We start from the raw sequence: 72089 nt of genomic DNA on the forward strand, positions 1-72089 counted from the left end.
AATCAGCTAGAGGGAGCTCTGTTGTTGAAAAAGCTGGGAGAAAAACTTTACATTTGTACTATAGTGAAGTGGGACAGATGATGGTTTTGTCTGTCAGAAACATAAGGAAAAATTGTCTTCAGGTTGTGTTCTGTCAGTTTTATGATCAGGTTGCTCTGTCTAGCAGTACATTTAAGAAAACCAAACAGGCCACTGGGTCAGCAAATATTTAGCTGAAAGGGTACTGATGAACCACCAGTACATACACCCTGCAGAATGGAAACATTGCAATAAACATGCAAGGCAGGAGCTTTGGATTTTTTTGAAGCATAGTAAAACAAGATCTGCAAAAAAGAGACTGCAAATACAAACTTCCCACTAACAAAGAAGTTGTGTGAACACAGGATCTGTTGGCCAAAGGAGGAATCCTTTGGGTCATTATGGTACTGGTTGTCCAAATCCTTTTAGATCCTGTTAAATCCTTTGCCTTGACACACAAGCTGTGGTTTCTTGTCTCTTGGACCTTAAGGATGTATATCCTGAATTCTTTTTTGGGGTGTGTGGAGGGAGTTGGGGCTGCAACTCCTTATATAAACTGTGCTTGGAACACATATTTTTTAATCTTAGGCATAATTTCAGGCTTGGTGTGTTGCAAGGTGGGTGTAACTGTTCCCCAGACAAAGAGAACTCAGCGCAGGGGATAGGTGAAATGATCCTGGTGGGATGACACAGGGTGCAAACATCTCCAAGCTCCAGGCTCCAACATAGGGTTCATTTCATCTTGGAAAACTGGTCTGAGCTACACTGCCGTGGGGCTGGGGCACCTAGAGCTGCTCCAGATTGTGCTCTAGGCCAATCCCTCCCTGAAACAGCTATCGGGATGATAACAGCTTTAGCTGTGTTAACAGCAGTATGTTAACAGTGGTGTTAAACCACTGTTGACCTCTTCATCTCCTCAGCTGTGGCAAAGGCATGAACTTCTAAATACCCATTAAAAATTCAAAAGAGCCGTTTGAATGATGCCTCTCCCTCCCCAGGGGGCAGCAGTTGAAGAAAGTGCCCTGGAGTTCAAACTGAGTGCACATGTTGCCCTTGACTAGTGTAGTATTTCACAACTCAAAGACTTATTTTCTCTTCTGAGGCATATTTTACTTCAACTTCTGCATCTGGTCAATAAATGCAAAATACGCAGATAAGGAAAATACCAAAGGGTGCTTAATCGTGTTTAAGTATTTCAATGAATCGATTTCCCGATATTCAAAAGGGAGGGTTCTTTCTTTCTTTTGAAACGTTTTGATGTTCCTACTTCTTTTAAGTCGCATGCAGCACTCGAGAGATGACCTTTAATAGAATCACACTGGGTGATCCTATTGCATCAAGCAGCGAGACGCTATATCATCTCTAGTACTCCTAGGGAACCAGCATGGGGGAGAGATTTAGCCCAGTCACTTCAAGTTAATAGGTTATATTCAACCTCATTTGTCTTCAAGACCTTATCTTCCATACTGGGCTTGTTTTTGAAGTTTTGTTTGTGCTGTAGACCTGTGGAATATTTATTCAAAACCACAGTATGTTCTTGCCCTGCTTCAAAGTAATTCATTCCACTGAACTTGAGACACATAATTAAAGTAGCATTGTTAAATGAAGGTATGAGTAGTGTATCTTCCACTCACTCAGAGGAAGTATCAGTCTCTAAAAAAACCAGTCAAACAAAAAAAACGCCAACCAAAAAAAAAAAAACCAAAACCCACCCCCCAAAAAAACCCAAAACCAAACAAGACCAAGCTAATGGGTAAGAAATTTGCACAAAACCAGCTTGTATTAAAATAGTCCTTTAGCCTGACGAAGTCCAAATTCTTTCTCTACTTCCTCTTCAATGTATACAGACAGTTCACATCCTAGGATAGGCCTTGTTAGCTATACTAGATGCAAAAGTACTTCTAGTACTACTAATGAAAGGTACTTAGGGTAGCATGCACCCCAACTCCCTCCTAGCACATTTCTTGTGTCAGTAAGAAGGACCTGAGGCTGGAGGAATGCATGCTGGGGGTCCTGGTCAGAGCAGTAAATCAGGGCACAATCCTTAGCTCTGTTATTTTGAAAACATAAGCCTACTGAATTAACAGTAAGCAAAAATAGGCGGACCAGCAGATGGATAAAAAAGCAAAGATAGGAACTTTTGTTGGCAGTTAAGACAGTTTTAGAGACGTCAAGGTTAAATCTCTCACCAGTGCTGCTGGTTCTCAAATCCAGGGGAATTTACAGTTCTGTGTAAAAACGTTTACCCTCACCATGACTGTGCCAGCCCATGGACTACAGTCAGCAGAGCTCTATAAGTAGCATAAGATATACCAGCTGTGACTTTTACAGCAGTGAAGCTGTAATGCGTACCTCCACAGGGAACCACATTGAGCACTGTTTATTCACACTGTTTCTAAATTACCTTGGATCCCAATAATATCAATGAGTGATTTGCCATTAAATGTAAGGAGTGCACTCACAGAGCTTTTTGTGATGTCCTCTTCATTCCCCAGTAAGTGAGGATTCCCACTGGCTGGTTTAAACTCCTGCTTATCAATGTTCTCCTGCAGCTCCATGCTTCAGAAACACTGTTAAGTGTGTCAAGAAAGCAACAATCACAGCAGAATAAGTGTTGTGTTACATGTACAGCCTTTTTTGTAGATGGACATCTAAATACTTTTGGGATTTTTGGTCATGTTCTTCAGATTTCTGATCTGTGACTGTCCTCTTTTCCTCTTTTTTTTCTTTTTCCTTTTTATTTTTTTTTTGTCCTTTTGAAATACTTATGATAAAGGAAAACATTCATTTGTGCTGCTAGGGCTTGAAGATCGGTACCATACTCAAGCTTATATTTCACTAGCAATACAGTGGCAGTACACCTCTATTTACTTATGTCAAAAACACTTCAGGAAGTAGGCGAGTATCATTGTTTGGATTGTAACAGGAACAAACAGTGATATAATAAACATTAAAATATTCAAAACTTGTCAGATTCTGACCTCACTTTTAAACAAGTAGAAATAATTGACAGTGGTTTATAGCAGAAGATTCTGTTTCAGGAGAAAGACTTCCCTGAGCTGTACAGACATTCACAGTTGGAGTGGTAGTTACAAAAATAATTTATTGTGGTCTTTTACATAGATAGGGTAACGATTACATGGGGAACTGAATCTCTCAAACAGGGCTGTCAGTCACTATGCAGGTGGTGTAGGACTCCCCATTGCAAGTGCTGCAATTGGCATCTTCACTTGGATCCGATGAAACTCACCGAACTGTAGTTGAGGTGAATTCTTACAACCCTAGTGATCCTATTAGGATTATATGCATCCTGCTCAGTTCCTATTAGCAGGACAACTACTCCAGCAAGTGTATGATCCATTGATATGGACTATTTTTAAGTACCTACAAAACATACTTGAACTATTTTAGCTGTGCACAAAAGATTATCCGACCTTACCATTCCTACATATGCCTGAACAGTTTCTACTGACTACTCAAATTCTCTTATCTATGCATAGTTTCTTCAGCTCCTTTCTCTGCAGTAGGCAATGCCCGGGCGAGGCCCCAGGATTAGTCAATTTCTCCACCCAAAGTGCTCATCTCAACATGCTCCTAGTGCCTATCCCCTGGCCTGGGCCCTGCAAGGGCTGCCAGGGGAAGCCCTGGCATTGCTGGGAATCCAGCACATGGAGAGATCCAGTACCAACTAGGCAGTTGCTTTGTGACAAAGCAAGCTAGGAATTCAGTCAAGTAATTTGTCACAAATAAGTCCACTCTCCAATCTGTACAGAGACAAGCTGGGGAGTTCCTGTCACTAAGCACTTCAGGTATGCACACGGGCACAGCCTTTGTATACACAGCCATAGTACATGCCAGCTACACCACAACTATATGGGAAGAACTTGAATTTCCTCCTGATACCACAATTATAAATTATTTTCCATGGGTTTTGCTACACCTGCCTTCACAGAAAGTGCAATATGCATGCATTACTTACTTTTAATTCACTTTCTACCTCAGAGGACTAATTTTCACAACAGCAGTGATTTGCTATCTTGATTTGCTATCTTGTTGATTCTCTCTAGCATTTCATCCCACTTAATAGAAAGGCACAATAATTACAAAGCAAAAATCAACTAATGAGTCTGCACACATGCCCAAAGCTAAACTACACCCTGTGTAAAGCATATTGACACAATTGTCCCCCCAAAATCAGATGTCTTTACACTGTCTATAAGTTCTATTTATGCATCTAAACAATGACCAGAAGTTGTGTTGGGAAGACTTCCAGCATACAAAAGGTATAATTTAGCAAGCAGAATTAAAAAACAAACAAACAAACAAACACACAAACAAAAGCCCACTGCTCAAAGGAAACATGGTACATTAACATTTCAGCCCATCTTTTCATGTGACAACATTTACAGATTGATGCCAGTTATATTTCTGTGCATAAAGGTTAGAAGAAACAGCCCAAGTGACAGACAGCCAATGGATATATTTTTCCTCATTTAGATTAAGAGAATTATATCCAGGTACCATCTATTGGTGAAGACATTTTAGACTAGTAAGACATTAAAAGATAGCCTTATAAACCTAATTTCATTTCTCTGTCTTTGAGGTTATGTTCACACAGAGGTTCCCACCTGCAGATAGCCAAACCCCTCCTGAAACATAGTCAGTGAACCTAGATAAGATTTCTACCCTAATTAAGTAATCTCCCTATTAGTATTTCTTGAAATAATTCTTTCTATTACCTTTAAGTGTATACCTTACTTCTTTTACTTGGGGTTGGTTTGTGTGTTTATTTTTATTCTGGATTCATATCAATGTGCTACAGAAGCACATATGTAGCATCATTTTCTTTTACTTAGCCTGTGTCACATGATTAAGGTATCAAATAAAATCCTTTTCCTCTGTTCCTCGGAAATCCTACTCCCTTTGGGATGGTCTCTTTGAACTCTCCAGAAATTTCTGCTAATGTCTGAGAATCAATAGCTGTAGGATTCCTGCTGTTTAGCCTTACACAGGTATTTGTCACAAGGTAAAACACAATACCCCTCAAAGGCCCTTGACTTTCCTCCAAAAAGTCTTTCCTCCCTAATTCATTGCGTTTTTTAAACATCAAGTTCTTTTACATTAATGTTCCGCTCCTGTCAAGGGGCAACTTCAGGACAACTTCAGGACAACTTCAGGAAGCATAAAAAAGTTTAATTTCTACTGCCATAGAAAACCAGGGAAGTGAATAATTTTCTCAGCAGTTAGTCTGCTGAAATATTCACACAGATTTCAAAAGTGTCTCTGGGGGAGAGCTGGGAGCCAAAGTAGGAAATGGAGATTTACTAGGCAAGGGTCTGTCACTAGTGTGGACCAAAGACTGAACTCACAGCAGAACCTGGGAGAGGAGAAGGCAGCACCTGGCTGCTCAGCCACTTCATAACTGTGGGAGTAATATATTTTCATAAAGTCCACCTGGTAAAAATTTAAAATTATTCTGAAAATGCTGATGGGTTTTCCCCACCATCTATGTATGAAGCAAAAAAATTCTCCAACACGTGTTATGAAAGAATTCAATGTATTCCAGACAGGCTAGATGTCATGTTGCAAATGTTAGATGCTCTGGACTGTCCAGCCTTTATCCTCTGCCAGCCTCTGCCCACACTACCCATCGCTCCCCCTTCCCCCCATTACTTTACTTTTTTAATTTTTCCAAAAAGTTTAATAGTTTCTTTTCTTTCTTAGAAAAAGACTTCAGATGAAGGAACAGAACAGCTCAAGCAATATCAATGCTTTATGGGGTATGCAAAATATATGTTTGTACAGAAATGGCTGCAAAACCACCTAATGTTTCTTTAATAGCTTTTACTGTCACTTTGTACAGATGTAAAAGATTTTTCAAAATGGATATTCAGGGGTTTGTGTCTACATTTCATCAAACTTGACACCATTTTGATTCTTTCAAAACTGTTTATATCTTGGAACTTCTTACTTTCTGCTTTTTCCCTAAGAATGAAAGACCATTAACTGGGAATTTTGAAAAGAAATGTTCTCCTTCGGTAAAAATAAGTCCCAAAGTTAGATTTTCCAAGAAAAGGGACAATTTACACACATAAAATTGTGTTTCTTTTCCAGTAGACAGCAATTTCTTCCCTTCATCCTTTATTCTCATGACACTGTGGAGTTTTAGAGTTTATTTTTTACATAGGTAACCCAATGAAAATGTTTCTAAAAACTGAATAGACCATAGAGCAAACACCTGCAGTTTGGAGATTATAGATATTAATAAAGAATATCTTTTTGGTCCAAGCTTTTTCAAATATGGAAAGGACCTTTTTCACTCAGAGAAGTCAGTAGAAGGATAAGCATGGCTAGGTAAATTAATGTTAGGATATATAGCAAGAAGTAAAGCAACTAATCTACTTTCCAACCATTTGTGAATGATAACCATGCTTTTCTTTCACTTACCTTTCCTTTGAGGAGAAAAATCTAAGCAGTAATATGGAATAATCATAAAAAACATGTGTCTGTCTATGGTTTCACTCTTCCCACAAATCTTCTTCCTTTTTTTTTTTTCCCCTGGCTTTCATCATGGAGATCTCAGCAACTTTGGCAAAAATTTACACAGAAAAACATGGTCAATGATTGCCAGAATAACAACATCTCTGGAAAATCTACCTGCGTTTTGTCTTTATGTTGGGACTGAGGCTGCTCTGCCAACCTCATGGTCTAGCCCATTTTTTGTTTGAGGTCACAGTTTACCTAGGGCACATAAGAGAGATTGTTCAAGATTTTAGTATCTTAAAGCTTTTGAAATTTTGCAGAACTGTTCTAGAAACCACCGCTGAGTAAAATTAGCACAACTGTAAATACTGAATATGATCAATTAAGTATGTAAAACAATTTAATTTTTGAACAACTGTACAAGTCCTATGAAGTTGCTTCCCACAGTTCAGCAAAGAAAAAAAATAGAGTGTCCTTACTCTTTTTAGATGCCTCACCTGTTTCTTCATAGTCCTGCTCATCTTCTCTACGTACCTAATAAATTGTTAAGAATCATATTACTATGTATTTGCCTTCTGTGTATACATTAAGCAGTACTATTGATTAATATTTTTATAGTACCCAACACCCCCTTTCTGGGCTAGCCAGGCTGCATGACAATTTTTGAGCAGACTGAGCGTTGCTGTGTTGTTACTTGAAGCACAAAAAGGCTCTGAATACTATTCCTTGTGACTAGGATTTCATGGGAAATTTACTTAGCACTGGTGTGGGAAGGCTTTGTTTGCCAACCCAAAGTTTTATCTAATTGCCACAGTACTGCATTTTTTTTACTACTGAGACTTCTGTGTATATTCCATGGGAAATACTGATGTCTGGTGTCAGCACAAAACTACCACTGCCTGTAAGATACTCACTTATTCCAACCCTTATTTCTTTATGCTACAGATAGGAACATTTTTCTATATTACAAAGCATAAAGCTCAGCTGAAAGTCTCTTCTGCTAGCAAGGCCTCTGGTTCCCTTTACCTGCATTAGAATCTAATGAAAAAACTTTGAGGGGGTGATGTTTAAGTTTTCTGCTTTCTTAATTTAATTTCTGGGGAATGACTGAAAATACCTCTTGTGTTTTGGGGAAAAGACCCAGTAAAATAATCATTATATATGAAACTTTTTAAAAAATGTTCATTTCTCAAGTTTATTCATTTTCTAGGTTTCAGTCGTATATGGGATAAAATAAAGCAGTTCATTGTGCCAACTGCCTGCAAAGTTGTAAAGATACACAATACATTGAAATGAAATTTTCCTTAGTCCATATCAAAAAAGTACTTTTGTATACTTGTTGTGCTATTGAGCTCCTTTTACAGATTGCTGTTTTAATACAATAAAATTACAGAATCACAGAATGGTAGGGTTAGAAGGGACCTCTGGAGACCATCTAGTCCAACCCCCCTGCCAGAGCAGGGTCACCCAGAGCAGGTTGTACAGGAACGTGTCCAGGCAGGTTTGGAATGTCTCCAGAGACGGGAGACTCCACCACCTCTCTGGGCAGCCTGTTCCAGGGCTCTGGCACCCTCAAAGGAAGGAAGTTCCTCCTCATGTTCACGTGGAACTTCCTATGCTCAAGTTTGTGCCCATTACCTCTTGTCCTGTCGCTGGGCACCACTGAAAAGATCCTGGCCCCATCCTCCTGACACCCACCCTTTAAGTATTTATAAGTGTTGATAAGGTCCCCCCTCAGTAGTCTTTTTTACAGACTGAAGAGACCCAAATCCCTCAGCCTTTCTTCTTAAGAGAGGTGTTCCAATCCCCTAATCATCTTGGTAGCCCTTTGCTGCACCCTCTCCAGCAGTTCCCTGTCCCTCTTGAACCGGGAGCCCAGAACTGGACACAGTACTCCAGGTGCAGCCTCACCAAGGCAGAGTAGAGGGGGAGGATGACCTCCCTCGACCTGCTGGCCACACTCTTCTTGATGCACCCCAGGATGCCATTGGCCTTCTTGGCCATGAGGGCACATTGCTGGCTCATGGTCATCCTGTTGTCCACCAGGACTCCCAGGTCTCTTTCCACCGAGCTGCTCTCCAGCAGGTCAGCCCCCAACCCGTACTGCTGCATAGGGTTATTCCTCCCCAGGTGCAGCACCCTACACTTCCCCTTATTGAATTTCATACGGTTTCTCCCCGCCCAGCTCTCCAGGCTGTCCAGGTCTGTCTGTATGGCAGCACAGCCTTCCGGTGTGTCAGCCACCCCTCCCAGCTTTGTGTCAACAGCAAACCTGCTGAGGGTGCCTTTCCTAGTTCCTCAGGCCTCCTAAACAAAACAGAAGCATTCTTTCAATAAATTAATAAACTTCTACCATTAAAAAGGCAAGTGAGAAGCACACTTACTGTTGTTAATCAGTAGAATTGTTGTTAATCAGTATTGTTGTTAATTGTTGTTAATCAGTATTTTCTTGAGCTTAGTGCTGTTAGTCTAATGTTGTAAAAACACCCTAAAAATTTAGAGTGTGAGTCTTTAATACCTTCTTGTAGCTGGGGGAGCAACACAGGGGGAAAACAGATGTCCAGTCTTGTTAACAATTGAAATGGCAGGACGTGACATCCTTCAGACACATCAAATTTCTTAAAAGTCTGTGTCTTCGTGTAAATATTTAAACTAACCAGAAACGGGAAGGGGTTTGCTGTAAATCAAACATAAAGTAGACTGCTGTCTGATTCTGACAAAAGCTGACAGTGTATACCAACCTTTTGTTTAACTACATGGTCCTTTGTCCACAGGGAAGTGGCATATCTCATGTTTTCTATAGTGGGTTCATGGTTTGTCTTGGATGTGTGGATATTTTTGCTTTCAACATCCTGTGAGTCTACTAACATAAAATGTAGTTCAGAGGAGGAAACGTTGCATTGAAATCATCAAGTTGTTTTTATTCTGACATTTTTCAATGAGAAAACTGGTTTTAAAAGTGATGTAATATATTGACAGAAGAAGAGGAACAATAGCAGAAAACACTTGTGTCTTGGCATAGTTACCAGGGTAGAATTTTATACTAATCATGTAAGTACAGACTACAGATTTCAGGATTGCAGAGGCTGGATTTAAAATTACTCACTGCCTTATTTCCTCTACCCTCTTCCCTCTGATAGCATGTCCAAAACTGGCAGGAGGAGAGAAGGAAGAAAGGAAGAGAGAAACAGCTGAGGTATGCAGCAATTAGCAGGCAATTATATCAAATTTGTTAAAGATATTTGCAGCTATTTTTGCTGGCAAGTAGTGGCCAGAGAGAAGCAATTACTCACAGAAATTGCTCTACTCACAGGGCCAATACAAATAGCAACAAACATGCTGATTTCAAAACCTGGGGCATCAAAAAAAGATTCTAAACACTGAAAAACAGAATATATCATTAAAGGTCATGCGTTTTTTACTGGAAAAAAACCCCAACCAACCAATTAGTCCTCCTTTTCAAGCAATAGTTATGAGATTCAAAGAGTATATATTGCAACTGTATGATCTATAATGCAATTAATAGTTGGAAGATTCCTTTTATAGATACATCATCTTATTTTTCATGTAACTGTTCTTTATTTCCAAGAATATATTCAGTCATGCTAGTCCATTCTGTCTTTGTTCCTAAAACAGGACATCACTTTTTGCTGTTTTACAGGATGAAGCAAAATTCATGACATTTTTAGTCCCCACGTGGAAAGTTACAAATTTAAGCACCTAATGAGTACATAAATTTACATTGCTGTATTTCAAAGAAACAGAACATTTCTCATTTTTGTTTTCCTTAAAGACAAAAACTATATTCATTCAAATCCTGACTGACATTACTGTCTCTTATAGTGCTACTATTTTCAGTGAACTTACACAGAACAAGCTTTAAATACAAAGTGCATAGGCAACCAAAAACATGGGTAAGAGAGACAGCTGGTAGTTCTAATGATATAACTTTCCCATATTGCAAATAGCAAGCCTGAAAACCAGTATTAGAAAACTCTTCAGTTAAAGGTGAGTAATCTGAGGACAGATAACCAAATGACCCTGTGCCATAAGATTTGGCATGCCAACTGAAAATGCATAACAGATATTTGTTGGAGGTTTGGGGTTTGTTCCTTTTCCTTTTTTTTTTTTTCACTTGCTAGATGAAGTTCTTAACCACTATGAAAGTAGAGACACAGTAACGTTGCAGAAACAGTGACTCGAGAATAGCTGTAAAAAAGATAAAACTATGTTGGCCTTTCAAAGATTTGGGTGGGGAAGATTTCTCCCCAAGCAAGTGAGGAAAGCCAGAAGTCAGGTAAGTACACACATTTGCCTTAGGGATCTCCCAGAGATACGTCTGCCTCTTGGGGGCTGCAGGAATCCACCCTTGTTGTCTCAAGAAACACTGAATGCGGTTTCCCACGCTGGCCAAAAGAGGCTGTGCCAGGGGAGGGAGAAGGTGGAGCTATGAGTGAGCAAGAGCAACTTGAGAGTGCCTGCAGCTAACTAGACTTCAGGTGATATCCACCGACCCTGTGAATGGATTAACTAGGTGCTGGCTGCAGTTGCCCTGTGCTGCAAGTAGCATTCAACACTCACCCAAAACTCTCCTGCCCATGGTAGGCACATGGAGCTGAAGGAGACCACCCGCGATCACTCAGGAGTAGAAAATTTGGCCTTCCAGGTAAGCGTGGCTTCCTTTGCTTTGTGGGGAAGAGGAAGGGCTTAAAAACAATGAACAATGCTTACTTCAGTCCCTGAACAAACTAAAAACAATTTCAGCTCTCTGCCCACAGATATTTTACAACACCCCATATGCTTTGCACTGATACCCTGCCAAAGTGCAATGTTCTTGTATAAAATCCCGGAGCACAATCGACACATTCAGGAGTAGACTCTGCTTATTGCCTTCATCTGCTGCCCGATATACTGGTATCTTTGAAAAGTCGGACTCAGTAACATTTTGTGGTCTGATGGGCCTCACAACTAGCTTATCCAGCATTTCCATCTGCTGTATCAGTTGTTGCTTTTTCCTGAGGGTAAGTAATTCACAATTCTGTTGAAGAGGAGGTCGTTATGATGCAGCAGACACATATCTTATCAAAGCAATGTATATTAATAATATGAGAAAAAATAATTATGTAATCACAATGGGGTATATCTTCTTTCTTCCCTACATAAAATAAGTGCAATTGTCTTGTTCTGCTCCTAAGAGCATAGAAAGGAGGTAAGGAGCCAACCCAGAAGGTTCTGCATATTAGGTGCATAAGCTAATGCTAATAGCCATTTAAAAAATGCAGATTTCAAAAGTGGAAGCATCAAAAAATCAGTTAACACGTTATTGTTTCTCAGTGCCCAGCATCCCTGCGCTTCCACAGGAATTAGAGCAGAGACAGAGAGAAATTTGTGAACCCACAGCCAGGCCGGTTTACTGTATGTGTTACTTTAGGTAGAACAGGGTGGGGAAAGACAGTGGCTCTAAAGAGTGCTGTGTTAGCAAAGTAGCCCTTTCTCTCCTCTGCAGCCTCTGATCCTGAGGCTGCCCCTGAGCTCAGCTAGCAGGAAGGGGTAGCACATAGTGGGTGTGAGTATCAGCTATTCAAATAACACAGAAAGGTCTTTGTAGGTGCTAAGCATGTCGAATATTACGTAACCCCAGTGACATCCAACCACTCTGTATATTTATTCATTGGGCTGTAGAGACAGACAAGAAATAGATTGATTTGGTAATCTGCCAGTCCGGGAATATTTGTGGAAGGTAAGGCTGTTAGGGTCAAGTCCCTGCTCCAGTCAATAGTTAATAATTCATGCTAAGTGGGACAGCTTCAAGAGGAGAGTTAGAGATAACTCTCTTAAAACACGATAGCCTAGTGGTAAGAGCCCTCTCTTGGGTAATCAGAGTGCCCACAACGCATCTGTGCATCAGAGCAGATAGACAAGCAGTTTGAACTTGGGTCTCCCTTGGTTCAAGTGAAGGAGACAAGAGAGGGCTTCATCCTGTATGTGTTTTCGCGCAAAACGTCTACGTAAGATAGTTCAGTCAACTTCCAAAGACTGTCCCCACAAAGCCATTGCTCACCTGGCAATGTGCAGGGAATGCAGGTGCTTCCTTTCCTGGCCACTGCAGAGGTTTGCAAGAGCCTGCAAATCCCCTCTGATTTAAATAATTCAAATGACAAATCACGGACACTGCCCAACAATGAAACTTGGGAACTGAGTCAGGTTTTCCGATTATTTTTTTTTCCTGGAACACCAGACAGTATTTACATTTACACATTTACATCTATCTCTGACTCAACATATAAGTCACTCCCTAGTTAAAATAAGACACAGAAGGAAACGGGTAAACTTCTGCATATAGAAAAACAAATCACTTCACAGTAGAAGCCACTGAGAAGGAAATAATACCATAATTTTTTTTCCTGTTTTCTTCTATTTGAGCTTTTCTTGCACAAAGAGTGAATGCTTTTCTTCCTCTAGGATACAGTGCCTTCTAGTATTAAGCAATGAGTACCTTCCCTAAACCACAAAACACAAAACTGTTCTGGAAGGGGATAAATGTAAGCCTTTTTAAGTATCAGTGTGGGATTGCACTCCAAAGGTACCTTCAGATGTACCTGAGCCATTTAATGATTAACCCACAAAGGGATACTAAAAATAAGACAGGGACAAAGTAACCCCAGGTTAGGTAGTTTGTTTTATAAAGTAAATAAATTAAGAAAACAGCTCTCAACATAATATGAAGCAGCTCAAGGCCAACAAGTGATGGATGAAGGATCGTATCAGAGTTTTATTATGTCAAGAATGAGAGGCATTGTGCCTTCTGTTGTGGAAGAACTTTAACAGAATGAAGAGGTTGCAATATAGAGAAATCTGCCTTTTGACTAGTTGTACAAATGGTCAAAGGGGGATAACTATTTGAGCTTTTCTCAACTTCACATTGGCTATTGATATTTAAACACATACATGCTTCTGTAATAGAGTATGATTTTCACAGAGTCACAGAACCATAAAACTTTTTTCAACCATACTGTAGTAGAGCCTCAGAAATCAGTTAACCAATGTTAACTTTCAGAGAGGGCATCCATCCATGTAGCATAAAGTTCTATTAACATCATCAATTACATTTTAAAAAAAAAAAAGGCAAAAAAAAAGCTTGATCCTGCAAAATATAATCTGCTTCTTTTGTACATTATGCAGATTCCACTTGAACTATTTACAGGCATAGCTTCCGAATCTGCAGGTCCTGCGTTATTGCCTTGTGATAACACCAGTACCTGGGAAACCCAGAAGGAACTTTTTTACCTCATTAACAGCTCAAAACGGTCATAAAAGCAAACAGACAACAAAACCCAAACGTACAGCTCCATGTATGGCTTTCTCTCTTTCTCTTTGATATTAGGGACATCTCAGTTACTAACCATACCAGCCATCTGGGTGTGTTACAAAGAGTAAGGTTCTTGTATTGATTTTAAGAAGATACAAGGGTTAAGAAGATACACAGCCAGTCAAGCACACTCACAATGTATCCTTAATAAAACCCTGATGCAGTTGTTAAGACATGCTAAGCTTACCTGCTTTGGATGCCACCTTATAGCTAGAATCAACAGATTGCTGCACTGTTTATACTGAGACATTTAAGTTTTCAATATTTTTTTCTCTTAAATAAGCCATATAATTTAAGGAACCTAAATCATTATCCTCATAGTTTCATCACTATTCAGAAGATTGTCCATGTTAAGTGTCTACATGCCAATGTAATACATTCTGGATCTATAGCTATGATAACGCCATACATAATGTATAGAAACACTACTGTGTCCCTTGCTTTCAATGTGGTTCTGTTACCTTCCCTCTGATGGCACCAGCTGGGGAATCGCTACAGTTGTGCACAGAATTTCCTGCTCAGAAATGCTAACAGTAACTTCAAAACTGAGATTGGATTTACCTAGCTTGTGTTTAGCCCTCATTTAAGAGGCAAAGATGTTATCTAATCGGTTGCGATGATTCAGATCTCTGCTAACGATAACATTAAGCAACAAGTCACACTTACTCCTCAAGGAATGATAAGAGCTGGCTCAGAAAAAGGAATGGTAGGTGGGAGGAAAAACCTCCCTGACTTTTAAAAGTAACTCAGGCATAAACATAAAATAAATACAATGCAAAGGGAAGATAACAGCTAATAAATATTTATTGGTCACTGGCCTCCTATTGTCAGTTTTATGATGCACTAAGCAATCCATTCCTGTTTCTGTAGCAGAGCACACCGTCCTCTTAAGAAGCTGATTTGAGGAAGAATCCCCCTTAAATTCTGTCTTTTACTCATGCTACATAAGGACATCAGTAATGCCATTACGTATGCAGCTTTTGTACTCCATTTCATTCAAACAAGTTTATAACATATCCTAAAAATGCCTTTTACTTCTGTGTTTATTGCCATTTTCCATGGCTGCCTAGATACTCTTGTCTGGTTGGTTAATTAAGACTATAGACATTATTAAGAATTTATACTTAATGGTAAATACTATAAAAGTATAAAAGTATATACTATACTTTATACACTGTTGTAATTTCCCTTGGAAGTTATGAAGGTTCTGTACTGCATAACTCCACTGGCAGGAAATTATGCAGTCCTTTTCCACATTTTCAACACTTGTTTTTTCAAGACTTTCCAAAGCCATATTTGTTTTGAAGAATTTTAACTATGACATACTACTACGTCTCTTACAGGAAATACTGAAAGTTAGTCAGACCTTTAGGTCCTTTTCTTCTCAGGCTAAGTAAATATTCCTTAAGAAAACCAGTTTTAGGATTCTTGTCTTTGTCATCCCCATTGTGTTCCTGTTTGCCATCAATAGATGTTTTGAATGCCATAATTGCAGGGGTCATGTGCACCTTGCTATCTTCTCAGGAATGTGCAGATCTTTTTTCCAGTTTTGGCTTTTCTGGATTTTGCTTTCTGCCTTTCATACATTTTACTTGCTCTGAGAGCAAACAAATTTCCTATTTCTTTTTTTATGGCCAGCTTGTGCCAGTCTATCATTTTAACTTGTTTATCCTGCATTTCAGGATACTATCCAACTATCCTGCTCAAGACTGACAACTTAAGCTTTTAAAGAAAACCACTAATATACTCAGAGATGGGTGAGCCTAATTTGCAATGTATTTCAAAAGACCTTATGAAGATTTAGCCAGCTGAATTTAAATCTGGTGGTACATATTTTTTATCTGCTGTCTCTACAGCTCATTTACTGTTGTTTAACACATTGGTAATGAATATTTATCCCTCCTGCCCTGTAGACTGAATTTTATTATTTGGCAGGAATTTATGAATACTAGAACTATTGACCAAAAAATTTCTTCCTCAATATTTAAAATGCATTTAAACTCCTTCAAAATCATGATACTGTGGCCAGCAAAAGGTAGTACATGGGAAAAAACCTAGATGAATGCTCTTCAATTACACTGAATATTAAAGGAATAGCAGAGTTTTGAACTGTAAGTTAGTTGGCTTCATTTCAGGTGACTGAATGCAATCTGAAATCCAAAGAAATCCAGCATGATAACTTAAAACATTCGCTTTTGAAGCATCCATTTTCCACAGAGTTCCTTGAGTACCCTGATTCTAATCTCCAAAGCAAATGTAATGATCCACCCTTAAACCATAAACAGTTTAAGCAGCTGCCTGGATGCTCTGACAGCCAATCTGTTTTCATCACTAACCAGCAGGGATGGAAAACCGTCTGCTGTAGAGTGTGTGCTGCCGATATAAATTATGCACCCTTTGCAAAACCTGTGTTCTCTCGAAAGGCAGGGAGGAGACAGGAGGGAAAGTCAAAGAATGTAGTTACCCAAAAAGACTTGGTGAATTAACTGCTCATCTAGAGGGAACTAAACAGACATTATAAGATCGTGTCACTTACAAGTACAAGATAGCTCCATACCCTTGCCCTTTAATCAAATATTTTACAAGCAGGAAATTCCAATCAGTAAAAGTACAGCAGAGTGTGAAAGCAGAAGCGCAATTGCCTAACACTTTTCATATTGTCAACATTTGAAGTAGATGGATCAACTCTGTAATCCTTCGGGTGTGGTGTAAAGGCAAGAGTATTTTCCTATCCAAGCTTCTCTAATTTGCTTTTGACTTCCTGCTTCGTTATGTCACTCTGTTGTCCCCAAATGAGAGTGTTTCACCTGGTGTGCGAGAGCAAATCAACACGCTGATTCAAGATATTTGTTTCATTTCAACTCTGCAGAATCAGGTGCCAGGCAATGAACAACAGCCAGTGCACCACATGTTTCCCACCACCCAATATTTATCACAATAAAATACAGTTTAATAGCAATTCATTCACCACTCCTAATTATACATGTGCATCTAAGCTCACATTTAAAACATTTGGGGAGCTTACCTGATTTGCATGCTCATTATTCACACAGGGGTGTGTATGTTAGCATTATAATTACCGAAGGGATACACTCTTGGCTAATCCTTGGTCCAGAAGTTATATTTTTTGCTATCTTATGTCTAAATCAACAACTGCAAAAGAACGCATAAGACACATTGTTTCTTTTCACATCCCATTCAAGGCTAGGTACATTCCGTGATGTCTCAACCATGTCCCAACACAAACTTCCTGATAAACTTTTAACTTTGTTCTTTCAACATGAACTACAGACTGAGCAGGTTCAGAAGTGGCTTAGCACATTGCTATACCTGGCCTGCGTTCACAGGAGGGCTGTGCTGGCTTAAACTGGCCGACTTGTCCCTAAGGCTCCAATCACCGTTTTTTGTTGCAATGTTTTGCTCTGTGGACGTTTCTAGGGAGGTGGAAAAGGATGCTGAGCAAATGAGGCAGAAGCTTTTCTGCATGCTTTTCTGCCTGTGCTGGGTGCTTAGGTTAGCAATCTGCAACAGCAGGTGACAAGCACGGACAGACTGACATTTTGGTGAGAAGTTCCTTCAGCAAACTCAGAAAGACTCTAAGCAAACAGGAAAATGGAATAGGCAGTTTTATTTATCACTTGAATATTGCTATTCTTAAATTAAAAATAATTATTTTTCTTCAAGGGGTAGGGTTAAATAACATGCATTTTCACCAAACAAAATTTAAAAAACAAATGTATAAAGGGGAAGATGAAGAGATTGTACTTGAAGAATCAGCTTTGAAATACACAAAAATTACTCAGCTTCATGGCACTCACTCAAAGACTGTTTTAGTCAATAGAAATAGTCTCTTGCTGAAGTAAACTTGTTATCAATAGCAATTAACCAGTTTCGACTGAATTTGGAATATGCCAGAAATATGGTATGATCAGTTGAAAAGAGTGCTTTTTATGCTTGCAGAAAATAACACAAATCTATCATTCTGCAGTGTGGGCTATTTAGAGCTCCAGCAATCATGTGATGCTCTTACTAGTTTTCTGTTACATTACTCATACATTCATATATTTTAATTGCACTATAAATGAAACTCTTATGTAATTATTGCAGTTGAACAGTGGGTTGGACAAAGTGACTTCTAGAGGTTTCTTCCAACACAAATTATTCTGTATTTCAGAAGCTTATAGACAGCAACTTGCATGCTTATTTTTTTTCACGTTAGCTGACAAAATTCCTAAGAAATCTCTGCTTTTTCTTGTTCAGCAACAATCATAGAAATCTTTAAAGAGACTATCCCCGTGGTGTGTGTGTCAATTACAGCACTGGACCACTTCAACTTCACTATGCTGTCATGTATAGTATTTTAATATATTATCTCTCAATGCTACTGTTAACACTGCTTCTTGCAAAAATGTGGTTTTTTTGCACTATTTGGAATGTCCATTAGAGACTTCCATTGTCTACTGCAGGGCCAGCTATGGTAAACTCCTAAGACAGCATAGTTAGAAGGCAAATGAGTAACAGAGGTGCTTTTTTAAAAAGAAATATCTCCCTCTTAAGGGAATGCAAAGATACTCTTCACTTAGGAGGAGGGTAACTGGTGAATCGGCACCTGGTTTACCAGGGCCACAGCAGGTGAATCAACAGCCTCTTGCAACTCCTTCCTATTCCCCCGGACACACAAGGTTCCAGAAACACTTTTACTGAAATGCATTTTTTGTGAAGTTTAGAAGCAGGGTATCTTTAATGAGAAAATGTTGTTGAAAAGTGTTCTGGTTGCCTCTAAGGTTATGTTTCCACTAAAAGGCAAAATTTAATTTATGTCTAGTAGTACTGTTCATTCCTGCCTTTCTCATAATTTACTATGATTAAGCTTATTTTGTATTGTTCATTTGGAAATTATCATTTTCTTAGAAGGCTAAATGTAGGTACTAATTTACTGCTGTTATTACCGTGTAAAAAATGAGGTACTTCATGCAGTAAAACACAGTGAAATGACTATACTGTAACTGCTGCCATGAGAAACCACTGAAATATAAGACATTTATATCATTTGCAGATATAAGATATCTGACATTTTGGTTAAGCTGCTCTCTTAAGAAACCAAAATAAGAACCAGCTTTTCAAGGATCATTAAAAAGAAATAATGTATGCTTCAAAATATTAAGAAAAAAGAAAATTCAGCTTCAGAATAGAAAAAAATGATAATGTAGAAATAGTGGAGCCGGTTATGGCTGTCTTCAACTCTCAATACAGTCTGATAAAAGGTATACCATAGAGAATTAAGGTAGTAAAGCTAACTGCTTCCTTTAAAGATATTGAGCATTTTATTCCAAGAGCAATTAAAGTATGTATTTTTAAAAAACATGCATTTACTGCGTATGCATTACTAGATGGAGTAAATGTACTAGCAATCCAGGGAAGGCCCAAATAGACCATTTTGCTGTTGGTAGGGAGAAGGGCTGCATCTTTGTAAACTTGAGGCAAGGGGCAGCACTGGGAGGACATGTGAGTTTGAATCAAGAAAACAGCAGATTCACGTTAGTTGAGCACCATCTGTAACAGACAGCATTGTGTAATAATGCAGGGACTTGAACACCTGAGCTCTGTACACCGAGTTTCAGGCTCCCCTGTAGTAATAATGTAAAACATGGAAGCACAGGCATCAGAGTATAAATCAGTTCTTACTGCACAGAAGAAAGGCTTTCAGCTTTTGATTTGAACTGATAGAATTTCTGGTCTTGTCATGCCCTAGAACGACAACGAAGGTCTGGATGTTATAAACCCAAAAGGTCTCAGAGACAATTCAGAGAGAACCAAGAATTCACAAAATAAGAAAACTGTACATATTAATCAGGTATGTTTTTTCTTTTTTTTTTCTTTTGAATAACCTTATGTAAATTCATAAACCTCTAATTCAATGTCAGTAATTGTCTGTGATAATACATCCAAGACAGATATTTTAACAAAACCTGAACTGATTTAAAATTCATAAACTGACGGGAAAGCGAGTTCTGTTCTCAGAAATGCATTAAGGAGAAAAAGCACAGAAAATTGACAGGACATGTAGGATTCAGAAAAGTGTTTTCTAATGTCATAATGGCTTCATGCAAGGTACTAAAGAGGCATCAGAAATGGTGATCAGATGGAATACTGCGGATAAGAAGTTGATATTGAAGCATTTTCTCCTGAGAAGCTAGAAAAAGATAATCTGGAAACACTGGGTTTAGTTACACAATATTTCCATCAGACAAGGCATATTATTAAACACCTGCTCATCCAAAACTGGGAAAATTTCAGACAAACACAAACTGGAGGAAACAGCTCTGATGTATGACTGACCAGAGAAAGAAGAGGAGAATACAGTACATATGACTTCATAATAAGCACATCAGTTTTGGCTTCTTTTGACTGTACATTTTTTTAAGCCCACATAGTGAGTAGCTCACTATGAAGACATGAGAGTAAGGTTAAAAACACCCCACAGATATTTTACTAAGTGTCACATATTAATATTTTCATATCCACACTCCAGAAATAATCTGCTACTCTGAAAGTTCAATTAAAAGCTTGCAGTACTTTCCTGCATTGTAATCATATCTACTTACCAAGTTTGGTAACGTTACTTGAGCAGCACATAAGAAACAGAGGTTTTCTGATGCTGTGAATGTTATTTTCTATCTTCCAATGGTTTTTGGATGTGATCAGAGGCAGCAAAGGCGTGCTGCCAAAGAAAGGCATCTGCCCTCAAAGTTGAAGTGACTCTAGATTTACAGTGATGAAAAGGATCACTCGGACTGTTCTGATATACACTCCTGGGAACCAGAATGGGATCTGAGATCCCAGGAGAAGAAGGTGTAGACAACACCTATACCTTCCTATTCAAAAAAGCCATCAAAAAGGAAAATGTCAAAACAAAAAGGAGTTTCAGAACTGGTGGAAACTGTTTAAAAGTGGAGAAAAATAGTGGCAGTCCATGAAAGCTTGATTTTAATTAAAGAAACTAATTCTACACTGAAAAGGTTCAGCTGAAAATGTTCAGCCACTACTTTGCACAAGTGTAATAGAGATACATATACTGACACTGACACCTTCTCAGGCACACTGTAGAGGCAGAAGAGTTTATTTTGGGGCTCTGCAGAGTATGGAGTTTGCTGTGCCTCTGCTGGCAGCAGTCCATACGTTCCACATAGCCTTTGGGTTAGCCTCCGGGAGGGCCAACACTCACCAAGAGACAGATCTGATATCATGTCCAGCCATGAAAAAAAAGAAAAGAAGTTTAGATCCATTCTCTCCTATCCTTGTGTATCTGCACAGTTAGACACAAAGTGATCTTTGAATTCTGATTTTCTTAACACTTTTTAATGTAGAGTTAGGAAAGCATTTGTGACAATAAAATAGTGACATAATAATATTCTAAGCATATTTAAATACATTGTAGACAAAGTGAAAAGATGTGGACTGATGCTTTTTATGTTGCAACACTCAAAAGAAAAAGTAGGTTATATTCTCAAGACAAACAGTATCTTTCACAAATTCAAAGAGCCAGAGCCCAGGCTGTCAGTGATCCAGGGAAGCTCCTTGCCCGCGGAGGATGCTGTGGCATGGGGGAAAGCGATGAAGGAGCACTGGCCTGGAGAGCATATGAAGCAGGGGTGCTGGGGATGGTGGTGGGAATGGAGTCAGGAGGTGTGGGAAGTGAGCTTCAAGCCTTGACGAGGAGAAAGGACATGGTGCCCCAGGGAGCACAGCTGCTTCCAAATGTGGAAGCATAGCTCTATGACCCAGAAGGCTGGACTCTCCTGATTTATAGTGTAGGCTCAAAAATCTGCTAGAAGCACTGGCATGCAATTTACCCCAAATTTAAGCCCAGGAATAAATGATATTTCGGTACTATCAGCACTCAGTGTCCATCAGGTGAGAAGCCCACCTCCTACAGCCACTGGGAAGAATGGTCATAGTTACTAAAAATAATAGCAACCTAGTAGGCAGCAGCATCTGCATTTTTCAGGTTTGCTTTATTTCACAGTCAAGACCAAAGAGAGAAAGAAATGGAGTTCAGCAAAAATGTGGCTATAAATTACAGTGCAGCTCCACAGAGCCACACAACTCCCACCACCATCACTCCCCTTCCAAAAACTACCACCAAGAGGACGGAGAGACTCCTGTCTGTGTCACGCTGAGCTTCCTCCTAAGGGAATGAATAGCGGCTTCCACATACGTATTCCTCCGCACCATTTTAATTTTGCCTTTGAGCTGGTTCAGGTCTCTCACTAGGAACTGATCGAGGGCTTTCCAGGACTTTCGGTGGCAGCTGCAGCAGGAAAGCCGGACTGAAGGCAGGGGCCAGGGTAAGGCCTATGGTGGGCCTTGCCTCACACAGCAGCTTGGGGGAAGCAGTTAGCACAGATAATAGCAATGCAAAAAGAAAACGAAAACTCACCTGCAGCCTGCCACCGTTCCAAGTGTCTGGGCAGGGTGGGCTGGCTGCACTTGAGAGGGTAGGACACGACCACCATCTCAGGAAAACACTGTTTACCTTCACCGTGGTCCTGGACAGACACCTGAGGGCCACGCCGCCCCACCATGGCGTTAGAAGGAAGAGGCTCCAGCATGGCGCCTGGGCCTCCTGCGGTTATGCTGCTGACGTTCAACACAACAGCTGCCAGCAACTCCCACCATGGGTCCCGCCATGATCATGGAGGTACATACCCCTGGGACAGGGGCTCCCCCGCTGCCCCTCCAGACAGGGCCGGGGTGGGCACAGCAGCCCTCCATGGGTGCCGTTCCAGGGGGCTGTGCTGCCACCAGCTGGCTCAAGGACGGTCCTTGAACATGGCAGAGGCCAGGTGGCAGTTGTTCCAAAAGCTTTAATGCCGCTGCGTTTATGTGGAGTCAGGAAGCAAAAAGGTGCTTTCCTGATGAAAGTGTGCTGTCTGGCCAAATTTCAAGTTTCTGTGACAAAAGCTCTCTTTAGAGTATTGTTACCTGTTGCCTGTTCTGCAAGGAGAGAAGCAAGAAAAGCAGGGGGTCGTCAACAGGAGGTGCTGGGCAAGCTGGCTAATTAGCAGCTCTAGCTTTCCTACCTGCAGCTCTCACTTTTCGGTGTGTATGCAGCAGTGTGTATGCCTCTATGGGGCACTCTTCAATTCTAAGTAACACTGGTATTTCCCCCCCCACCCTTTATTTCCCCTTTCAAACTGATGTGAATGGCTTGGGAAAGTTCACAGCCACGGTCTAACCACAGGGTTTGCCTGATACGATCACAGCGTTGGTGGCAGACAGGAGAGCTGGAGCCGTGTGCTCAGTGCAGGTGGGAAAGTCTTGAGACTGCTTCAGCCATCTGCCAGTGGGGATCTGTTTTTTCACACCTTTCTTAACAAGCATGCACCCCTCTCACAGCCTCGGCACCCGATCTGTTTTCCAGGAGGATGAATACATCAATATTGAGAGTGAAAACAAATGTGACTCAGTAGATGATGAGCAACCACGCTTGAAAGGGTAATGTCTTTTGGATGAGTAAGTTTTCCGTTCATTTCATCCTGGCTTAAGCAATAAGCTGCCAGTGTTTATGCTTCTGGAGTGACAGCTCTAAATTTCACTGGCACACCCCTATGCTACACAGACCCTAGTCTTGCCTGGCAAATTGTGTAATACAGAAACACATTGTATTTAAAATTATTGTATCTGTCAACTGACATGTGTGATTGTGGAACTACCCTTCTAAAGCCTTGCTTTAGAAGCAGTATTTTTTCTTTTTGTACATTAACTACTTTTTCAATATTTCCATAAGAATCATTTTTAAAGAGAGGTCTTAAACAATGATCTCTTGTAGGAAGTTAAAGGTTCACTATTGTCCTTCAGTTTGCATAGCTATTTACCCCAGTGCAAAATAAGAACAGAATAGCTGTAAAAAAAGCCATTTTGATGGGGCAGAATTTTTACACTTTGTTAGCACTGGTGGCATGTGACCACACAGTGAAAACACACATCTACATTTTACTTGAGGATTAGGGGGTTTTTGGCAAAAACTATAAACCCTGTATAAGACATTTAAAAAATTAACATACAATACCTAAAATTATATTTTAATGTCTTAATATTTCTCTTTTCTATTGAATCTTCATATAAACCTTCCCAGAAATCATACTGTATTTTTTCCCTGATTTCTATGACTTCATTCTGTTATACAGCACAACATTTCAGCTTTGAACCTGTCTTTCTATCACTCGATTCTAGCAACTCGCCTACTGGTTATCTCAAATAGGAGTTTGTCTCACCCAAATTGGAATACTTGGAAAGATCTCATTCCTGTACAACTGATACTCTTATATACAGTAGTAGTTGTGAAGATTTTAATTATGCTTTCAACTTATACATACAGAAATTAAAGACTTGTTAATATGATCAGTTTTATTGATGACATCATATTAAAATATTGCTTCAAAAATCTAGCAAAACTACTTAGAAGTCACTTAAATAGTTTCTCATTTCTCCTCTCTGTTCTTTGGAGATTTGTCATTCCTTTAGCAGTGCATAACATGAAACACTTTCTTGTTTAAAACACTTAGGGTATTGTCTAGCAAAAACAAAAGCTGAGATTTGATAGGTCATACATCCAAGTTTGATAAGCCCCTCCAGTGGCAGGTATCCAGCTTTACCCAGAAGTAAGCTAATCAATTGCACAGGCAACTGTTGGCACCCAAACGGCTGCACAAGGTTAGCAGAGTCTCTCCCCCTCAAACCTGGGCCCACAGGAGTCACTGGACAAGAGGCATCTCTCCACAGAGATGGGTTGAATTGCGGCAGAGATGAGGCCCGTATGTCTCTTATTCTTATTTATTTGTACTCCCATGGAGAGCTGAGGGATAAGTAAGATTTAAGTCACAGGGCTTTCTGTTCCCAGGGTCCCCTTATTCTTCCATCAGCAGTAGACACTGTTGCCTCGGGCAGTGAAAGCTCATCGTAGGCTGGAAGCTGAAGAGCACTTAGCTCTGTTCTGATTATATTCAGGCTACGGCTTGTTCTATGTTCTCCAGTTTTGCACTTGGTTTTGTACTTTGTCTAGATTTTATGTTGAACATCTGACAAGGGCAATGGTATCTATACCAAGTTATTTTTTTGTAAATTAGCTCCTAAAAGCAGGCACTGATGTGATCTAATGTCTTCCTTGTATCTGCTCAAAATGGGCATTCTCAAAGCATGTCTTAATTTTGAATGCATCATCAATTTCTTTCAACACATAGTACTGAATAGCCTTGATCGGAGACACAACCCTTTCGAAAGATCAGTCTGTCGATAACAAGAATTCACCATATGCAAGGTGTTAATATTCACTTATAGAGTACATGCAGACCAGAAAAAGGATTTCTGAGTTGCAAAATGCAAGCAAGAATAGTTTTGGCATATACAAATATTTTATATTAAAAGCTCTCCTTTAAGTGTGCTGAAGTGATACTTGCTTTTTCAACATCTTTGGTTAAGTAAAAGCCATTAGCAACATGCTGCACTTTAAGCCTATAGGGACAGCTTTTAGAAAATAATTTTTCCTTCGCAAATTAATCAGATTTTATAAGAAAGATGGTTTTTTCTGCCACCTTTTGGAACCGAGCTGCATATTGATAACATATATGCCTAAACATTTAAGATACCCTGCTACCAAAGTGATAACCACCTAAATTAATAAATTAACAAAGGAGAGAGAGGTGTTAGAGCAAAGAATAGATTACAAGGAATTGTAATCTTAGAATAATGATTTTAAATCCCAAAGGACACATAAGAAGCAATAACAGATAGTAGGTAATATTTTTTCCTTTCTTTTTGATTGATGGATGAACCGTACATTTGATAAAGTCACTCCAGCTTATTCGTGCATCTGTCTCTCATTTTTCCTTTTCTTTCTTTTCGTGTTGTATCCAATCTCTCTGCTGAGGTTGGATAGATAACCTAATGTTCTAACAAGGAAAAAAAGCCCAAGAGCTATGATTTGTGAGGCAACAGGAATTCCCAGAACTAAAATTGAAGTATCAAAAGCAATCAAGATTTCTCAGAGACCCTGTTACTCTTTGTACTAGTGAAGGAGCATGTTCCTGCTCTGCTGTTCTCAATGCTGGTATGAATTAAGTTAATATTCATTGTTTCCCTCCAATTTCTTTTACGTGAATTGATTATTATTTTTTTTTTAGTGCAGAAAAGAAGGGTATCCATACTGAATTTTGGCGTGCATCTGACTCCAGCTGCATCTAGTTTCCAAATGAGTACAGATAATTAGCATCTCTAAATATAACATTGCCTTTATAGACTGTAGGGTGTGAGGTACCACTTTAGAGAAACACAGCTTTTCTTGTGATTTCTTGTTCAGGTTGCACAATACAAGGATGTTTATTACCTACAGCTTTTGTAACTGAAATACATCCACATCACCAGCACACTTAACTTCGGAAATCTACGTTGATTTAACTCCTTTAACTGCTATTTCCCTACATTTCAGCCTCCCTCATAAAATCACTGTGTTATCCTTAATGAGGTGAGAAAAGAAATGAAATAAAGTATGTAATAATTGGAAGAATAGGTACTAGAACAGAACATTCAAATACAACAGATTGCTTTAGCTTCCATGAACTGATTAGTCTTAGATGAAAAATTAAGGTAATTAACAACCAAATTTTCAAATCATAGAATCATTTAGGTTGGAAAAGACCTTTAAGATCATCAAGTCCAGCCGTAAACTTAACACTGCCAAGTCCCACTAAGCCATGCCCCTAAGTGCCACATCTACATGTCCTTTAAATACCTCCAGGGATGGTAACTCAACCACTTCTCTGGGCAGCCTGTTCCAGTGCTTGACAATCCAATCTAAACCTCCCCTGGTGCAACTTGAGGCCCTTTCCTCTCGTCCTATCACTTGTTCCTTGGGAAAAGAGATCAACACCCACCTCATTACAACCTCCTTTCAGGAGTTTATCCAGCATATCCAGAAACATCTATGCACAGTGTAATAAGGTTTTAGATGAATGTTGGTTATTTTTCACACACAAATGCAATCTTAGCCCTTCATGACTACAGCAACACTACTCCTCCACATAGCAATGCTGGGCTGCCTGTATTAAGAATCTGTGGGTCTGGTAATGGGCACTGAATCTTTAACTACCTACCCAGCTTGCACTAACCTTGTTAACAGATCGCCTCATGGAAGAGGTGTACTTCAGAGGCTAGCAGAACTGGCCTGCTAACTTCGGTCCGTTAGATGATTGGTGGATTGGCCCCTTAGATAGCCGCCGGATTTGCTTTTTTGCTCGTCCAACACCAAACCAAAGAAGTTGCTCTGCCAAAGCTTTGCAGACATCAGCATGATTTTCTTTGGCACTTTGGGATCCTAATTTGACCCTTACCAAGTGCAGCATACTCCAGTGGAGAAATTTTGATCAATTTAACCTGATCTTCCTATGCAAATTGCTCTTCTTTTTTATCTACAGCTGAAGTTTCTGTTCTGTTTGGTTTTTCGCATTTTCCTAGGCATTTAGAAAAGAAATATGATAAAGTCTGTGGCTTTTGCAAGAAACATAAGACCAGAATTCGCTATGTGATCTATGGAATTTTAATAACAGGTACAGTATCTTGCAGCCAGCGTTGCTGAAGCAGTATTTATTTACCTATATGAGATTACAGACTGTCCCTGTCTTCTATCTAACAGAATAACTCTTGACTGTCTTAAAGAATGCATTTGAAATGAGGTAAAACTGAATTTAATCCCAGAGAAAGCTCCAGATCACAAAAATTCCGCTTGTTCCCAGATGTAACAAAAGTACAGATATTGCTACATTGCTCCTCCAGCATGTTTCAACTCTGACTAGCAATTACAGTTGGATAAATGTAGTAGTTCAGTCTTTGTGTTTACTCTATTATCTACCCCATCCAAGAGGCCTATTAAATTACAGTTTTAGGAACTTGCCCAAAACCACAAAATCACATAAAGAGTCAGGCTCCGACTTGGACCGAAATGGAAGTTTTCTGTTCTGACCCATATCACTCAATATTCACAGCAAATGTTTGCTAGAGGTTTAATTGTTTGCTAGAGATTTGCTGTGGTTTGTGTCAGCATGCACTGCAAAGTCATTCAGATATTCTTCTTTGTCCCTTTGCTAATTATCCAGTAGGTTGGTTTGCCTCTGTCCACTTCATCAAGTTTCTTTTTGAGATCCTCCTACCTGAACACCGAGAACATCTAGACCTAAAATATGTCTGTCTGATAGGCATCAGCATACCATAAAGTGGTTATAAAAGGGCCTCTTGCATGATGAATATCCTGCCCTCCTATCATCATCTTGTCTTGTTTTGTCATAGAACAGACATATCCTGGCTCAAGAAAGCAAGAGAGTTCTAAGGATATGTCAGGATCTCATATGTTAATTCCATAAAAAACAACTTGCTTTACACAAAACAGTAATACTTCTTCCTTATTTGCCATAGGCAGAATCAGATTATTATTTTGAAGAACTGAATGTTTCATTGTCCAGAGCGTATTAGCAATGAACCTGCCAAATGTCAAATCATGTCACAGCTACTTTACAAAGTAAGCTACTTTTAAGCTTCCCAATTACTTGAGAGGGCCATCAAATCAGGCAATTGACAAATGTTTCTGTTTCTTCTAGTTTTATTGGATAAACTCATCCTCCTGTGAAGGAAGGAACCAGGCCCATGGTTCTTAATTCACAGTTTTTACACAGGAAAAAGCAGTTCTGTAGATGGGTTTAATTTTCTCAAGTGATTAACATGTTTGATATGAACTTGGCTTGGCCAAAGTATATAACCTGCTTTGACAGGATGAAAGCAACGTATCATATCAGTAAGCTTATCATAAGTAACAACACTGTGAAAGTAAAATTTTTCAGTATTTAGGCCAAGTTGGAAAAGCACTTAAAAGATAAACATAGTCCTGACTTTAACCACATCCTTCAAATTTAAGATTTGATTCTGCTTTTAAAAAGACCAACCTGACTGACATGTATATTCTTGTTTCTGTGACAGCATACTTGGCAGTAGTTATTGCAGCCTGTAGCTTGAATTTTCAGAGAGCCTTGCCACTCTTTATCATCACTGTCATAGCCATCTTCTTCATCTGCTGGGATTTTTTAATAGCTAAGTATGAAGACAGAATTGCTGCATTCTTTTCCCTTGGAGAAAGGTATCTGGAGAAACAGTGGTTTTGGATGAAATGGTAAGTATGGATTACTTCCTATTTATGCAGAAGGACAAAGCATTAGTCGTTTTATCCCTATAGTTTTATTTCAGCTTACACCCCAATAAGCACAGGGAGATGGATCAATCATAAAATTGCAATAAGACCAAAGAATACACACAGACCAATTTAATATTTTCCAGTTCATATATGTCAGACACACCTTTAAGATTGCAATACAGTAGCTATGTATCAAAAATCTTGACAGAAAGTGTAAAAAAAATTCCTCAAATTGAGACAGAACAAGTTTCTGCTTGCAAGAGAATATGTCTACAGACTTCAGGTGAGTTGTAGCACAAGAAGGACATGGACCTGCTGGAATGGGTCCAGAGGAGGGTCACAAAGATGATCAGAGGACTGGAGTACCTCTCCTATGAGGACAGGCTGAGAGAGCTGGGGTTGTTGAGCCTGGAGAAGAGAAAGCTCTGGGGAGACCTTATAGCAGCCTTCCAGTACCTGAAGGGGGCCTACAGGAAAGATGGGGAGGGACTTTTTATGAGGGGGTGTAGCAATAGGATGAGGGGTAACGGTTTTAATGTGAAGGAGTGTAGATTTAGATTAGATATTAGGAAGAAATTTTTTACTGTGAAGATGGTGAGGCACTGGAACAGGTTGCCCAGAGAAGTTGTGGATCCCTCTTCCCTGGAAGTGTTCAAGGCCAGGCTAGATGGGCCTTTGAGCAGCCTGGTCTAGTGGGAGGTGTCCCTGCCCATGGCAGGGGGGTTGGAACTAGATGATCTTTAAGGTCCCTTCTAACCATAACAATTCTATGATTCTGTGATTCTGCATTCATACTGCAAGCCAGAAAGTGCCTCATTGTCACTTGTTCAGAAAGCTGTGAGATTCATAAAAACCTTAACTCCAATATATGCAAACTGCTGAAGTCTGAAGTGTGTTGTCTAGACATTACTTGTTCACATATCCCCATAGCAATTTTTACTTGGCTTTGGGAATCAAAACATGCCAGGCACATTTGGTGTCATAATAAGACCATACAACCTCATTTGGGATGGTAGACATTGATCTCATAGATAAATTGTAGATGCTTAGATCTGGTACATGTTTATTCCAAGTATTCCTGAGTATTTATCAGGAATATTTAAGTTATTCCTGGGAAAATGGGGAGCCAAAGGAAGCTCAGAGACCAAAGAAACGACCAAATGAAATCTCATTAAAACGGAAAAGGAAATTGGCCAGCTGCCTTCTATCTCAGCTAGGTCACCTTCTATCTGAGAGAGAAAGAGGTCTAAGGAGGAGTCATTCTGGGTTCAGGAAAATGTCCCAACTTATTATTAAGGTTTTTAATTGACTTTGCCACAGAAGCAGGAATTTCTAAGAAAGGTGCTATAAAGATTGAGGTCATTCTGCTCAGGAGCCACATCAGAGAGCAGTCATACACAGGCACCTCCGTTAGACAATCTGGCAGCCCTTTGGGGGAAGGAGCAAACAAAACAGGAAAGCCCTGATAAACAGGTGGAACAAGCCAGGGGCAGTAAGTGCTGTATTACCTGGGCTGCAATCCTTAAACCGTACATATCACAGATTAAGTGCTTAACTGTAAGTCACAGGTTCCACTAAGAGACAGAAAGTCTCTCAAGTGTAGGCAGTGTTATTCAGCATTGCAATGGCCAAGCCGTTTTGTGTAGCTGGCCTGCAATATTTTTGATCCAGGTCTAAAAATGGAATTTAGGTATCTAGGTATCACTGAAATCAGTGGAAGCTAAACAACTGTTCAACACAAGCAACATCAAAGAACCAGGACTATGTTTAGTTTTCCCCTCTGTAATGACTATTAGCAGCCCAGAAAGCTAATCATATCCTGGGCTGCATCAGGAGAAGCGTGGTCAGCAGGTCGAGGGAGGTGATTCTCCCCCTCTACTCCACTCTCATGAGACCCCACCTGGAGTACTGTGTCCATTTCTGGAGCCCCTACTACAAGAGAGATATGGACGTGCTGGAATGTGTCCAGAAAAGGGCCACGAGGATGATCAGAGGGCTGGAGCGCCTCTCCTATGAAGACAGACTGAGAAAGTTCGGCTTGTTCAGTCTGGAGAAAAGAAGGCTCCGAGGAGACCTTATAGTGGCCTACCAGTATCTTAAGGGGGCCTACAAGAAAGCTGGTGAGGGACTTTTTAGGATGTCGGGTAATGGTAGGACTAGAGGGAATGGATTAAAACTAGAGATGGGACGATTCAGACTGGACTTTAGGAAGAAGTTCTTCACCATGAGGGTGGTGAGACACTGGGACAGGTTGCCCAGAGAGGTGGTGGAAGCCCCATCCCTGGAAGTTTTTAAGGCCAGGCTGGAGGGGCTCTGAGCAACCTGATCTAGTGGGAGATGTCCCTGTCCATGGCAGGGAGGTTGGAACTAGATGATCTTTAAGGTCCCTTCCAACCCTAACAATTCTATGATTCTATGATTTCCTTGCCTCTCAGGTTGCTGTTGTGATAATTACCTTCAATATGCAAGCTGAACATGGTTCTGTGATAGGTGGGACGACAGAAACACTGAACACAGGTGTACACATGGCTCTTGTCATTGTTTCTGAGATAGTCAAAATTGCTGTGATTAAGTTATTTTTCTAAACAGACTACAGCAGGTTACAAAGGAATAAAGAATTTGTAACCTGCTTCTCAATAGTGTGCGTTTCATAGGCCCACCATTTAAACAGCACAACACAATTCATAAAAACCACAGCCTGTCTTGCCCAGAACTAAGAAAAGATTCAAAAAAGAAGACAGGAAAGGAAACGGAGGATGGAGTGAGAAAGGAGGGTATCTTCTCACACTTAATTTAATAGAAATAACACCCAGACAGGAGTCAGTAATGCTTTACTGAGTTTCCCTCATACTCTGACTTTGGGGACATGATTGCAGGATGCTTCTTCTGGATGCCAACAAGAGACGTTGTTGTCAGAGTTGCATCAGCAAAGGCAGGTTCCTGCGTGTGTAGAGCTACGTATTTCAGCTTAATACGTTGCTCAGAGAATTCATTCACAAACAGAGATGTAATTGTTATGGGAAGGGGGAGAAATATCTGGTTGTCTTCAGGATGTCATGCCTTATACTTTTTTTTTTTCCTAGGGTGTTGTGTGCAGCTCTTATCATAACTATCATCTGTTGGCTCATCTTTGACACAGCAAAACAGGGATCCCACCAGCTGATCTCCTTTGGTGGGCTTGTGTTGTATGTTCTCTTGATGTTTATCTTTTCCAAATACCCAACCAGAGTGAGTATTTAGTCCACGTTGGGTCTTTTGTGGGTTTTTGTTCGTCTCAAAAGCTATTGCCCTAACCTAGCACCAAGTTCAGTAAGAGTAACAGAAAACCCATGAATAACAAAATTTAGGCTTCCAAAAACCCAGCGATGTATTTGATTTCTGAGGAAAGTCATTTTGCTGTGACATCTTGGAGAACATGTGTGGGGCTGTACCATCATCTGGCTCTCACTATTTTGGGAGGCCACTCCCATCCTTTGTTCCAGCCCTGATGCAGATTGGAACACATTTGGTCCTCGAGCATCAGCGCAAGCTAAGGCAGGCCTGCTTCATGCTTTCCACCAACAGGAGGCTTACCGCAGTCCTTAGGACATTGTAGACCCTTATTTGAGGACGCTGTCATCGTATCAACACAAAGCAAATGGAACTGGAGATGTACTTCCCTCGTGTAGCTCTTAATCTCTCACAAATTTGATTCCCACTGCAAATGCAGCCACTGAGGACAAGCTGAGGACCTCACTTTTCACTAACCCACTCCCACAGGCTTATCAATGTCATTTATTTTAATTTCCTAGCTGAGATGTCCACTCTGTACTGCTGTGATACTACGAAGGGTTTACTTCAGCCACCATAATTCCCACCCCAGCTTTTACTCCTGTGTGCATGCCTAGCATACAGCACATGCTTTCATCAGTCATATATTAATCCATCGTCCAGGTCACCAAGTTTCACCAATGCTTTCTCAACACTCGTGCAACAGTGCTGAGACTTTCTTAACAGAAAAATGTTCCCTCAGCAAGGACTAATGGACCTGCCACTCCCCATCATTTGCAAACTACTGCTGTCTCCAACTGAGGTGAAAATTCATGTACTCCAAATGCTTTGTGCTCTCCCATGGGTCCTCATTACACCTAATTGGCTTGTGTTATTCAAATATCATCTGAATAAATTAGAGAGTGCCATCTCAGCTCTTTGCTTTGTAAATAATCAGATTCAATTTTCACAAAACAAAGATGTATTCTGAGGCAGCAGAGCAGAAAGCTGCAGTGTAGCGTGGAGGGACTGGTCACAGGTAGACACAGTTTTCCCTACAACTGTCTTATGCCATATGAATCGCAATATCTGTGAGTAGTTCTCAAGTATCAAAGCTCTTTAAAGCTGGCAAACAGAAATAGAGTTCATATTACCCAATCACACAGAAAAAACTGTGGCAAGTCTCCTTATTCCCGGTCCAGATATGTGGAGAATCTGCATGCTCAGTTGCTTTTTTTCTAATTTTCCATTTCAGTTAAAACAAAATAATATCATGTCATCTGCCCTCAAGTTTGTCTATTCCATGTATAAACTGTAGCACAGGAAGGACTGTCCCTCCTTCTCCTGCTACTTTGGTTACGTGCAGCCTGTGATGGTGAAATGGGCCTGTCCGTACTTACCTAGCCAGGCTTTCGGCAGCTAGCTCAGATGGAGACATCCACAGTGCAGAGCTCTCAAATTAGGAGAAATGACTCACGCTCCAAGTTCCCTACAACTGTTTTTGGCAGCTGCCCCTATCCTGCAGTATAGTCAGAAAATCCCCTTACATTATTTTAACAAACACTGAAAGTGAACTAATATTTATTTAAATAACAAGTGGTTTCTTTATTTTTCTTTTTCTATCCGTCTAGGTTGCTTGGAGACCAGTATTTTCAGGAATAGGAATGCAGTTTATTCTTGGGATCCTTATTCTAAGGACCAAAGTGGGGTTTGATGTGTTTAACTGGCTAGGCAACCAGGTCCAGGTGAGCTACTGGTAAAAAATTTATTTTTTATATCATTTTCTGTCTTGAGACAGACAGGCAGTTCAAGGGTCTGTTTGCCCTGGATGTTTTTCCCTCTTGAGAAAAACTGGGTTCTCAGAAAGGTAATTGACTACCTCAATTCAGGTAGTCTGAATACCTTCTCATTTCTTTTTTGTCCGGTTAATACAAGACCATGTGGGACAGGCTGATGACTAATGACCAGAGTGACCCTGTTTCTTAATGGTTTTACCATCCTTAGGCTGAAATAATAACTGCACCCTCCAAAAACAAGACTGCTATTGTACCAGGGCACTCATAAAAACTCTTAGTCCTCGCCCAACTCCAAAGCATCCTTGCAATAAACCTGAAATCCTTGCTGAAAAACCTTGGGATTTAGCAAGGCAGAACCACTGTTATCTTCAGAGTAGTCACAGTCCTGGCCCCAGGAGCATTTCATAGTTCTCACAACATAAAAGAAACTGAATTAAACTACAGGTGAAGGGTCTAGAGCACAAGTCTTACAGCGAGTGGCTGAGGGAACTGGGATTGTTTAGCCTGGAGAAAAGGAGGCTGAGGGGAGACTTTATCGCTCTCTACAACAACCTGAAAAGAGGTTGTAGCGAGGTTGGGGTTGGTCTCTTCTCCCAAGTAACAAGTGATAGGATGAGAGGAAACTGCTTCAAGTTGCAACAGGGCAGGTTTAGATTGGATATTAGGAAAAATGTCTTCACCAAAAGGGTTGTCAAGCCTTGGAACAGGCTGCCCAGGGAAGTGGTGGAGTCAGCATCCCTGGAGGTATTTAAAAGATGTGTAGATGTGGCACTTAATGACATGGTTTATTGCTGGACTTGGTAGTGCTAGGTTAAAGGTTGGACTCAATGATCTTAAAGGTCCTTTCCAACATAAATGATTCTATGATTCTGTTCTACAGGTGTCAAAATCCACAGCTGGGAGCTGGCAAACCAGCTCCCTGCGAGCAGCAAAGGATCTCTAGAGGGTGGACAGGATCCATCCATAACTGCCCCTGTAGGCAGTCTCCAGGCACAAAGTTTTTTTAAAAACGTCCATTACTGGAAAGTAATAGATTAGAGAAATTCAAAATGTAGATCAGCAAGTACCCACTGAATGACATTCAGTCTTTTCACCCCAGGGATACTATTCACACAGCTGTTCTTCACAGTAGAGATAATTAAGCACATTTAAAACAAGACAGTGCAGAATGTACTGTCTCTGCGCGGGATTGAAGGCACAGGTCTGACTTCTGTTGCTGCTAATCTACAAGCAGTGGGAGTCACCTGGGTTTTGTCACCAGGTTCTTAGTCTTGCCCTTCGTCTCTGACTGAAGTGGGTCTGGTGCCCCCTTTTGTTAGCTCCATATGGCTTACAGTCACTCCTGTCATAACTCCAGCTATTACGTCTCCATTTTAAACTGTATCATCAATTCCATATGTTGGCATCAGGAGAATAAAAATTATCCACCATATCAGAATTAAAAAGTAGAAGATTCTATTAGACTAGCTTTTGGTTACTCTTTTCAAAACTCATTACTTCAGCCAGTAAAGCTCCATTTTAAACTGTGTCTTTAATTGCACTTATTTGCATAAGAGGGAGTGTAGAAATGCACCAGAGGACCAGGATTAAAAAAAAATTTATCTTCTTTTAGTATGGTTTTTGGCCTTTATCTTGTTGGGCACAGCACAAAAATGTGCCTTATGCCCTTGCTGGTTATCTACATACTCTGAAGCAGCCTGCGCTCTTGGCAGAGCAGAGCAAAGACTCTCAGTTCAGCAAGACACAGTGAAACCTAGACCCATACAACGCACAGCACAAGCTCCTTGCACCTCACCAGATCTCTGCAAGAAAACTAGCAATATTTGCTTAGTTTTTGGCAGGGACCCAGAGCTTATGGCTGACTTTCTTTGCTTTCTGTCCCTAGACTTTTCTGGAGTATTCTGACACAGGTGCTAAGTTTGTGTTTGGTGAGAAATATACGGACCATTTCTTTGCTTTTAAGGTAAGACAGGTTTTATGTATACTGTATGTGGCAGACTGACAACAGAAAAAGGAACAGTATGGCTGGGAAATAAATTCATTATATGTCCTTTGATACCAGTCTAGTCACCAGAGAAATCAGCTAAGTAAACTATTCCTTACTGTGTGACACTGAACAGAAAATTTGGGAACCTCACACAAAGACCTTCATTTATTGTCTTACGCCGAGTTAGATTACACTTATTTAGTCTAATTGTAACAACATATATTACAAGTAGACAGGATTTTAGGGTATGTTTCTACACAGAATGGGTTAAAAGGCTTCTACATGGTCACTGAAAGAAATACTACCTCCAGCCTATCTTCTCTACCTCTCCACAAGTAAAGGTGCTATACCATATTACGCTGCTCTGTCCTAAAGCGCTGTGCAGACCGCTGCCTCACAGACACTGCCTCTGTAGAAGTGGACATCCTAGGTGTATACTTATCCAGGTAGAAGAGGTAGAAGCTGCCCATGCATAAGGAGGAAGAATTACATTACATTATTTTTACGTTAATAAGATCCCAGGGAGATTTCCCAGCTTTCCCTTAGGAGATCTTGTTGGGAAACTACTGGAACACAGTTTATGTGCTCTGTGCTCTCTAACGCACACGAGCATCCTGTCTGATTTTGCTCCCATACATAGCCCATGCCATAGTACCTGCTTAGGCTGGAATCAAGAACATAGAAAGCAAAAAAAACCCCAACTGTGAGAAGTGTGCTAGGACTTTCTTAAAGACCATTGTTCTGTCTGGTATTTCAGGCACCTGACCATAGGCTTACCCACCTTTTATCATCTTTTTTTTTCCTGGAGGTGATATTCCAAACTGGGTATTCTTCACACTTAAGTCTTTCACTATCTAAGAATAAAACCTTACCTATAAAATATGCTGTTACTAAGAATAGTCAGAACATCTTAGAAGGGAAAACAATGAAGTATTTCATCAAGAAATATAAATTATATTTTAATTGCAGTATTTTTGTACCTTTTGTTTGACTTTCCAGTCTCCTCTCACCTTTACTCCATTGAGCACTCAAATGACAATTTGCATGCACAATTACATATTCTGGGGGTGAAATGCTTTAATTCCCACCCCCAATGATATTTTTCCCATGTTTTTCCAGAATGCCTTATGAGTATGATTTTTTCAAAGTGATTTTTAATGGCTCTGTGGTGATGCAAAATGCTTTGCTGACTAAAGCCGTAACTAGGGACCAGACAGTCAAAAGTTTGCTTCTGTCTACGCACATGTCCATCAGTCTTATTCTATGCGATAAGCTAGCAAAAGACGTGGAATTTTTAGAAGAGGATAACAGGGACAAGTAGGTTATTTTCACACCAAAAAACAAGAAAACAAAACCCATGAGTTGATTTTCAGAGCTGCATTTGTCTTGGTATCAGACTATATGTGGTAAACGAAGTGGCAGACAAGCACACAGCAACACCAAAACATACTCCATCTGCTCCTCCCATAGGAAGAGCATCACTGAGTGACAGCCAGCCTGTTCTGTCTTCAAACACTTGTCATTTATTTGGAGTATAAATGGTCAAAAGTGCTTTTTTGTGTCTTTCCGATAATTTACGATATTTGCATGTAGTACTGAGCTGTCCAAATCTTGCCCCGAGATATTTTAAAGCACCCTCCAAAAGAGATAATTCTCAGTCTCAGCTTAGCTCTTGAGAAGAGTAGGCAAGTGCTAGGATATGTCTTTAGAGAAAACTGCCAGAGCCCAATTGTACCCATACTGCATCCTTAGCAGTATAAAGGGACACCTCAGTTTTCTGCCAAGTTAGATGCACAGTTACCAGAGCAGACACATCTGATGTGTGCACCCACTGGGTGTTCAGACCAGTCCCACTACAGCCTTTGAGCACATTGTTTTGGAAGCACTAATTAGTGATAAATACATGCATTTGCGTGCATAAACTGTGTTATTTTAAATGCGTATTTGTGTATGCAGATGCAGAGTTTCAGAGTTCTGAAAAAAACACTTGCCCACATAAACAAGCTAATGTGCATTGTTTTTCCTGTAAAAACACACACTTAAAACTAACAGCCATACTATTTTAGCTCCACTACTAACTCCAGTGAGTGAGTGAACACAAAAATCTCTCTTGATTTTAGTACACTCAAGTACTTAAGTAGTTGGGAAAAAAACCCTTAGTACTAAGCCATCTATCCTGTTGACTACAAAAGGCAAAAGTTTCAAGCAAGCAGGGAATTAGACTTCTGTTATATCAGTAATTTCCTTTCTATGCTCCCTAAGAAAGGCTTTGCTTTAGGAGTGTCTGAAACCAGGATGTTCCTTAAACATCAATAGCAACTTCTCCCTTAAAGGAACATAAGGAAAAAGCTGAACATAAGCCACAAATGGGAAAGGAGTTGTGAGCAGCCAACAATTTTAACTCCTTGTCCTGCATATAGCATAAAGAATAACCATGATCCAGAAAGCAGCTCTTTAGTAAGGTCAATATTGCAGAATTGATAATAAATATGAAATTACCCTGTTTATAAAAAATACCAATTAAAGAGTTTATTTTCTTACAGGGTGTATTATGGGAAGCATTAACTGCATCATCTGTAGGCCACATAAATGTAATACTAAAGAGTCCTTTGACACCAATTCTCCATTGAAATATTGTGGGATTTTTCAGAGTGCTCATTAAATTTATTCATCAGTTAAAACTTGACTATTTCAAGGTGTGTTGTAGGTATCAGGACCTACACATATTGGCGACTAAAGTTCCACTCAAGTTTGTCCACAGTATAATACAATACAATACAATACAATAGCAATAGTTTAGCCATGCAGGTATAATTACACTGCAGGATCCATTCACTCCTCCCGTATGGAAACACGCTAGCCCTTTTTGAGGAGCAGGCTTCTGCTACAGCTGAGGTCCATCTGACTCCCCTGTAACACTTCCTTTTGCAGTTCTCTCCCCACTTTCTGAGTCGGCAACTGTCTCCACCTACAGGCTGTAACGGTGTGTGTATATCCAAATCAAACAGTTGTTTTTTTTAATGGCAGAAGCAAATTGGAAACAGCCTCTTTGTCACCCTCTGTTCAGAGAACCCCAATTTTGAGGCAGGCTCCTGCGCTCAGAGAATAAGGGCACTACAGCAGAAAGAGGGAACTGGGAGTCCATGTGACAGAAGAATAAGTTTTAAGAGCTTTTCTTTCCCTAAATGCAATTTCATGCAATCAGTGCATGTTTTTTCAAAAAAACAAAGGGTATTCTTGACCTTTTATTTCCAAATATATTTCACATTTAACCAACAAAGGAAACACTGCCAATTAAGGCTGATGTTCCACCATGACCTCTCCCTGCTGTGCAGATATTCTTACACACACAAGGTGTGCAACAGCCGCATGATTACAGAGGGAAGCTGTTCTCAGACTCCTTGGATCATCCCCATGCCTCCTTTTTTCTGAAGTCCTGCCTCCATGTACATATGCCTGTTGCCCCCAATCCCCTAGCCCCCCACCCTGTTTGTATGGTCCATTCTCCTCCTCACCTCTCCAGATCCTATACTCACAGCTCCAGCAAGGCTGGGTTGCTTCCATGCTCCCCAGACCTGCTTCCAACCTGGGCTCCCTGTGGCCTCTGGGTGCTTCGCCAGGTGCTTGACCCTGGAGCACCACCAGGGCTTTCCCCTCCCTCTCCCAAGCTCCTTCACAGCACTTCGCCATCGAGGTGTTGCCTGGACATGCACACCCTGCTACTCAAGCCCCAAGAATCTCAGAGGGAGCCCTCTGAAGTTATTGACCCTGTGCCACCTGCTCCCCTGGTTTTGGCACTGGAAACAGGGGAACGGAGAGAATGAGGAGTGGGAGGAGACATTCCTGCCTTATCAGTTTTCCCACTCTTGTCCCACCCACAACATGCTGTGAGCAACCCCACATGAGCCCAGTGCAAAGGCGAAGCTCCTCGCAGGGCTGGTAGAGGACCTGTGGCTCCTCCGTGTAGACATGGGACAGAAGATTTGTCCTGAGGCTGTTCTCTCCTCTCTCACAAGTTTCAAAATCACTCACATCATAACACCACAGTGTATTAACACTGTGGGGAGACTTTTGGTAAAAGAATTCTACGCTTTTTCAGTTGAACTAGTTGTTTCATATGAAGTGCTTTTCATTGCGTTTATCTCTGCAGACAAAGCAATTGAAAACTCCCTGCAAAGCGATGCGTTGCAAGTACTACATTATTTACATTCTCCTTATTTTACAGTGATAATTTGCCAGCGTTTTCTACGTGATTTTGTTATGTCTTAGATAAAAGTTAGTCTGGATGTGAAAAATCATTACAATTACTTACCTGTTAAACGGTTGCTATGCTTTTCTGATGAAGACATAGCGTAACAGGTACTACATTAAGTCATCAGTGATTTAGGCAGGAGGATTTAGTTATAAAATAGTCCTCAACTTCTTTATGCAGTCAAGGCGAAAATAATCACAACTGGAAAACAAATTCCCTGCTTTGTAAAGATGAATGTTTCATCCAGAAATGCCTGCAACCACAAAAATGGAAAAGCATGTTTTAAATGTTATCTATCATCTAAGGTATTTTCAGAAGAATGTTCATAAGAAACAGTCCAAAGCATGCCAGCTGTCACCCAGCATAGGCAGAACATTGTCTTCTTGCTCCTTCAGCTAAAAATCCAAACCATAGTAATACCTGAGAGCTCTTCTGATCCATTTGGAGTGAAAGATGGGAGGACACTCACTTATGGTTTTCACCATGCAATACAGAGAGCTGACCATCACCTATCTGCCCAATGCCTCTACAGACCCATCTCTCTGTAGGCATCTCAGCATTCCCTACTTGTGCCAGGGTATGGAGTCGACTGTGAGCCAGGTGCCTCTCAACCTAGCACACTCCTAGGAGCAAGGAAGGGAAATGACAGGAGAGAAAAGGCAGGGGAGAAAGGTGTTACTAAACTTTCTGCTGTCACTGAATGGCAAAGCACTATCTCCTTTCAGTGAAAGGCTCTGGTCATCTAAATTGAGTTTCAAAACCTTTATGAAAATTGGTCATAGTACTAACTCTCCTCTATAAGGCACAGATTTTATTTACTGAAAAAGTCTGACCTAATAAAGAGTTTTGTTCTTTTTCATTCTTTTCCTTGCTTTTATTTATGATGCATTATGCCCTCAGTAGAACACACATAAAAGCTAGTACCACTAGAGTTAGTGGTACTGTTTTAACTGTAACTAATCTCTCTGCTTAATTTTGGACCTTTTGGGGGGATTTTTCTTCCTGTATACTAGCATAGAAATGATGAGATCCTATGTATTTAACATACTTGAGAATCAAGTGATATTAATTTTACTCAGGATGAAAAAACAACACATTTAATAACCTATCAGATGGTGGGTTAGGCATTAATGCAGTTCTTTAAAATTGTATGTTTAAGGAAAACATTTTTCCTTCAGTCTCCACTGAAAGAGACTTATATTCACTTCTTGTATTTAATAAGTGTATGCTCATGAATTTGGTTTTAAGCAGATTATGACTCTGAGTATAGTTACAGAGCCCTTGAATACTCCACATTGGTATTATAATCAATGCTATAAATAGCACAGAATAAAAGAAGATTTTACTATAGCATGTTATTAAAAGGCAGCTACACAGTATGGGCTTTCTAAGGAATCTGGCTTTGATTCTGTGAAATCAAGTCACCTACAATGCCAATAAAAATCTCCTCTACTTATATAGCAGTCTAAACAGTGTTTTTTAAAAACTGACACAGAGAAGTTGAGCTCTGAATTCTACACCACAGTCCTGTTGTATATATTTCGGTTCGTGGTTTTCAAGGTCTGCAGGTGTACGTATCCAAGCCTTTGTAGATGCCATTGCCCAATAAGTGTTTGAGCTGACTTAAACATGGCTTGGCTACAAACTAATGCATATCATGTTAAGCCAGACAGTTTCAAAACTATTGCAGTCCTGTTAGAAAACTATGTAGATACATAAAACATAGTTAATTCCAGCAAAACATAAGCCTCTTTTTCAAAAATTAAATGTCCTACAGAATAAAGGAAAGGAAAATCACTCAAGAAGTGTTAATGGTTTTGTGTCTCCAAATCAGGTCCTGCCAATTGTGGTTTTCTTCAGCACAGTAATGTCTATGCTTTATCATCTTGGATTCATGCAGTGGCTCATTGGAAAGGTATGAATTTTTACCAGTATGTACTCATTTGCCTAGTACTGGACCCTTGAACACATGCAGCTGAACTGTAGCATTAGCCCTGACCCAGCTGCTCAGGTGTCAATATAGGAAAAGCAGTTCCTTATTTTTAACCTGGAAATAGTTCCAAATGTTACCATTGCAAAATCCTAATTGGCATCACATAGCATGCTTTCCTCACCCCAAACCTGGTTTATTGCAAAAGTCATAGTAATTGTTAGATATGCCTGACTAGCATAGCGTTCCTCAGATGCCACACTTCCTTAGATCTTCCTTGCCCCTTTCCCAGCCTCCAAAATGCAGGAGAGAGGTTAATTCACAGATGGTGGATTTCTGCTTTCTACTAAGGATTGCAGTAGCAATTGTATATACCTTCCTATCACAGATCCCCAGAATAAGATCAGAGGCTGATTCCTCACCTCATGGTCTAAGCGTTCATTTCTGTCAGGTTCTAGGCCCAGTGCCAGTGTCCACTAAGCCAAAAGCAAGTCCACAGAAAGTCCACTTTCTACCTTGTCCGCCCAATAAACTTATTATATGAGGGAAAAGATCTGCCTGCACGCTGGTAGTTAAACTTTATTTGAACATACCCTTAAAAAGTCCTTCGTCCTTCTCAGTCACAGGATTCTTATATAAGCACACAAACCTCACCAAGCTGAAATAGCGTGCTAAAATTTCTACAAGGCATTTTTAGCCTTAATCTAAATTTCATATTTTTTTCCCTTCATATGATCCAAATCCCTTTGGACAGGTACATAAGTAATAAGGACACATCAAAATATCTGCTTTGATTAATTTAGTTTAACAATTTGGTGCCCAGAAGGAGCCTGGGGTACTCTCAATTCTGTTGAATTATTTCTCCTCTGGCATATTTCAACATGCTACTATTAAATGAATGTGCCATATTTTGAAGATGAAATTGTTAACTTGGGGAATACTGTGAGGTGTCTCAGAACTCTTACATTGACGTGATTAATTCAAGAAGTGAATGGAATAGGCAGACCAATGTGTTTTGTTTTTTTTTTCTTTTTTAATCATTTTAGGTTGGTTGGATAATGCAAATTTTCATGGGGACAACTCCTGTTGAGTCTATGGTAGCTGCGGGTAACATATTTGTGGGACAGGTGAGTTGGAGCACAGAAAAATATGCTAGCACAGGATTGCTGAATATTGTGAAATATTGCGGTTCAGCGATCATCTGTGTACAAAAAAATCATCATTTACTATGAAGCTAGGACTCCAGTACAGCAGGACTAGTGGTTGATTTGCAGAATTCCAGTACATTCATATATCAGCAGTGATGCACAGTGGGTTGGGTTTTGGGTACCATATGTTTTCCCAATGGAAAGTAAAACATAAATGTAGGTGGGGAGATTTCCCTTAAAATCACTATCAGAGTACTCTAAGGATACAGAGAAATAACAATTTCAGGTGTTTATTCAATTGAGAAGACAGGTGGGATGAAAACAGGGCCCACGAGGCAGGCAAGGACAACAGAGACAGACAGTGCAGAAAACTAAGATCCAGGGCTGGCTGTGCAAGGCCTTAGACCAAAAAAGCATGGGACAGTGCCTAACAGTCCCCTTCAATGGGACATCCATTAAACCCACACTACAGTAGTGTCTGTCCCAGGCTTCAAAACAATGTGGAAAGATCACCAAGTAGCATCCAAGCCCAAAAGTGACATTAGCATATCAGTTATTCTGCAGTGGCCCATCACTGGATCATACTGCTTCAAGATTTAGACTAGTACCTCTGCATGACACTGTCCCCAGGATGTGCTTGCACACATGGCAGAGGGGCTGAGAGCTTTAAGCTGCCCATAGTGGCTGGTATGCTTATTTCACTTGATGCACAGCCTTACCTGGGGCTCAGACATATGTCTGCCCCTCACTTGCTCAGAAATGGATTAGGATTTCTTGGCAATTTCACTGAGCCTTTGGGGGAGACTGTAAATTAGCAAGAACTGTTTTCAGACAAGATGGATGTTGATACAATTTTCCTTCTTGGGGTAAAAAAAAATCCCAACATATTAATGTTCAGAGCACTCATTATCACTAAGATTAACTAGTCAAAGACACCTCCCAAAGTGTGATACAGCCACTCATTTTTCTGCCCTGTTAGTAAAAGAAACCTCTGAGGGTTTATTGGGAAGTCCCTAATTTAGTAGCTGTTTTTCCATTACAGACAGAGTCTCCTCTCCTGGTACGGCCCTACTTACCATACGTCACCAAATCTGAACTGCATGCAATCATGACAGCAGGATTCTCAACTATTGCTGGAAGTGTCTTAGGAGCATATATTTCTTTTGGGGTAAGACGGGGAAAGAGAACTGGAAAATATACTGTTTATCTGAAATCATGTAAGTATAGAAGCCCAGCTAAAATGCTTTGGAATTATACTTGAGTCATTCCCATCTTTTTTCTATAAAGGAATTGACCACAAAAATCCCCTGTCTTCTGACAGTAAAAAGGGTACCAAGATCTGATCTTGAAGATACTGTCAAGTAGCAGAAATGGCTACCTGAGTAATACAGAGAGGCTTCCTGCTATAGCTGCAAGGAAATGATTGATTTGTATATTTTCCTACAGTCCAGATGAACTGCCATGTGAAATATACTAACTGATCAACGCTCTCACTTCTGTGGCAGTGATATAGATAAAAGTCCTTCAGGAACTGTTGCTAGACACATGAGCATAAAGAGTTGACTTGCAACTGAGGTTCTAGTGATGCTGTACAAACACGGGTAGTAAACATCTCATCTGCTGAGAGACTAACAAGACAAAGCCAGAAAAACAAGGTTGAAGATGTGATTTATGATCACCGTCATTGCGGAATGGTTGATAAACATATTAGTTCCATATTTGAATAAAATGCAGTGGAGAGGCAGAGTCAAGAAGGGAGGATTGGCCAAAAAGACCAAGAGAGGAAGAGGAGAAGAGATGGAAATACTGCAGAAGTTAGCAAAGAGGTTGGTTTGTGTAGAAATTTGTGGAAGAGGGGTGAAAGGGGAATAGAAGAATTTATGTTAGGCCATATAAACTTTTTTTTTAAACATAACTTCAAGGGACAAAACCAATTTTCTGCCCCTGCAAGGCTGGCGCCCACCTGCTCTGCTATTGCTACGCCTGGCTGCATTCAATGTGCCTGGCTTTTTTTTTTGTTTCTTTTGCATTCTGCCTTGCCACTAGACAGGAGTGAAGCAGTTTGCCTCTTGGAAAGATTACCTCCTACTTTTCACTACTTAGATTTTTCCTTTTTCCAGTTGGCTTTCTCTTTTTTTCCAATTGCTCATTCTCTTCTTTATGAGCAGTGTGAACTTTTTAATGACCCCCTGCAGAAAAGTCATCCAAGCATCTCACAATTTTAATTGCTTTCTTCCATGTTTATGCATGATGTGGTTATCACAGCAAATTTTCTGTCACCTGGAATTCTAGGTTTCCGCCTCCCACCTACTGACTGCCTCTGTCATGTCAGCACCAGCATCATTAGCCACTGCCAAACTATTGTGGCCTGAAACTGAAAAGCCTACAGTAACTCTGAAGAGTCGCCTACATATGGCAAAAGGGTAAGCTGATCTAGGCTCTAGTTAATAGTAATACTCATGCAAAAATGAGATTTGGAAAAATAACTCCTCACACATAAGTTGTAGGGGTCGTAGTACATGGTAGATGTGCAAGCAATAAATTAATTGCACACCAATATATCCCAAATAAGTAGTTTCTGAATTCAGATGCAGTGTGCCCCATTACAATGTACGGAGGTATCACTGCCCACTGGGACAGGCACAGAGATGCCAAGGACCTGGGCCAGACAATAAACCCTCCAAAGAAAGAGGGAAATGCCTACCTGAGGTGAGCCACCAAGAGGTTTTCCCATTTCCTGTGTTGTTGTTTTTGCTTTGTAACAAATCTGTAAATGTAAACATACAAAAGCAAAGGTGGAGCAATCATTTCAACAACGACAGCAATGAACTTATTGTCCATCTACAGGGAGACTCACTTGCCTTGAGAATGACAGGCAAAGCAAAAATGATTGTAAGGACCTGTTCCTGAATAGCCCAGGGATCACTGCAAGGGCTGCCTGCAAGAACAGTGCCCACTCCCTCATCCAAGCAACACCACAGGCAGTCACAGTACTGAGACCTAAACCAGAGCTCACCCAACCCTGAACGTGCCTGAATTCATCCTCAGGGCACCAAAAACATACCCTCCCAGTGGTTCCCATAAGGATCGAGAGCAAAAACCTCATCAACCTCATCATTATTTTCCCTACAAGGGAAGAGACTGCTTTGGTAGTAGGTTTCTAATCAAGTCCATGTAACTTTTAGTTCTATGATTTGTTCTTGAATTGAAAAATGTTCACACTCTGGGTTTCTTTTCATTGATAAAGTGAATCAAAGAACCTGCTGGAAGCAGCCAGTCAAGGTGCCTCTACTTCCATCCTGCTGGTGGCAAACATCACCGTGAATCTGATCTCCTTCCTTGCTCTGCTGGCTTTCATTGACTCAGCCCTCTCTTGGGTGGGCAATCTGTTTGACTATCCACAGCTGAACTTTGAGGTATGGTCTTCAGGTCTTTCATGCAGCATATATACAGGCATAATGTATATTTGTATGTGCAAGTTCTTGAAAAATGTCTTTACAGCCAAAGGAAAGTTGTTGCCATGTAACTATTCCTTTATCCATTAGTCCATGTATAGCTTCGCCTTTGGTGGTCTTGCTAATCAGCAGAGTAAGTTTACAGAGCATTGTATGCTAATACCTGCCGCCTCTAACTTGGCAGTGCAGCAGATCTGTCCCTTAGTTATACACTTGCCAAGCCATTAACATCCCTTTCAGCTAAACATTAAAGTTGCTTTAGCTTCGGACAGCCCCATCAAGTACTTAATGCTCACTAGCTTCACTTAGATAAGGACACTAAGGCAAGTACATGTCTTCTGAACTAGCACTTAATCAATACCACTTAGTTCTCAACACAATTGAATTGTAAAACGGCACCCAAATCACTCAGCTAAGCAAACAGGTTTTAAGCAGGACTTCTTTTTTAACCTAGGTCATACATCATTTTTGACCTGATGCAACAGTCTTGGTTCAATGGTTTTGGGCTTTTTGTTTTGCAAGCTCCTAATAAAAGTGACATGTGAAACACAGATAGAACATTGCGGTAAAGGTGCTGCAGAAGTGCATAGACACTCATAGCACACGTGGCTTCAGCAATATTAAGATGTTACTCTGTACAGGTTCCACAGATTGCTCCACTGCACAGGAAAGGCACAAGTACACATACCTCAGCCACACTCATGCAAGGGCTGGTATTTTGATAACTGCTGGATTGGGTGAGATTTGGGCAGACAGATAACCAACAGGGAGCTGAGACCCACAGACACATTGCATTCAGCCATCCATCCCTTTTGAGAGACACTAACATCTCGCCTTTTGCGGGCAGAGAAACCAGGAATAGTAGCTGCTTAAACAGCTCAGTTACATTCACTAAAGACAATCTGACCAAACCCTTTCCCAGCTGGAGCTATTTTCTCTGTCATATAAAAATAAGCTATGCTGTGGTATGCGATTTATTTTTTTTTTAATTTGCATAAAACTTTTAATACTAGGATAAAAGGTACAGCTTTAATTATGTCAGATCCACAGCTTTTATGTAAAGACAAGTCTTTTGTTTACACCAGTTGGAGTCCAATAACCTGGTAATTAAACGTGTTCATTAACACACTTGATTTAATCAGCAGAAGAAGTAGACTTCTCAATTCTCTTATCAGCATCTTCTCATATCAACACTGTGCCCAATCTGAAGTCATTTTTAGTGGAAAAAAGACACAGAAACTTTTGTTTTACTTTAGGTGTAAAATTTGGGACATACCTAATTACTTTTTTATATCTAGATTTTAGGTTAGTCTTTTAAAAATTACACAAGCATACCTTACTATTAAAAACCCTCAGTCTCCCAGATGTGTTGGCAGTAAGAATTCAAGGCCAATTTTCCTCTGCTGAAATAAAACCATCCTTATTTTGTTTAGAGAATTTATTGCATGCCATTGTTCTTTGAACAACAACATGTTTTGACCTGCTTTGTCTTATGTATTTTGCAGAACATTTGTTCTTATGTCTTCATGCCATTCTCTTTTGTGATGGGGGTAGACTGGGAAGACAGTTTCATTGTTGGTGGACTACTAGGTTACAAGACTTTCTTCAATGAATTTGTGGCTTATGAGCGCCTCTCAAAACTGATTCACAACCGAGAAAAGGGTGGGAGCATGTACATGAATGGTGTGAAACAGTATATGACTGTAAGTACCATTTTCTATTCTATGCATTTATTGGATCTAGTACTTTTCTTCTGAAACTCATCTTATTTTCTAATATGGGCACAAAGGGATGATGGCGGCATACTACTCTAAAATGTGTCTTTCAGTGGCAGGGTTCAAGTATGAAAATGCAGCACTGCTTTGTGAGGCTGCCATGCCTGTCATCCCATAGCTATCTCAAACAAACATAGCAAAAGAAAAGTGTATTTTTTGGGAACTTGCAATGTCTCACAGGGCAGGGCACTCACAGACCAAGGCTGTCTTCAAGGTGAGTTTTTCTTACTTCATTCTTAGCTAGCACTTCCCTATGAGATACTCTCCCAGGAAAATCCTGGGAGACAACTGGAGGATTCTCCTGCCCACAGAGGTTTAGCCAAGCACTAAGCTTCAAGAAAGGCATCCAGCAAGCTTTAGCTGACGACATTTTAGATATTACTGGCACACCTCTACTGGAGGAGGGCAGTAATACAAGACATGTATTACATAGCATACACCTCCCTTGCTGTGCTGAGTCCAACCAGTTTGTTTCAATTGCCAATGAAAGTTAGTTTGCATGAGGATTTCCAGAGAGAGCATGGGCACACCTCTCATTCACACATACACCCACATTCACCCAACAGGATACATAATTCCTACTACAACTCACTGAGGAAGAAACCTAGAGGATGGCAATACAAAGGGTGTCCTTGGTGTGTGCGTAGGGGTAAAGATCATGCAGTCATCAAGGCTGAGGTATGGAGCCATGACTGCTCCCCCATCTGGCATCCACATGCAGAGCCTGTGCTGAATTTGTCCTCATTCTAAGCACAGGCAACAAAATCCATGATATCCAGCTGTACGCCTGCACTGGCCTTAAATCAAGACAAATTGTCACTGTAGAGGACCCTTAATTAGAAAGCATCCTTTTGTACAACTTTTAATCTTAATTTAATCTGAGGTGATGCTGTGGATACCTGCCTTATATACAAAACCAAAAACATGTTCCTGACCCCTTGCATTCCTTATTACCAGAACCTATTACACAAGTGGAGGTAGAAAGCCAGATGGTCTGGTCAAATACTCACATGCTTGTTTGAGCATCAATTACCACTGTTCCTGGAATTCCTGGAAATAGAATACTGGGCTAGATGTACATTTGATCTGCCCTGCTATAGTCGTGATACTCTCTACAAGGGGAATATGGCTCTGAACTCCTGAATGAGTGGGGGTTTTTTTTTAACCTGGAAGTCAGCCTTTAAATTTAGATCCCATCAACTCTATTTTGCCTTTTTTTCTTTCTTTTTTTTTTTTTAAATACCATGTCATATAGAACTTCCATGTTCACTTCTAATACGTGTATAGAGCTGTAAAAGTTTCCACTTTCAGGTAAAAAACTCTGAGATATAACAATAATTTGGATTTATAACACTAGTAAAAATTGCCCATTAACTATTTTAATTATGGCACAACAGTTCAGGTGAGAGTGCATTTGACTTCCATGTTTAATTCCTCTTCAGCTTCAGAACTCTCTAATACATCCAAGCACAGATATTCAGTCAGAGGGAGCAAACAAGCGGTCTTCTGAATTCCCTCATCTGAGTCAGTAATAACAGAGCTTCCTGCTTTCAGAGCTAGGAAAGTGCAGGGAAATCACAGTACGCAAAGCCATTTCTAGGAAAAGCAGGTAGAGTGGGTACTTGAAAAGCATTTTCCTGCATGTGTGCAGAGTGACTGAAAATATCTACAAATTGGTTTTTACAAAACAGGAACGGAAATGGAGAAACTTCTAATAAACAGGAAACCTACTAGAACACTCACTTAGGCATCTTCAGCTTGAGCCTGAAACACAGTAAATAGGAGATCAGTGCTGCCATGGGGATGAAAATGCATTTGTTGAGATATGTTGCCTCCTTTCCCCAAATGTTTGTACTACATTTGTCTCAAGGTTTGCAAGGTTTGTAGGCTGATTTCACACAAAGTCATTTTGTGTCCTGTGAGGGGTCCCTCCATGGGCCTCAAAAGCCAACCCAGCCTTGTCTCTGCTCTGAGGATCAGACTGAGCTGCTGTTGCCCAAAGGGAGGAAGATGGGTGAAGTCAGGAAGGAAATAAGCCGCTAATCACAGAATCACAGAAACTTCAGAGTTGGAAGGGACCTCTACAGATCATCTAGTCCAACTCCCCTGCTAAAGCTGGATTGCCTAGAGCACATTACTCACGACTGCATCCAGGCGGGTCTTGAAAATCTCCAGAGAAGGGGAATCCACAACCTCCCTGGGCAGCCTGTTCCAGTGCTCTGTCACCCTCACTGTAAAGAAGTTTTTCCGTGTATTTGAACGGAACTTCCTATGTTCTAGCTTGTGCCCATTGCCCCTCGTCCTGTCACTGGGAACCAATGAAAAGAGTCTGGCACCATCCTCCTTCAACCCACCCTTTAGATACTTGTATGCCATAATAAGGTCTTCCCTCAGCCTTCTCTTCTCCAGGCTAGAGTGTCCCAGCTCTTTCAGCCTTTCCTCATAAGGGAGATGCTCCAGTCCCTCAGTCATCTTAGTTGCCCTACGCTGGACCCGCTCCAGTAGTTCCCTGTCCCTCTTGAACTGGGGAGCCCAAAACTGGATGCAGTATTCCAGGTGTGGCCTCACCAGTGCAGAGTAGAGGGGGAGAATGACCTCCCTCGACCTACTGGCCACAGTCTTCCCTATGCAGCCCAGGATTCCATTGGCCTTTTTGGCAACAAGGGTACATGGGGATTCCAAAATCATAATGTCCCTCTGCCTCTTATCACATCAAAGCACCCACTCTCTAGGAGACCCATTTCCCTTTTCTTCCTGGAGCACACACAGAGCAGCTTTGCACGTAGAGCCCTCTGCCTGTTCAGGGACAAGGGAGTAAGGGATGTGTACCAAAACTTGAGGTTTCAACAAAGTGTTATAGAGGCAGTCCAGCTATGAACAACAAACTGAGTTAAAGGTCTCTGACTCATACCTTCAAAAAGCAGCAGTTAAATTGCCACTAGTAAGATAAGAATTATTTTTTTGTCTTTTAATTACTAGTACTTAATTCAACAATATACATGAAAAATAAAACCATGGCATGGGTTTTGAGTCCTCACATGAGCAGTGGGTATGAAAGTCTGCATCTTTCAGCAAGAGAATGAGCCAACCTTGCTGAAAGCTGCACACTGGGGCAGCAACCAAGCAGAACAGAGTGATTTCAATACTCAGAGCCCTGAGCCACAATGCCATGTTTTCAGACCTCTAAATCAGCACCAGCTGTCTCAAACCACTCAACAGGGTGTATATGTTTGTTTTCCAGGTTCGCTCTGAAGTCATTGCCACCTATGCTCTTTGTGGGTTTGCCAACTTCGGCTCCCTGGGACTGGTAATAGGAGGCCTGAGTAAGAACACCTCTCATGGACAATATATTTGGCAAGCAATCCCAAAGAAAACGCCCAAAGTAACAGGCTGTGGGTGAAGCTTAGCAGTGTTAAGGGCTGAGCAGCTGCTCTGCCAAGACCTAGCACTCAGCCTTGCATGGAAGGGCTCCCAGAGGGGCTCAGGCTTTGGTGTGGAGGTCCCGGGAGAGGACCTAAGAGCAAGGGGAGGGAACAAAGCCCTGTCAATAGGCCTCCCCGTCTAGCCCTCACACCATGAGTGTGAGCTACTACAGTCTTCAGGCTTCAGGAGGAGCACATCAACTCTGTAGCCTGCTGGTTTGAAAGGCATAGTTGGCTCACATATGTGCAGTAGGCTTATAGGGACAGGATAAAAAGAAAAGGTTTTTCAGATCTCAAAGGAAAAAGAAAAATTGAAAAACTGTCTGGGTTCCTCCCTGGGTGGCCAGAACTGCTGGCAGCCACCTTTACCCTGGAGCCTGGGTGGGCTCTGCGGCACTAGCAGCATGGAGGAGCAGGGCACAGACATGGGGCCAGACCCCAGTGCTGTGCCCGGAGTTTGCATCTTAAAGCCAACAGCAGCCAGCACAGGCACGCAAACTGCCAAAGCAACCAGAAGTCAGCATTTTATATACAAACCACCCTCTTAACAGAAAGAGCCAACATTGGAACCTGGCCTTCAAATGGCCTGCTTAAAACTGTCTCATTTTCCCTCCTTGTTTCTCTTGGTTTGAACTGCAGGGAGGGAATTTCCTCTTGGGGCGGGAGAGCTGGCAGGTTCATCTTCTTTGTATCTGTATGTATTTATGTTTGACACACACTCTAATTTTCTTCCTAGCAAGCATTGCTCCCTCAAAAAAAAGGGACATAGCTGGTGGTGCTTTCAGAGCAATGATTGCGGGAACTGTCGCCTGTTTCATGACAGCCTGTGTTGCAGGTACCGTACCCAAGTTTGGTGTCTCTTACAGCCGGTGACCACAGGGTGGCAGTGCGTTGGTACGGTAGACAGCTGGGCAACTCCTGTCAGTCAAACGCTAGTATTTTCGGGTTTGGCAAGGTTAAAAGTCAGTATGGGACTAAAGGTCCCTGAAAACTGGAATGTGAAAAGATCTATTTTATTTCTTCCATCATGTCAGCTCTTTTTTGTTGTTAGTCAGTGTGTAACACACACCTCATGAACAAAGCAAGTTATAGATGAGTTACAGTCCCTCCTCTACACCACTGTCTACAGAAATACAGAAGAAATTACGGAGCAGAAATGGACAAGTGGAATGAAAGTAGAGTTTAACAGAGACGGAACAAGGGGGAAGCTGAACAACTTTCTTCCTTAGTGTTAAATGGATATTTTGGTCTGATAGTATTCCCACAGAGCATTTAGGTTAATAAAACTGTGCTAAGGTGGGACTCAATGGCAGATCCTTATTTTCAAAGTCTCACCTTCAAGCTGAGTAAAGAGACACAATGCAACAGCCATTTTAGGGAGGAAATTAAAAAAAAAAAACAAACACTACATAATATTAGTGATTCAGAAGATTGATTAATTAATTGACCTGGTATGATTCAGCTGGTAAAATTTATCCCTAGTATTTAACAATCCCTTTCCCAGCTTTCTTTTCTGAGCATGCGATACGCAGAATTGCATGATGAAGGTTAAAGCACTCATATTCCTCTAGTGAAGAAAGGTCTTGGTGCTTTATGTAGCTGAAAACAACATGTCTGTTTCTACCACAGCTTCCATGTCCCCTTGTGTTCACTGCAGCAACAGAAACATACACATTTAAAGGATAAGCCCACACTATTTTCTGAAGGCTATAGAACTAGTATAGAACTTGAAATGTCATTAGTCTCACAGCCCTCCGTAATATTTTAGTATATGACACTACTCTGTACAACTGAGGGGTCAGGAAGTCTTACTAAAATGTGTCATTTCACAATCCTGGCCTTAAGAATAAAATTGTGAGCGGCCACTGGGAAATCTTTCCAAAACAATAAAATCCGCTTTGGAAAGAAAATTACATTCCACCCACTCCTGCCATGGCAAATTCTTTCCTTGTGCCCAGAAGAAGGTAAAAGAGCCAAGTATTTTCTATTAGCCCAGTCAAGATAAGAACATAATAAAAATGTGTCTGGATTCCACAATACTACGTACAAGAAGGAACTGTCACATTCGTATTTTTGTGTCCCCATCATTGCAATGAATGCTGACATTACTATTTATAAAAAATTTTGGAGACCATCTAGCAAAGGAAAGACAAAGAAACCATAACTAACTCCATTTGAAACAAAAGAAAATGTCCTGCATTTACTTGCACTGCTATATATGCAATATAGCTTAATTTTAATTAATGAAGGCACACTGGCTGAACAGTAAGAGAGCCATTAGCGTACCTTTTTAGTAGCATTAAAAGAGGATTTTCAGTGTAACAGGTTACCATAGTTTAATTTCTACAAAAAAAAAAAAAAAAGAAAAGTTTGCGGTCATTCTTTAATCCAGTTTTATAAAATAATTCAGATTTTTTAAAAAACCCTACAGTTCAAGGCATCTAGTCACCTTTTACAGAACCATCTGAGAGGGTGATTTTGTGTCAGCCAGGGTGTTTCATCTGACCATAGCCCAGTGACTGACATCCCCAAGTCTTATCTTCCTCTTCATTACTTATTAAGAATATTGTTACTTACTTCACAGGAATGCTGACTGTCCCTGGTCTGGAAGTTCCTTGCCACAACTTATTAGGAAATGTCTTCAACTCTACAGATTTCCCTGCCAACAGCACAAAGCTAGTTGAATGCTGCCAGCAACTCTTCACCAGGTATTGAGGAACTCTTTATCCTTCTGTCAGCATAATTTAGGGAACTCACATATTCTCTAAAAGCCTAATTTTATTTTTTACATTTGGCTTTTTTTCTTAGGCACCTGCTTCCCATGAACTTGCATCTTTTAAAGAAAGGAATATTTTAATGCTGCTGAATAATTTTCTTTTTCTTGGGTATTTCTCTGTTACATCCATGACACAAATAGAACCAACAGAGAACTCAAAATATCTTTGTGCAAAACTGAGCTTTTCAAAAGGCTAAAGATAGATTATGATGTAATGACTCAGTGGTCTAATTCAGGCTCATCTCATATATTAACAAAAAATAAATCAAATATTTGAACTAACATAATGTTAACTTAATATCTGAGGATAACTCTAGCTGATAAAAAACAGGAGCTTTTTCTTCTGCTGTCTATGACTCTGGCTGAAGATAATAGTAGTCATGCCTGCTTTCATAGAAAACTTTACACACATTTGAAGTAGAAAAATATTCTGAGGTAAATTGTATTTGATAATTCTCTATCCAAGCTAGAGAAGAAAGAGATAATTATATTAAATAAGGAATATATTCAGACATACTTAACACTATCTCACAAAGAACCAAAGGTGTATGTATTTAGATTATGGCAAGAACCTAAGCATTGGTCTACAATAAAAGCATACAATGTAAATGTAACAGTGATGTTGCTGTAATCTAACCTGAACAAATTCTTTCCATGAAATCCTCAAATGAGGAAATTTTTCAGACTTGTTTTGATTTCACTGAATCTGCCTTCATACCCCCTTGCTTAACTAAAACAGGTTTTTTGTGTGTAGAGAGGTATCTTGCTGCATCTTCTTAGTTTCAAGACTTGTGGCAACTTGAAATTTCTTATGATGTTTAACTCTTCAAGTTAGGAATCCAAATTTCAATTCTAACTTCAGGTGATTTTTTTTTCCTGCATTATTCTTTTGACACATACATTTATTTCTTCCATGCCCCAGCAAAAAATATAGCTTTGAATATGGGCATATACAATATGTAAGGTGGCCTTACTTTTATGGTAACATTTTTAGTTTTCAAGTATTCACAAAAAATGTAATTTAAAAAAATTATCCATGTTGATATCAAGATTACTGGCTTCTGCCTGAACATCAGCGGTTGCGTACCACTGGAAGAAATTTCTGTTCTTGCAGTCTAAAGTTCCAAGTGAGTTTATCATAACATTGATCCAATGTCAAAAACTTTTTTGCACAGTGAAAGTCATCTGTGATATTGGGTATATTCCTTCATTTATGTTTCTTCATCACTCCAACTTTTCCTCATCGCACTAATTTTAACTCTACTACATTGCTACAAAGACAAGAACTTGTTCTTGTCAAAGACAAGAACAACGTTGAGTAAATGCTTCAAAAATGCAAAAACCTTGAATAGTGAAGTGATACCCTCAGTCATTTCAGTTAAGTAGGAAGATATACCCGAGGCATGAGGACTTTGTACAGAAAAACAGGCATCACCCCAATAAAAAGGGAGAATATCTGGTCATGGCACGTGGCTGTTGTTTGGAAAGTCTTCTGTCTGTTTCATTTCTCATGAAAATATTAATACATTCAAAGTTGCTTTGGAGAAAGTGTGTGTGTGTGTGTGAGAGAGAGAGTATGTGTGTGTGTATGTGCATATGTGTGTGTATATATACATATATGTATGTATATATACATTTTTTTTTTTCCATAAGAGAAAAGGAGTATATCTGATTTCTGGTTTTATTCCTTCCCCAGTGTAAATGATTCACAGAAGATCTTCCCTGAAGGAAACTATAGCCTGAGTTCCTGGAACCGATGTTGCCAAATACTAGATCGACCTGCTTTGCATTGCACTTGGATTAAGCCTTAATTTTTTTGGGGGGGATAGATTATAAATAAGAGCCATGTTCCTTGGTGGAGAAGTAATAAAAAATTTCCTTTTACATAACAAGTACGAACACCTACCTAAACCTTTATTTTCCATCTCTTACCAGCCCAATTCCTTGATTGGAATTACTCATAAATTAAACTGGGATAAATGCAAGACACCTCTTGCTTCAGATCTCTTCTTCCATTACAGATCAGAAGAGAGAGAGAACATTTCTAAGCCTGATTCTCCTCATTTTATTTTTAGCCCTGAAACTGATGAATTTGTAGAATTAAACTGCTCTAGGCAAGAAGAAAATCAGATTCAGAGGATTTCACTGCCACTTACAGAAAATTCTGAACTAGAATAATATTTAGAATTGCCATCCATTCCTAATAGTAGTTCTGCTTTTTTTGATACTAAAGAAGTGTTTTTTCTGCACAAAGATGAATGACTCTGTTCTCGGAAATCTCTGCACATTTCTTCACACGCAAGTTTACGAGGCCAGATGAGATCCAGCCAAGGGTACTGAGGGAGCTGGCGGAAGTGCTCACCAAGTCACTTTCAATCATTTATCAGCAGTCCTGGCAGACTGGGGAGGTCCCAGTTGACTGGAGGTTAGCAAATCTGACCCCCATCTACAAGAATGGCTGAAAGGAGCATCTGGGGAACTACAGGCCTGTCAGTCTGACCTTGGTGGCAGAGAAGGTCATGGAGCAGATCATCTTGAGTGCCATCACGAGGCACGTACAGGACAACCAGGCAATCAGGCCTGCTCAGCATGGGTTTATGAAAGGCAGGTCCTGCTTGACAAACCTGAGCTCCTTCTGTGACAAGGTGACCCGCTTAGTGCATGAGGGAGAGGCTGTGGATGTTGTCTACTTAGACTTTAGTAAAGACTTTGATGCTGTTTCCCACAGCATTCTCCTGGAGAAACTGGTTGCCGATGGCTTGGATGGGACTACTCTTCGCTGGTTAAAAAAACTGGTTAGGTGGCCAGGCCCAAAGTGTTGTGGTGAATGGAGTTAAATCCAGTTGGCAGCCAATCATGAGTGATGTTCCCCAGGGCTCATTACTGGGGCCTGTTCTCTTCAATATCTTTATCAAAGACCTGGATGAGGGGATCGAGTGCACCCTCAGTAAATTTGCAGGCAACACCAAGTTGGGCAGGAGTATGAATCTTCTTGAGGGTAGGATGGCTCTACAGAGGGATCTGGACAGGCTGGATCGATGGGCTGAGGCCAGTGGTATGAGGTTCAACAAGGCCAAGTACTGGGTCCTGCACTTGGGTCACAACAACCCCATGCAATACTATAGCCTTGGGGAAGAGTGGCTGGAGAGCTGCCTGGAGGGAAAGGACCTGGGGGTGTTGGTCAACAACCACCTGAATATGAGCCAGCAGTGTGCTCAGGTGGCCAAGAAGGCATTGGATCAGAAATAGTGTGGCCAGCAGGACTAGGGAAGTGATCGTCCCCCTGTACTTAGCACTGGTGAGGCTGCATCTCAAATAATGTGTTCAGTTTTGGGTCCCTCACTACAACAAAGACACTGAGGTGCTGGAGTGTGCCCAAAGAAGAGCAACAAAGTTGGTGAAGGGTCTAGAGAGCAAGCCTTATGAGGAATAGCTGAGGGAATTGGGGTTGTTTAGCCTGGAGAAAAGGAGGTTGAGGGGAGACCTTATTGGTGTCTACAAACACCTGAAAGGAAGTTTTAGCAATGCGGTGGTCAGTCTCTTCTCCCAAGTAACAAGTGATAGGATGAGAGGAAATGGCCTGAAGTTGCACAGTAGAGGTTTAGATTTGATATTAGGAAAAAATGTCTTCCATGAAAAGGTTATCGAGACTTGGAACAGGCTGCCCAGGGAAGTGGTGGAGTCAACATCCCTGGAGGTATTTAAAAGATGTGTAGATGTAGCACTAAGGGACATGGTTTAATGGTGGACGTGGTAGTGCCAGGTTAATGGTTGGACACAATGGTCTTAAAGATCTTTTCCAACCTAGATGATTCTATGATTCTGGTAACTATGGCTACATGTGAACTGAGCTGATAACTTGTTGCTCCTCAGAAGCTTGGTCAGTGAAGCACCAAATCAGAGACCAGCCACTGTGTCCCACAGTCCCCCTCCTGTCCACAGAGATATCCAGGCTAAGTCTTGATCCAGGAGGCTGGTCCATGTTTAGAGCTAACTCATATGAATGGAACTGTCCAAACTCCAGGGGAAGTTTCCTGTATCAATTAGTTTCAATTTTGTTGTTAACAACTGTGAAAATTGATCCTGGAGTCACCAACCAGGAATTCAGAGCTACCAGAAAAAACAGAGCTGTACTGCAAATCAAATGTGGGTAAAATCAGGTCACAGGCTACTCTCTGTGAAAAAAACATTGATGGATCTTGAAGATCCTCTTGAAGAGGGAAGTCTGTTATGTTTATATATATATTTTCCTACCCTATGATATTGTTAATGCCAAAGACTTGGGAAAAAAGCTCAAAACTGAAGTACAGGTACATCAGAAAGTCCTGACATACCCTCCAAATAATACTTGAGCAGATGAAAATGAACCAGTCTATACTGATAAAACAATAACTAACTTTTCAGTCTTCCATTAATTATTGCAGATTCTGTTCTCGGAAATCCAGATTCCTAAACTGCCAATACAGCTGTTTTCAGGGGAAATTTATTTGGTTTTATTGTAAAAGATGCTAGTTTCCTGTAAAACTTTGTTCATTAGCTTAATCCCCTGATTATAAGTGCCAGTATTACTACTAGTGATTTTTATTACGGCTTTCATATTGTTAGGTATTTTCTTTGGCGTCATCCGCCTAGATTTAGGAGACTGCATGTCAACCTCAGTTTTCAATGCTTTTAAAGAATGACTATGGCAGATATATGCTCAAATGTTTTATGCAAGCCTGTCCTAAGGACACTCCATGGGTTTGGTCCACAATTTTTAGCCAATATCCTGGTTATAGGAGGGTTTAGTTTTCAAATAAGGTTAGAGTCTGAAACAGAGAAATAGATTCTTTCAAGGGAAATTATGCAGAAATATTAACTCTCACTGACAAGGAAAACACACTCCACACACCCTGTTTATAAGACATTACTGGCATTCCCCCTCCTTGCTGCTCCCTTTAATATTAATAGAGTGCTCTATTTAATATCAGCCTTTTGAAAAGGCTGCTCTTCCCATTCCCGCAATTGTAATCCGGTTAAAAGGTCTACCCCATCTAGTAAAGACATCATGCATGAAATTCTAAAAAAGCCACTCATACAGCTTGAGGCAGCAGCCTTCCTCCCACAGCAGAGATATAGTGTGTTTATTTTCTTTTTCAGATCTCATCTACAGCAGGATTATATGGAAGGCAATTTTAATAGAGAATATGTGACATCACTCTACCTACACCTGGTCAAAGAGATTGCCTGCCTGGTTTTCTGATGGCTTAATCAAAAGATGACATACATGGCATGTTGTATCCTAAATACAGAAAAAAAAAAAAAGCAGTGAAAGGTGTAGGGGATTGCTAGTAAGTACCATCATGCCTTCAGGTGACTGTTTTCCTTCTGTCCTTGTGATGGTGCTAGGAGTTCAGTGTAGAGGTCTTTGTGTCTCTCTTGATACAAAAAGGGAACCATTCATTTCACCCCCTCATGGTTAACCTGGCAGCTTAGACCCTGAACTATGAGCACTCAGGAACACATTTCCAACAACGTGATTGCCAGCAACAGTAAACCTGCAACACAGACCTGTGAGGAAACACTTGATTGAATCAAATGCTGGGTAGCACTCTATACTTGTATAGAGTCAAAGATCGACATGAACATTTTGGGAATAATGGACTAAATAACAGATGAAGCCTACATAAAGGTATCCCTGTTTGAAAGGTCTTGCAAAGAAAGGGAGAGCTAAGCCTGCTTTGCTGGCATGGCAGTGCACAATAGGTTGTACCAAAAGCAGATGACAGCTTAATGAAGCACAGGTGGCGTGACTCAATCCATCACTCTCAGAAGCTACCCACAGGATGCTAGTGCATACCTAATAGCCTTGTGGAACTTTGTACTGTAGCGTTCACAGGGTGTTAGTTAGTCAGCAAAAATCACCAGTAATAATTCCAGAAAATGCTTTATGCAGTTCGGTGTATAACAGTTCTAGTAAACATGCTACATAGCCCTTATCATGCTCAGAGCATATACAATCAAAGAAAACTATCCTTAATGTAAGACAGTTCTCTCTGTCCCCAACCTAGAAAAGCACTGAAATATGTAAAATGAGGCAAGGTTGGTAGGGAACAGAAATATTTCTATTTTAATCGTCTAAAAGGCAGTTGGAAAAAACAAGCACACGTTTAGAAACAAACTCTTTTTCCAATTCTACATACCACAGCAGCACTTGCAACTTATATACCTTCATGAACAAATGAATAATTGACTGTGCCAAAAATGCAGCTCATATACAGCAAGTTGTGGAGCCAAGTAAGTGTTCTCTGAAATAGGTATCACCTCTTTCTCACAAAAGACATGAGTAGAGAAAGGCAAGCTGCTAAGGAGACAGAACATGAATACCAATTCTTCTGCAGATGAAAACCATTTTGCTGTGTGGCTGTCAGACTGCTTCGCACTATACGGTGCTATAAGTCCATGGTTCCCAAATTTTGTGAGTCTGTGGATCACTAACAGACCTTCAAATTTCAACTAGATACAAGTAGCTTTAAAGTCGCTTAAGCTTGTTTCTCAACAGTGGCGTACAGCTGGGAAGGTGGCTCTGAGCCTGAGGCCCACCAGCAGTGGTAGAAGACAAACCTGCGTCTCGGGCGTTGGTGGAGGGCACAGGGAGCGCTCTGCCCCTGTGAGGTACGTGGCACGGGGGAGAACAGAGCCCTGCTTGGCAGCCGGCAGCACGGGTGGACGTGCCCTGGGGGCAGCTGGAATGAGGCCCTGAGTATGGAGTTTGTGGGCACAGTTCACCCATGTGGCACCATCCTGGCTCTGCAAGCATGCCCACAGAATAAGCAGGCCCGCTGCTATCCTAAACTGTTATATCAAACATAAAAGCAAGTGTCAGGTTACAAAACTTTCATGTTCGAGAGGCTGAATCAAATTCTCCTCTCGTTTACATCAGTCCAAACCTGGGGGATATTCACTGAAGCTGGAATTACCGTACACTTATACTGGTGTAAATCAGATGAGAATTTGTTTCCTTGGATTTGATTCTGATTTCAAGCTGGCTTTAAAGTCTATCGGTCCATAGAAGCCAATGGAAGTACTTCAGTTAATACAATATTGTACAATGATCAGGGAATCTGTACACATGCTTCTGTTCTGCCTCGTGACGCTCTGAATCTGAAACCCGAGAATAATCAGAAAAACAGACTGGTGAAAAACAGATTACTCTTTAGCTCAGAACTACTTCATGATGGTTTTACAGAGGAAAAAAAATAAAATCAAAGCATTTCCTTGTTGCTATGGCATTCTGCAGCATAGAGATCCTATGACAACTAGTGCACTACCTCAAAAGGCATTGATCAGAATGCATGGGTTGCCATGGTTGCTGTAGTGAAAACAGATGTTTTCTTTTTCCTATATTGATTGGTGCCTTTGCTGTCAGGTGGCTGGAAATGCCAGGGAGGTGGGAGCACACCACACGAGATTGCTGCCTGTTCCCTGGTGGCAAGTATAGATGGTAATCTTGGACCACGTTTGTCTAGACAAAATGAGAACATCTTGAGTTTTTATGTGCAAAATCTTGCACGTTACTAGGATTAAAAATACGTAAGAAATATTATACTTGGGTCTTGTTGCTTACTTGTTTTCCACATGCTAAGGAAGTGTTCCTACCTCAGCAGCAATTGCATTGCAACATTTGGAGTCCCCGTGCCAGGGAGGACGGCCCTGTGCATACGATAGCAAACCTACATTTGTGTCCAGTTGTGAGTCTTGCCGCAGGCCCTGCATGTACTTGGGCAAGTTTCTCGGTTCTGTGATGTCTCTGTTCCCGATAGGCAAAATGAAGCAGTAGCCTGGGGGTGCTGTTGGCAGTTATATTACAGCAAAAATTGTTAGACAGCAGAAATGGGGGAGCAGGACTTTAGCAGTCGTGGGATTACGCACCTAGAAGCTCCCTCCAGCCTGATTCTGTACTGAAAAGTAAAGAGTAACTGTGCATTACGTGTCCAGTTTCTGTCAGAGGCTGTTTCACATGGATCAAAACAGACATAACTCCACCAACCTGGCACTTTTCCTAAACTAACAGCTCTGGTTCAAATAAAGGAAGACAACTATGGATAAGTTCACACCAATGTTATTTCCCACCACTAAAGAAACACTATTGCACTGCTGTAGCATCTGAGCTCGAGTAACAGCAGGGACACAAAAAAATTGGTGCCCACACCAAATTACTGCTGTTACATTGCACCATCACAGCCACCTTCCATAGCTGCTTTATTATCTCTACAACCCTAAATAGTCCAAGTATCCTTAATTGCTGACTGAATTTGTCCTACAAAACTCTTATTTGATGCTAGTTGGTTATTTGGCCATATTACACCAATTATTACACAGGGAAAGACTCTAAATTATCTGTTTATCTTAAACCATTTCTGTGTTACATGTACTTCCCCAAGAAGCCACTGAAAAAAAAGCCATTACCTATTTTTAACCCACAAATACCATGTAAAAGGCATCCAGCCCCCACAGTTTATTGAATAATCATGAGTTTCAAACCAGGAATTTGTCCTTGCAGTTACAGACTATTATTGCAAACAGCTCAGTTGAAGTCAACTGAGGTGCTGTTTGTGCTATACGTTTACCTTGCACAAGTGATTGCGGTATCTGGCCTGACCTGAAACCACCCAGGAAAACTTGCAGAACTCCCTCAGAGCTAAAAGATCTGTCCTTGTGCTACCTTGACTGCCATAATAAGACCGTGACAGATCCCAGGCTGAGATTTCAGGTCAGGCTTCATTTATCAGGTAACTGTTGTATTCCCAAGCCTCTTGCTTCCCTCCTTTCAGCCTTTCTTCTTCTGACCACTCCATAGCTTTACAGTAGGACTGTTCACATCTTCCTTTCTCTGTTTGCTGCTTTTACTCTTGCTCGGCTTTGTTTTGATTTCACACGTCACCACAAGGGTGCTGGATTTTTTCCTTTCTCGGATCACTAGGTGGCAGAACACAATCAGTAAAAGCTCTTCCCAAGAAAACACGTAGGGATATGAGCATCTAGCCTTTTTATTTGTATATATATGGCCTGCTTTGGGGTTTTGTTGCTCAAAATTTCTGGTTAAATTCTTTTATTAACTACCCCATATTTTCAAGTAGTATAAAAATATGATCCACTTTTGCCAAGGTGATTTGTTTTTAAGGGGCCACTGTGGGCACTTTGAATGGCTTCACTTTTCAGTGACGCACAGCCATCCCTGAAAACCATGTTTTCGTCAAATGCTGCCTGCTAACTCCCCCGGATTTCTTATTACCTTTATAGATTGTGGTTAAAGGTGTTAATGCTAGTCTGTAGTAACCTTAGTGAAAGTAGTAGAAAGAATTTTGGAATAAATAAAGGCTTAGATACTGCAAAAACTTGCCACAGGCGGTGTGTGGAAGGTAGTTGTGACCCTGCTACAATATGACCATTCTGCTTAGCTGCAGGTAGTACGGGGCTAAAGGTTTCTAAAACTCATGCATGGCCCAGAGTAGCAACACCAGTAACGGTACCAAAGTCCATTTTTCTACAATCTCCACCACCAGTCCCCTTCTCAGGATGTCCCCTGCTCTGGGGGCTTGCTGAACACAATAAGGCTTTTCAGATGCTGGTATAGTTTTCCTTACTTGCCTTGTGGCAACTAAGAGGCAAGGGGGGCCAGGAAGAATCAGCTCACTGCAGTGAAGTGGGTTAAGAAAAAACATATTGAGGATGACATACACCATGAGTAGCAGCCCTAGAAAACTGTACCCTTGGAAAGGAGAGGGAAATGATGTATTGTGGAGAAAGCAATGACAAGACATCCTTATGAGATGTGATTCAAGTACATGGCTTGTTTCTAGAGTATCAAGTGTAGCAGTGTCTGGCAAATTCTATTTACAGGGAAGAGGGAACACAAAGAGCCTCCCTTGCCTTCCAGAGATACTAGAACCGCTACTCAAGAGCTTAAATACTTACTGCTAAATATGGCAAAGTAATCCACTTCCAGAGCAGTAGCCTGCTCACAGTGAGTTGCAAGAGCTTGTACAGAATTTAAAAGGCTCTTTAAAAGAGACCGGATGGGTATAGTCTTCTCAAAACCTGAATAAGGAGGCTGTCTGCACTACTTTCACTCAAATTGAGAAATGTTTCATCAAATAATATGCGACAGCAGAGCACTTGCTACCTACTTTGGGTTGTTCTTCATCTCTCACATCTGTGACTGTGTTAATGGGAATATTCGGGAAAGGTATACACAAAGGCAAGGGGATATGAGCACCCATCCTTCAGAAAACTGACCTGGAACAATCCACAGAACACTCTCAAAAAACCCAAAGCGCTCAAAGCCGGAGGCAGTGTGCTGTCGAGACAGGGTCAAATAGATTTGGCTTCTTACATCGGCTTTTCTTTCTATTTCCTAATGTATTTCTATGAAGGCTGTTGTGTATGTTTATCACCAGAGTTAACTAAAGCCCTTGTGGGTGGTGGAGGGGTGGGTGGTGGTGTTGCTCTTACCAGCAATGCCCAGCTTTGAAAACGCTCTCTTCTGGAACATTGCTCATAAAAGCATTTTCGCTTGGACATGAAAGAGAACATATTTTCCAAAGATACTTTCAGCTATTTCCAAAAGGTACATTTCTGTCCCACAGATTCTAACTTGATTGTTTCCAATGAAGAATTTGCCAAATAATGGCCAAAAGGAAAACATTTAAGTGTTTAACCCATCATGGTGTTTTCTCTATATTCTTTTTCTTCCCAGGGAAATGCAGAGTTTTCAATAGTGATAAACTTTCCATTCCATGAAACTTGCTGCCCACAGTTCCTTTAAAATACTAGTGCAAACTTGAAGGACTTTCTTCCCCATGCCTGAGTATATTGCAATAACTAGAGAAATATAATTCTTTACAGAACTTGTTCCTGCATTAGAAGTCACCCTCACCCCCTTCTTACTATTTAAACAGTCCTTAAAATATCAGTGGGAAGGTGCTTTCAGCTGCATCTAGATTTATTTCTTCGCTGAGACAAGGGCTTTGGTCTGTGCAAACATCTCACTAAATCCCACAACACAGATATCAGGCAAAAATGCCTTCTGCACTTTGCACATGTTTATTTACACATGCTTGGTTATGTGGCAAAAAATATTTCTCAGTGTATTTGACTCCCACTAAAACTATATAAGGCGGCGGCAGCTGGTAGTGAACTGGATTCCTTTCGTGCTTTACGCTGTCTCAGATACAGCTGTTACAGTTACTTCTGTGCAAATCCAGTCAGGTAATTACTCATTATCCATCAAAGCTGGTTGGACTCAATGATCTTAAAGGTCCCTTCCAACCTAGACGATTGTATGATTCTGCGAGTCTAAAGAGAGAAGTAGCCTGATTCCTGAGAACTATTTGAATTTGCAGCACTAGTAATCAAGAAAAAAAGTCTTATCTGACAAGCTTGAATCTACCAAAGGAAGTTCCAGTTGAACCAAACCTGATAGTGCTGGTCAAAGCAGAGGAGAGTGGCAATTTTTCCCCTAGTCTATTTTCAGAGAGGACATTGAGGAAACCAGTTTTCAAAAGACATGAAATCTTCCATTTGCAGATTATCTTTGCCAATATAGGCATTTCAGAGAGACAAGGCTGAATTCTGAGGTCTTGGTACAAATGACCCAGGAAATATTCTGATGGCATTGTGAACCATTACTGTTCTTTCTCTAAAAATTATCTCATTTAAGATTCTTGGAAGAGCCTCTTGTCCTTAAATGCCCCAGAACAAGCTGCTGCTAGGTGTCTTTTTCCTGATTGTGACAAAACAGAACTATTTTTATGATGGCTGTATTGTTTGACAGACTGTTTCTAGCAAAACATATTCTAAAACACAGTAGGTATAATTCTGAGTGTATTACTTTCACAGGGACCATGAAGAGGTGCTAATCTACATTTCACTCGGCATTGTATGAACAAATAGACCAAGCATAAGAGAGCTTTTGATCCAATTTTTATGGAATAAACAGAAAAAGCATGTGTAGAGATCAAGGCAACAACAGAGACAGGTGCATAGAATAGTAATCATAGCAGTGTTATCATAGATAAATTAAGGGCAGCACAAATTACGCAGTGATTAATGGTATAATATAGAGCACAATCCAAATATAACCAGGCCTCTTTTCCTAAGCAAAAGTATGAATGTGTTACACTTTTATTCTATTTCTGTAATGTAGCCCTCAACTGCTGCTAAAACAATATACTGCAATCAGATAGTCTCTTCCTTTCACTGCTGTGCCTCACATTTAATGGTCCGTGGCTATGTCTGTGTTGGCCGGCTCCAGCACTGGCCATGGATAAGAGCCAAAGTTCTCATTTGTTATCACAGATGGCCCCGTGGGGCTTTGTTTCCACCACAGACAAAACCAACTAACTGCCTCTCGGTGGGTCGGTTTTATATACACGTATCTTCTGAAAAGACCTATCTATGCTCTAGAATTGGTGAGGTTATTGGGGGGAGCTTTTTATTTTAACCGGTGTTAGCACCAGCTTCGTCACAAGTCTGGGTAGACCAGAGCTGAAAATGTGCTGCTGCTGCTAGCACATGTAGACCTGAAAAGGGGTAACAAGGATAGACTGTTCACAAAAGTGTTTGTAAAGGGAGGGGGTGGCAGATAATAGCTTTGTTTGGGTTTTTTGTTTGCTTAGTTTATAAATAGCCAGCTTGATAATGTTCGAAAGTGAAAGAATGTATCGGGTTTGCAATGCCTTGTTCAGCTCTCCACTCTACATTGGGTCAAAGGACAGGCCTATGAGGTCTAGGTGGCTCTGCTAGGTGGGTGATAGCTCTGTGCTATAGATTTCCACCACAAAACAGTGTAGGTTATGCCATTAGAGCTCTTCTGACACCAGTGGCAGATGTTATGGAGCTGCCGTTGCTGGAGCACTCCTGCAAACAAGCAGACAGGACTGAGTCTGTTGCGATGAAGTGGTGTCCATGTGGCAGGGTTTTGGGAGCCGGGGGCTACAGGGTTGGTCTCTGTGAGAAGGAACAAGGGCTGCACCTATGTCAGACACAGCTGGTTCCAGCCAGGTCCAAAATGAACCCACCACAGGGGCCCACAGTGGAGTCCAGTAGGGGACCCACAGTGGGTTCCAGTAGAGGACCCACATTGGAGCAGTCTGTCCCTGAAGGGCTGTACCCTGTGATAAGGACCCATGCTGCACCAGTGCTTCAAGGGTTGGAGAGCAATCTTAGAGCTGCAGCTGTAATCTGTTCTGGAGGCAAAGTCAGCACAACACCAAACCGCAGACTTCTAAAGGAGCAGTTTGGGCTAAAAAGGATATTTTTTCCAGATCTTTATTGCAGAAAATCCTCACTTGCATCCGTCTTTACTTTATAGCAAGTGAACAACTGCTTTACTGCTTAAACATAACTTGGGGATGGTTCCCTACCTTATTAAAGTAGTACCTTGTTTCCATTCCTACACCTGTCTCTACAGGACTCAGTAGTATTGGCACCAGGGCTGCTCTGTGGTTCCACCCTCACGAGGACTTGGTGCACCAACAGTTGAAGTGACCAAGCCTGGAGCTGCCATGCTGCTGTGAATGTGTCACATGAGCAGGGTTTTGAGGACAGCTTTTCAAGCATGTCACACTTGCAGACAGCTTTCATCTGCTCAGTATCAAGCTTTCTGCATCCTGGCACATGTGGCCAAAATGGCCAGAAAGGTGAGAATCCAGTCTTGTACATCTTAAGAATTTGCTTCTTTTCTGATGCTGAAATGGGCTGTGAGCTCCTTCCAAGCTCACTACCTACCAACCACGTCCCCTTAGTAAGGTCTCTAAGACAGACTCTCCACAGTGCTTAGGCTTGTGAGCTGTGGTGGGCTCTGCAGTCAGTCAAGGTCTTTTTCAAATGTGCCTTCCTCTCCAGCATTCTTCTGCTTAGAAATGCCTAAAAAGGTGCTTCAATTTTCCAGTGCATTGGAATCCTATATTCTTCCACAAAAGTATGAAAAAGAAAATGAAATAATTTTAAAGAACAACAAACAAATCAGCAAGGATGGCATGGGACATGTAGGATTGAATGAGGAATGTTCCCTGGGGTGAAGGGTGCATGTGACTATTTTCTGCCTCTCATCAATCAGTAATGGAGGATCTCCAGAAAAGTACTACCTACTCCTCTGGTGAAGAGACTGAATTTCAGGTCGAGGCAAGGACAAAGCAGCAATTCCCAGGATTTCTGAAGAAAATGTAGAGCTTCCCTATGTTATAAAATTTATTATTACAGGATACTCTCTAGAGAAAACTACTACAAGTGAAAAAAAAAGGTGTGAAATCAACAGATTGAAGGATCCTAGCTACTAACACCTCATATGTATGCTCTTAAGTTTTTTCTAGCCATTTACTACAAAGATCTGAAAAATCTTGCCCAAGCTGTTTGTACTGTGATATTGTGATGATCCATATGGCACTGGTGACATACTGACATATGTTGTGGCATATGTTATGAAAATATACGAGCTGCAGTCCTCCCATAAGGAGTAAGAAGATGGAGGGGTGTAGAAGAACCGTGCATCTCCAGGCATGACGGATACTTGAGTATTCATATAATACTGCTTGAGTATTCATGTTTCTGGAAGATGTTTCTCTGAGTCGGTGGCATCTTTTTGAGATTTTCAAACCTCTTTTCTGACCTTCCCCTCTGCTCTGATCATTTCATGAAGGAGCTAGCCAAGGAGGTTACCATGGCTCCCTATGGGTTGGTGGGCTTGCTCCTCTCCCCAGCACCTGGTGGATCCGAACTCCCCTCTTCCCCACCCTGTCCTCCTGATACTTTTATATTTCTTTTCTATTCTCTCTACTGCACCTTCCTGTGTCTCCCTGCCCCTCTTTTCATAGTTGGGAGTGTGTTGTTGCCTCCCCGGCGGCTGCCTTCCCTTCTGGGGACAGGAAGGGGGAAGAGGGGTGAAGCAAGGAGAGAGGGAGTGCAGGCGAAGGAGCCGTGGGACACACGGGGTCCCATGTGGGTGAGGGCTTTGTCCACAAGTGCAGCACCAAAATTCAAAGCTGTCTTTGCCAAACAAGACCCTAAAAGTTGCATGCAAGCTGGGGACCGTCATAGACCAAAGAGGATTTTCAATATCCTGTCCTCTGGCCATATGCAGAATTATCTGTCATTTCTCACCAGCCCAAAGTTAAAAGATGAAAACACTTAAGAAAGCCTGGAAGGTGGAGCTGTGAAATACATAATGCAAAAACAGTGGGAGATTAAACCCTCCAAGTGCTGCTTGTACAATTTCAGTGTGACTATTATTTTCTGAAACAGGTTTTTCAGAACACACTTTGTTTTTCTGTATGAGCTGAGAACACGATTCTCATTTTTGTTGGTGTTCTGTGTTTGAACTTCCTAACATTAAGAAATACACGTATGTCACACATCTGGCATATAATAGGTTCATTGTTGTTAATTGACTTTAAAGCTATATTTTTTTATGAGGCAAAAGGAAGCAAAGTTTGCATTTAAAAATTAGATTTCAACAATGTTTTAACAATAGGCATGTCCAGAAAGTGCATAATAGTTCACATCGATGTTGAAAATTTGAATGCTCCATCACTCATTGTGAATCTCTCATAGATGTATATATTTAATTTTGTTGCCTGATGTTTTCCCCAGTCTAGTGTTGTCTGGACATAATTCTTTACATGAAAAACAGAGAGAAAGGTGACTGGAATGTTTTTCAGAGGCAGAATTCATTTTTCCTCTGTTAACTTCTTTACTTCTCTCCCCGCGGCTAGAGTTTACCTACTGCAGTAAGGAACACCCTAGGAAAGCTGGAGACTGCGTTGTATCCTTAGGCCAACCAACTGCTCCGTGGGAGTGATCTCACTCTTGAGCTTCCTGTTATTTCCTTGTCAGTTTTCCACACTCCAGTTTTCAAAGCATCAGAGAACTGAAAAACACAACGTCTGACAGAAGATGATAGAATATTAAGTGCATTCACTTTTCATTGAGTAGGTTTCCTGCAGTAATCATTTGTGAACCCAGAGGCTTATTACTGAAAACACTCGTCACTAGAAAACCCTCAGCTTCAATGTGAGAACTAAATTAGTCCTGACTTTTGTCTAGACTTTCACAAAGCCATGCTTGCTCTCTTGTTACCTCTGGCTGATGATTGGAAACTCATCTCCGTTCTCTTCACTCTCTGAGAATTATGGGAAATCCGTCTACTTTAGAAAACTCCTGCCACCTTCTCAAACTTCCTCTTTTTTTTACCTATTGCCTTCTCACTCCTCTACCCTGGTTTCAAGCTGTTTTTCATCCATTCATGTCCTATTGACTCAGCTGTGTGCAGTTTTTATGGTTCCCCACTTTAAAAATCACTTTTCTGGTCTCATCAGCTATACTGCCTTCTTTTTTCTAGTCCCTTCTCACAAATCTTTTTAAGAGTTCAGTCTTTCAGACAATTACGCACAAGTTAGGGCCATCCAGCCACACTCGTCTCCTGGTTCTGGGCTTTCCTCAGCTCACCACTGAATTTCCTCCTCCTCTTTTTTAGTTTTTCTAGTCTTAAATCCAGAGTATGTTTGAATATGGAGTACCTGCAAATATATGATTAATTGTCCTAATATCTGCCAATAAAAGGGGGAGCAGACCATGCTGAGCATTAGGAAGTGTCGTAGTTTGGGCTGGGCTTTCTAGTCTACTGCCCTGCCAGAGAGTCACAGCAACACAGGATCTGTTCCAAAGGCAAGCAGAGTCAGAGGAAGTCATACCAATTTCAGAGAGCTTTCGGGTTAGATGGTACCTGGGGTGTGACGCGTATAGATCCGTATACATAAAGCATTAAGTTACCTGACATTTTATAACTCTGTAAGTACATGAATGGAAAAAGCATAATGTACATGGGTTCCCGAAATATCTTTTTCAGGGAAAACTGGAAGGAACAGGTTTACATGTGGAATGTACAGTGTAGGCTTATATACTTGACACAGACTTTCCAAAGTCACTCTGAAGTGGGATTTAAAATACCAGCAGTAAATGTGCTTTGACACAGGACTAAACAAATAAAATATTCTGTAAATTGAACCACATCTAAATTAATGAATAAAAACTTTGGTTTTCCTCCTTTTTCCTGGAGAAAGTCAGAGAATGACATCAAGATCTGAAGAATGGAGCTTTCAGGGGTTAAGTAAGGAGCCCTCTCTTTTAGGTTTTATAAATGTGGCTTTTCAGGGGC

At 40.8% G+C, this 72089-nt stretch overlaps 1 protein-coding gene across 1 annotated transcript; it reads left to right on the forward strand.

Moving 5' to 3' along the window:
* The first annotated feature begins 11110 nt into the window (after positions 1-11110).
* On the forward strand, positions 11111-56716 carry SLC28A3 (solute carrier family 28 member 3). The gene is made up of 18 exons (XM_054185028.1): positions 11111-11167; positions 19623-19724; positions 23295-23368; positions 27383-27474; positions 28895-29084; positions 32189-32333; positions 33986-34099; positions 36036-36113; positions 42224-42304; positions 43366-43446; positions 44510-44635; positions 45760-45890; positions 46715-46883; positions 48428-48625; positions 51939-52020; positions 52856-52954; positions 54704-54827; positions 56592-56716. Exons 1-18 carry the CDS (start codon positions 11111-11113, stop codon positions 56704-56706), a joined length of 2058 nt encoding a protein of 685 aa, XP_054041003.1. The 3' UTR covers positions 56707-56716.
* Positions 56717-72089: the final 15373 nt, after the last annotated feature.

Source organism: Rissa tridactyla, chromosome Z (assembly GCF_028500815.1).
Source record: "Rissa tridactyla isolate bRisTri1 chromosome Z, bRisTri1.patW.cur.20221130, whole genome shotgun sequence".
NCBI lineage: Eukaryota > Metazoa > Chordata > Aves > Charadriiformes > Laridae > Rissa > Rissa tridactyla.

Coding starts and splice junctions, on each gene's coding strand:
- SLC28A3 (XM_054185028.1), top strand. CDS start 11,111: ATGGAGCTGAAGGAGACCACCCGCGATCACTCAGGAGTAGAAAATTTG. Junction 34,100..36,035: donor GGCTAGGCAACCAGGTCCAG/GTGAGCTACTGG, acceptor TTCTGTCCCTAG/ACTTTTCTGGAGTATTCTGA. Junction 54,828..56,591: donor TGCCAGCAACTCTTCACCAG/GTATTGAGGAAC, acceptor TTCCTTCCCCAG/TGTAAATGATTCACAGAAGA.